Source organism: Capra hircus, chromosome 16 (assembly GCF_001704415.2).
Source record: "Capra hircus breed San Clemente chromosome 16, ASM170441v1, whole genome shotgun sequence".
Taxonomy (NCBI): domain Eukaryota; kingdom Metazoa; phylum Chordata; class Mammalia; order Artiodactyla; family Bovidae; genus Capra; species Capra hircus.
Genome location: NC_030823.1, coordinates 39,594,456 through 39,658,720, shown reverse-complemented (window position 1 = coordinate 39,658,720; position 64,265 = coordinate 39,594,456). Strand labels below are relative to the sequence as shown.

Here is a 64,265-nt window from a genome sequence, read left to right as displayed (position 1 = left end):
ACAGCAAATATTTACCAAGTGTCGTCTTCATCTTGCACTCTCCTAGGTCCTGAGAGGTGGACCTGCCCTTGGGCTCCTGGGGTGGATGGTCGAGAGGGCCAGACAGACCAAGAGAGCAAGCAAATAATACTGACCCCGATATCCTTGGAAACAACTGTGTACTCACACACAGTCTACACACAGATTTTTTTTTTTTTAGCCGCACAAAGGCACAAAGTCCTGCCACAAGTTACAACTTGGAGAATGAACCCTGGACACATTATGCAAAGTAGAAGCCAGACACGAAAGACCACATCCAGTGTGTATGCTCCCAAAGTTGTTTGTGGTGACAGTTGTACAACCCTGTGACTACATTAAGCACCATTGAATTGTATGCTTTCAATGGTGAATTGTGTGGTGTGGGAATTTAACCTCAATAAAGCCATTCTGTATGAAAGTAATAATCATAACGGCAAAATGGTGAGATGGGTGAAGAGGGAAGCAAGTGAAGGCTGAGATGGAGCAACCTAGACCACGGTGGGCGTGTGGGGCGTCTCCCGGGGACGATGTCAGCGGAGCTGATGTCTGAGGCTGGCAGGCAGGCATGGGAGGTGTGTGTAGCCACCCAGGGGTTTCTGGAGGCCGGCCTGTATGTCCAGGCTAGAGAGGGCCTTCCGCCCGATCATGCAGATTGGATTTTTGTACACTTGGCTCCCTGATACCTGGCCTCAGGGCCCTGCAGAAACCCTCGGTCACAGCAGCTTCAGTCCAGAGAACTCCGTGACCCCCCAGGTCACAACTGTGGAGGAGCGGCCAGCTCTCCTGCCAAAGTCTGGGAGAGTGGCTCTTTGAGGGCTCTGTCCCTGAGCCTGTCCGCCCGAGGGGACCTGAGCACGCAGAGCAGCTTCCCAGCAGAGCCTGTGGGATTTCTGTGTTTATTTTATTCCAGAACCATGGAGAGACTTGGGCACAAAGGGCCAGCCGAGAGCCAGCAATGCTGGGAGGTGCCAGATAAGTGTCTCCCCCCATCCTCTGCTACACCCCATGTGCAGGGGGATGACAGCTCCTGTGTGAAGAACCTCCCCACCAACCCCCGTCGGGCTCCTTTGCTCTGCCCTCCCCAGGGCCGTGAGTCTGAGCAAACTCTGGGAGATGGTGAAGGACAGGGAAGCCTGGCGGGGTGCAGTCCGTGGGGCCCCGAAGAATTGGACACAACTGAGCGAGTGAACAACAGCCACCCCAGAGCCTCCCTAGCCTCTGCACCCACTGCCTTGTTGGGGTCTTCTGAGTCACACTTTTCCTTCTGAGCCAGGCCAGGCCAAGCCAAGGAGGTGGCTCCCAGAGTCCTGGTGGGGGGTGTCCAGATCCTGGCTGGGAGCTGCCAGAGCTGAGCTGCCAACATCGCATCGTCCGCTGGGGTTTCCCAGCCCAGGAGGCAGGAGGTGGGGAATGTCTGGGCCCTTCTGCAGGTGGGAAAGGTGATATCGCACACAGGAGATCTCAGAGCCAGTGGGGCCCCAGGGTCTGGATTTCTCTCCCCAAATACCAGCGCCTCCCACCTCTCGGGGAGCCTCCTGGCCTCCTGGCGGGCTGTGAGAAGCTGGGACCCAGGGGTCTGCTGCATTGCTAGAAGCTAAGGGCCTTACCTCCCATGAGGGAGGTGTGTGTGTGGGGGGTATAGCTGGACCGCTCACGGCCGAAGGACAGGGCCTCCCAGGGCCCAGGTCTGGTTCACAGCAGGAGCCCTCGGTTTATGAAGAGAAATGTGTTAAGGAATGTTAATAAGTGGAATTGTAGTATAACAGCCCCACTCAAAGGGAGGGAGAGCAGAGTGACCAGGGTACCCAAAAGCTGCTCCCAGCCTTCCTTCTGTGCCAAGGGACATTGTTACCTCCTGGCTTTGACAGAGATGAGGGGTATCTGTGCACAGATTCTTCTCACATAGACTTCTGGGCTCTTGTTAATAAGCCCCTACCTTCCATTTTGGAAGGCCTTTCTGGAAAGTGAGAAGAAATCCAGAGGTGCGGTAGTGGGGGGTGAGGGAACCCACACCTGCCCCCAACAGGAGCTCTGAAATGCCCTTCATTCTCCCCGGTCCCATCCCCACCCCGCCCCGCCTCCTGCAACTGTTCTCATCTCTCTGGGCTGCCTGGCACTTCGGCTGCAGAATTTGTATACTTGTGGCCCGGTTCTTATTTGTCCCCTAGCAGACTGAGGTGTCCCCTGAGACATGGGTTGTCTGCCCCCTCAGAAGGTCTCTTAGTGGGGGCTAGACTGAGCCTGGCAGTCAGGCCAGGAGCGTTCTGTCACCTAGTCCCTCTCGACCATCAGTTGGGCCCCAGAAGAAGAAAGCCCACTTTCTCCAAGCCTTCTGGCCCCAGGAGAAGGATGGTGGGCACAGGACTCAATTCCTGACCCCTTGCCAGACCAGAGAGCCCGGTCCCCCTGGAACCATGCCAGGACGGGCTCGCGTCTGGTGCCTCCCCGTACCCACCTCCAATCTGGTTCTCTTGGGAGATGGGGAGGAGCCTGGGGCAGGGCAACTGGGTCGTTTCCCAGGGCCCAAGTTTTCTTTGTGGGGTTGGCAGACCCTGTCCTGCCCCTTGGGAGATTCCAGGAGCCAGGGTTCAGTGCTTGTCACTCTCCTTCACTTGGCTAAGCCAAGGGACAGAATTAGCTCTTTGCTTCAACTCTCAAGGCTCTCCAAGTGGCCACTGGGGGAGCGAGGAGGACGCCGCCTCCCGGGAACCTGCCCAAGGCTTTTTCCCTGGTTCCTCTGGGAAAAGATCCAGAAAAAGAAAGTATCCCAGCTGAGAGGGAGGGATAGGGTGGGACTGGGCCTGGCTGTCAGGAGCCCTTGGGGCTCTGGGAAGATGTAAAGTCTTGGTGAAGCCAAGACAGCGATTCTGTTCTCAGTGGACCTTGGAGAGGGTCAGTTGGGCCTCCTCACCCCCAGATCCACTCAGACCCCTGGGGTCCTCCCTGCATTCCTGGCCTGCAGGCCAAGTGCAATTTCATGGAAACCTCAGGAGTTGAATCCTCTCCGAAACACTGAGTCCAGAAATGAGCCTGCCATTCAAGTTTGCTCAGAAAAGTTGGGGCTCAACAGACTGAACTCTCGCTCTTTCCTCGCCTATCCTTGCCCACTGAGCTGTGTCAGCCCCAGCCTATCTCCTGGGGCAGCCAGTGACCAGCACCTGGTCTGTGGCACCAGGACTGCGAGGGGCAGGCCACACCCAGCACACCGACCCACATTGTATTCACATGCCAAAGAGGGGCTATAGCGCAGGCATGGGCCTTCCAGGCCTGACCTCTGCAGGCCAGACCCCTTCATCATCTTCCCCCCGAAACACACTTTGGTGACACAGATCCTCAAGGACCAAAATGAAAGTGGTGTCCCCCCCAACTTGCTATGGTAAGCCAGGGGGTCAGGTAGACCTGGGTTCAAATTCTGGCTCCAGTGTTCACAAGCCCTACTAACTTGGGCATGCTATTTCCCTGCTCTGAGCCTGTTTTCTCACCACTGAAGTGGTCTTTCTAATACTACCCTCCTGAAAGGTCAGTGCTTCTTTGGGGTTCTGCTCAGAACCTGGTGTGTAACACCTAGAGAGCCCCAGTCCCAGGGCTCTCCACCCTCTGCCTGAGTGTGTGTGTGCTAAATCACTCTAGTCGTGTCCGACTCTTTGAGACTCCATGGACTGTAGCCCGCCAGGTTCCTCTGTCCCTAGGGATTCTCCAGGCAAGAATACTGGAATGGGTTGCCATGCCCTCCTCCAGGGGATCTTCCCCACCCAGAAATCGAACCCATGTCTTTTAGGGGTTGTGTCTTTTGCACTGGCAGCTGGGTTCCTTACCACTAGTGCCAGCTGGGAAGCCCCTCCTTTGCCTACATTTCCATTTTTTCCTTAAATTCCTATGGACCGCTCCTTCCACGGTGTGGCAGATTGCAGTACAGTTCAAAATCACTGACCATTCCTCCAGGGGGATTGTATGCCCAGCAGCATCCTCACTGTGCTTGACCATGTGACCTGCTCTGGCCAAAGAAATGTGAGTGGAAGTGATGTGCATTGTTTCCAGGCAGAAAATTTCAGAGCCAGTGCATGGGTTCCCAGGTGTGTCTACTTCTGCCCCAAGATGACATCATCCCAGAAGGAGGCTTGTCTCTTAGCTGGGGCCCCAGAGTGAAGAGGACACAGAGCAGACCCCCATCCACCCTCTGTGGACAGAGGCAATGGAACACAAGCTCTGTTGTTGGAAGCCATGGACATCTGGGGGTCATATTTTGTCTGATACATATTGTGGCTCTTGAAAGTCTTTAAAGGGGTTCCTGAGAGCTGATTTTTGTCTTGACCACTGTTGGATACAGTGGATAAATAACACTTGAGATGTTAAGCTTTGCAGCTTGGCCGCTATTCGGTTGGTGCTCAATAGACAGTGGATGAGATCGTAACTTGGCATCTTTGCACACAGACCAGACTGATGACTGTTGGCCTGCAAGACTGCTCTTCCTCTCATGTGAGTTGTGTGAAGGTGCATGCTTTGTGCGATGCTCCAGCAAGCTTCTCCATTGAATTTTTGCCTGTGATTTTCTCTGTCATCTCCTGGAACCACTGCCTGCTCCTGCCCCCCACCCTGCCAACCACCTGCAAGAGCTGTGTAGATGGAGGTGCCTTAGATGAGATTCCATTGTCCGCCAGTCCCCTGGCAGTAACAGAGAACACACACAGGAGGAAACTTGGGGCATCTCTCCTCATGTCTCCTTGGCTGTCATTTTCCCCATGCCTGAATCCACATCAAACCCCTCTGCCATCCCAGACTTCTCATTCTCCTTTGCTATTTCACTTCTATCCCCTGTGATCAGATTGTAGACCTGGGGGCCCACAGCACCCGCTTAGCACTGGCCTTGTTGTGCTGGTGATCTTCAGAGTTTTGGCTTCTCAGCAACATTCCCCTCTCAGCACATGCTAGGCAGACAGTAGGGGCTTGATAAAACCTGGGTCTTCTCTCCTGAGTTGGTGGCCTGGGGGCTGGTGGGGCCATGGCAGGGCAGAGGGCATGCCTCTGTTGACTAGTTCCTGTTGGTCTTCCATAGATGCAGGTGGGAAGGCAAAGTGCCCCCCAACCCATGACTGTTGGGAGGGCCCTGAAAGAGCTGGCAAGAAACCGGTTACTCCCTACCCCCTCAGGCCTGGATTTCAATTTCTCTCCTGATCTCTGCCTTCTTCATTTCTACTCTATCCGTGGCAGCTGGGGACCCTGAGCAGACCAATTCTCTCTGAAAGGATGGGGTGTTATGGTTGGGATTGGTCCCCTCCCCACTGCCCACTATGGACCAGAGGTCAAGGATTTCAAGAAAAACACTCACAAAAGCTTTCTCTCTTTATTTTATATATTCCTGCCGTTCAACCAGTTTGCACAAGCTGAGGATAGGTGAATTTTGGAGGTGAAGGAGGAGCATGTGGCCACAGACCATCCCAGAAATGGTCTATGCGCATTGCCAAGGCTGGTTAGACTTGAGAAGCGATTTAACAATAAACTCTACAGAATCAGAAATGTACAAAAGTGTCAAGGCAGCTGCTGGCTGATTTCTTGCCTCCCCATGGGGGTCAGAGTTATGCCCATCAGTCCTGTGCAAAGGTCCTGGGGCTGGCTAGGGGTCAGCCGGATTCTTCCCCAGGATAGAAGCAGTCCTGCTCACCCAGCAGAAGTGTGCTGAGGGACAGGCACGTAGGCGTGAGCCCAGGTGCCCATGCCCCCTCAGGTTCCGTGGCTTTTGAGCCTGTTTCTCCATCCTGTCTTTATGTTCGCCCTTTGAAAGTGTTCATGCAGGTGTAGGTTCCTGAGAATTTGTGGATCTCCTCGAGGGCAGCCTGTGGGAGTATGCTGAGGGAGGGAGAAAGGAAACAAGAAGACGGTCAATGGGGGACCAGCGGACTGGTAGCCAAACAAGATACGTAGTTGAGTAGCGGTTCCCATAAGTTCTCCCCACCTCTTCTCTCCAACACACACCAGCTCCCCCCACAAGCCAACCCACCCACCCCTCCATGGAGGAAGGGCTTTCAAGTAAGTAGATAAATGAAACTGAAGTGAAAGTGTTAGTTGCTCAGTCGGGTCCAAATCTTTTCGACCCCATGGACAGTGGCCCAGCAGGCTCCTCTGTCCATGGGGATTCTTTAGGCAAGAATACTGGAGTAGGTTGCCATGCCCTCCTCCAGAGGATCTTCTGATCCAGGGATTGAATCCAGGTCTCTTGCATTGCAGGGAGATTCTTTACCATCTGAGTCACCATGGAAGTCCAGTATAAATAGTTTTTTACAAGGTAAAGGGTAGGTATAAACAAACTTTCAAAGCCACATTTTGAGCATTTTAGGGTCCATAATTATCTCAGAAATCTATGAACTCCAAATGCCACTTATTCAACAAATATTTACTGTGTGGGGCTGAAGAGTTAGTTACCAGGTATCACCTTCTTGTTCCCCCGACTCCATGTGTTAACTTATTTCTTAAGCAGCCACACTCTTCTCCTGATACATTTGCTACCAAAGTCTGTCCTATCTACCATTTCAAGATTCTCAGCCAAGTTTGCTCCACTCCAGAGTGGTGTCTTCCTTTAGCTGGGACCTCAGGTTTTACTTCTCACCCTTTATTTCCCTCCAGATAATAAAACACCTGCATATATTGGGTTGGCCAAAAAAGTCCATTCGGGCCCTGTACGAAAAACTCAAATGAAATTTTTGGCCAACCTGATACCTTCAGGCCTTGACCTTCAGCGTGACACAATTTCCTGCTTTGTGGGAAATTTCCCAGACTCACCTTAGGCCTTTCCCCGGGGCTCCCTATAGCCCTGTGCTTCCCCCACAAGGCCTGGAGTTGTGCTTGCTATTTCCTCGTTGGGCCGCTGGGTATCTCTATGGTAGATATTTCATCTCTGATCCTGGCATCTGGCACTGAGGACCCAGCTTAGAGAAGCCCTCAGTTCATCTGTGATTAGTTTGAAGGGCTCCAGCCCATCCTAGGTGCAAGATAGGAAAGCCTCATTCCACCTGGAGTAATCGGGAAGGCTTCCTGGGGGTGGTGGCAATAGAGTGGAACCTGTGAGGATTTCTCTTGGGGAAGGTGAGAGGGGCGTGCAAGTGCAGAGAATGGGGAAGGGCTGGCCTCTGCTCTTTCTGGGAAAGTAGTGGGGGACAGAACAGGAAATGTAGGCTGGGGGCTTACTGTGGACGGTGCTGAGGTGTTCTAGACAAATTAGCTTTTTTCTAGAATGTCCCCAAAAGCTTCTAAGAAGCTCCCTGAGGTGGACAATCAGCTTAGCTTTGGTGCGGATCCAAGTCCCTGAACTCCTAAGGCTCATGGAGCAGTCAAGGAGCAACTCAGAGCAATAGTCGGCAGGACCGAGGGAGGCTGAGGTGGGGCTTGCCTGCCCAGCACCCCCCACCCCTCACTCACTCTGTGTCCTGGAAGGGCTTTGAATTTGGAGAAGGGATGGACGGATGTATCCTCCTGGTCCTGAGGTTACAGCAGCTACTCAGGTGCCCACCGTATCCACAGTAGCCAGAGGGGAACCTGGTTTCCTGGGGTTGGACATCTGATAAAGGCACTTGGGTGTTTCACTTCCCAAAAATGCCTTTCAGTAAATGATATAAATGAACTTACTTACCAAACAGATACAGACTTCCAGAACAAAGGGATATTTAGGAAATTTGGGATGGACATATACACACTGCTATACTTAGAATGGATAACCAACAAGGTCTTATTGTACAGCATAGGGAACTCTGCTTAATGTTATGAGGCAGCCTGGATGGGAGGGGAGTTTGGATGCATGTATGTGTATGGCTGAGTCCCTTTGCTGTCCACCTGAAACTATCACAACATTGTTCATAGGCTACGTGTGCGTGCGTGCTAAGTTGCTTCTGTTGTGTCTAACTCTTTGCAACACTATGGTCTATAGAACACCATGCTCTTCTGTCCACGGGATTCTTCAGGCAAGAATACTAGAGTGGGTTGCCAAGCCCTCCTCCAGGAGAATCTTCCTGACCCAGGAACTGAACCTGTATCTCTTACATCTCCTGCACTGGCAGGTGGGTTCTTTACCACTGGTGCCACCTGGGAAGACTGTTCATCGGCTATACTCCAATATAAAATAAAAAGTTAAAAAGAAAAAGAAGGAAAAGGCCTTTCAGGTCAGAGGGGTCCAGTCAGCTGGGGGCTGGGGACCCAGAGGAGCGAGGAGTCCTTGGTTACTAGGGGCTCCAGGGTGGAAGCTCTCTCTGCAGCAGGAGAGGCCCATGAAAGCTGTGCTGAATGGGGCATGTGGAATGGCCTGTTTCGTGTGGGACTGGGACAGGAAGAGTTTTCTGCCCAGAGTCTGGAAAGTTCTAGAATGTGATGCTGGGCAAATTCTGGAGGAGCAAGTTCTCTGTAAAGCCCACCTCCCAAGGTGGTCTCCCTGATAAATCCCACCTGATGAGCACTGTGATGTTTCTATGAATCTCAAGCCTTAGGCAAGGAGATTCCTGTCTTCCCCATTAGGGTAAACCCCCTGAAGGCTGGGGCCAAGATTTAGTCTCTAGACTGGCAGTTCTCAAAATGTTGCCCAGGAACCCTTGGGCATACCAGAGATCTCTCCAGAGATCTCTGCAAGTGGAACTACTTTTATTATAGTACTGTGGTAGAATTCGACTTTTTTTAACGCTCATTCTCTCATAAGTGTACAGTGGAGTTTCCTGGAGGCTATATGACATGTGACATCACAAAAGCTGAAAATCAGAAGCAGATACAAGTATCCATTTGTCTTCAATTAAGTCAGATAATAAAGAGCTTTGCAAAAATGTAAAACAATGCCATTCTTTTTACTCTATTCTTTTTTTTGAAAATATGCTTACTTTTCACAAAAATATTGTTTATGTTAACAGCAAATGGATTTTTTTATTGCTATATATAAATGAATACATGTATAAATCCCATACTTTCCCCCCTCAGTTTTAATTCCTAAAACAGTAGATACAACTCACATAAATAAAAGTACTTAAGGTTCTTCAACAATTTTTAAAATTGTAAAAGGTTCTTGAGAGCAACAAGGTTGACTACCCTAATCTGTAGTAAAGATGTATGTGCTCAGTCATTCAGTCAAGTCCAGCTCTTTGCGGCCCCATGGACTGCAGCCCGCCATGGAATTCTCCAGGCAAGAATACTGGAGTGGGTTGCCATGCCCTCCTCCAGGAGATCTTCCTGACCCAGGAATCAAACCCATGTCTCTTACGTCCCCTGCATTAGACGGGCGGGTTCTTTACCACTAGTGCCACCTGGGAAGCCTATATTAAGGATAATAACTCCATGACCCATATGCCACGGCTCTCACTTTCACACCCACAGCAGATATGACTAATCGATCATGTGGGTTCTTTCTCTTGTCTGAGGCCTCTTCCCCACCAAGGTCCCCTGGGAGGAGGGGACACAGCCCACGGGAGCCTGACTCTGAGCTTCCTCCCCCAGCCCTGTACCTTTTCAAGATAATGAGGGCGTGCATCGTCCACGGCAACAGGAGGAGGGCCTGGTTAAGCTGCACAGCTTCCACTGTCCTCCGGGCCACTGTCTCTGGCTTCAGTGGGGGGAAGAGGTTGGGGAACCTGCATGCAGGAAGAGACAGTGTGAGTTTCTCCTGAAAAGCAAGTGCTACTGCTAAACCCCCTCCCTGCCCCCCCATCTCCATTTCTGTCTCTAACATGTCTGTCCATGGGATTCTCCAGGCAAGAATACTGGAGTGGGTTGCCATGCCCTCTTCCAGGGGATCTTCCCAACCCAGGGAGCAAACCCAGGTCTCCCACACTGCAGGCAGATTCTCTGCCATCTGAGCCACTGGGAAAGCCCAAGAATACTGAAGTGGGTAACCTATCCCTTCTCTAGGGGATCATTCCCAATCCAGGAATCGAACCGGGGTCTCCTGCATTGCAGGGAGATTCTTTACCAGCTGAGCTACCAGGGACGCCCCTTCTCTAACATGTCAGGGTCATCCCTTTGGCTTCTCCTGTGTGGGGAAACTTGAGACCTGTTTGAAATACTCTCCTTGCTTCCCTGCTGCCCTAGACGCATCAGGAGTTCCCAATCCCCTTTCTCCTCCCAGCTGGTCTCCTCCTGCCCACCCATACTCTGGGACTGGTTCTCAGAGCACGGCAGAGAGCTCCCTAAAACCTCACCCACACCCTGTCACTGCCCTGCTTGAGCCCTCCCAGGGCCCCCAAAGCTGTCTTCAGCCCTACCTCTCTGGGCCCACCTCTCCTCCTTCTCTGCCCAGCGATCCTGGCCAATCCTCTCTCTTAAGATCCTTCCCATCTCAGCCATCCCATCAGCAAGGCTCCCTCCTTTCGTCCACTCAGATTGGCCTCTGATCTCATCCCCCTGATAACTGCCTTGACTGAATGTACCCCATTGAGAACGGCCTGTCTCTCCTCCTCCACTCTTGAATTCCCCAAGGGCAGAGGTCTGGTGGGTCTTGCTCCTTGCTATCTGCCCTGAGTGCAGCGTCGGGATATTGTAGGTGCTTCATAAATGCTTGCTGAGTGGGTGGACATTGAATGACATAACATTCCCCGGGTGTGTCCTATGCATCCTGTGCAGAGACAGGAGCTCTACCCCACTTGCTGGTTCACTCCCTCAGCCCTTGATTTATGGATACACTCACTAATCCATTCAAACAGCTACAGACCAGTCTCATGGGGTTGATAAATAAATGAATGGCTGAATAAGCAAGCATCAGGGGCTTCTTACGATTGTTCAGAAACATCAGACCTGAGACCCCTAACAGTAGTGATGCTCCCTAAGTGCCAGACCTGTGCTGAGCAATCAACAGGTGTTATTCACTCCAACTGACAGAGAAGAAAGCTGGGGCTTTGGGGAGCTGGTTGGGGCCTGGAGATTCAAACCAAGCCCCCAGAAGCCCCAGGCAAGTGTCCTGCCTGCTGCTTGTCCCGTCTCTCCCGGGCCTATAGGTGCAGGGCTGCTGGTGCTGCTGGCTTTGACCTCAATCCCACAAAGCGTGCTGCTCCAGCACCAGGAGGACTGAGGGTGATAAGCCAATTTCTATCCATGTGGCCTTGGGCAAGCATCTTCGCTTCTCAGTCTCAGTTCCCCCATCTGGGAAATGGGCTTAAGAGCTCTCACAAGCTTGCAGAGGGCCACATGCAGCAGCATTTGTAAAGTGTCTGGTGGCTCAAACATAGAAAAAAAATTAGTAAATAGCAATTTACAAACAGCAGCACTCACCTATACGGTCACTATTTTTTTTTTTTTCAATATTTATTTATTGGGCTGTGCCAGGTGGTAGTTGAGACCACGTGGGATCTTCCATCTTTAGTTGCAGCATGCTTGATCTAGTTCCCTGACCAGGGATTGAGCCTGGGTCTCCTGCATTGGGAGTACAGAGTCTTAGCCACTGCACCACCAGGGAAGTCCCTGTTATGGCTGCTCTTGCCAGAAAATCCATCAGTTTTGTCCGAAGCACCTGTCTCCAACCCTCCACCCTGAGAAGTTGTTAAACATGGTTGGAGAGGAAGCCAATGCTTTTTTTTTTCTTTCTTTCAAGAAACAGGGCTTCCCTTGTGACTCAGACAGTAAAGAATCTGCCTGCAATGCAGAAGATCCAAGTTTGATTCCTGGGTCGGGGAGATCCCCTAGAGAAGGGAATGGCTACCCACTCCAGTATCCTTGCCTGGAAAATTCCATGAACAGAGAAGCCTGGCAGTCTACAGTCCAAGGGGTTGCAAAGAGTCAGACATGACTGAGAAACTAACCGGCACAAACTAGGTACAAATTAGACTTTTACTGCTCTTCTCCTAAGCCCTCTGGAGAAGGAAATGGCAACCCACTCCAGTACTCTTGCCATGGATGGAGAAGCCTGGTAGGCTGCAGTCCATGGGGTCACGAAGAGAAGGACACGACTGAGCGACTTCACTTTCACTTTTCACTCTCATGCATTGGAGAAGGAAATGGCAACCCACTCCAGTGTTCTTGCCTGGAGAATCCCAGGGACGGCGGAGCCTGGTAGGCTGCTATCTATGGGGCCACACAGGGTCGCACATGACTGAAGCGACGCAGCAGCAGCAGCAGCAGCAGCCTAAGCCGTCAGGGCTCACCTGCAGTCCACAGGTAATGAAGCTTCACCTAGTGCTTCTTACTTGCCAGCCAACTAGTTGATTCACACATGGGAGCTCATCTAGCCTTCCAAGTCAGGGTATCACCATCAATCCTTTCTCATGGACTAGGAAACCAAGGCACAGGAAGACTAACTTGCCTGAGGTCACACAAAGCTGGGGTTACATGCTAAATCACTTCAGTCATGCCCGACTCTTTGCCCGCCAGGCTCCCCTGTCCATGGGATTTCCCAGGCAAGAATACTGGAGTGGGTTGCCATGCCCTCCTCCAGGGGATCTTCCTGACCCAGGGATCGAACCCACATCCCTTACGTCTCCTGCATTGGCAGGCAGGTTCTTTACCACTAGCACTACCTGTCTCTGCAGTTTGGGCCCACACTCTGAACCACTGTGGAAAAATGACTTGAGAGAGGCCTTGGATTTCCGTCTTAAAGTGATGGAGAGGAAACCTTGCCAGAAGGCAAACCAGGCACAGGAATTCGAGGTCTGTGAAAGTCCTGCTCATTTCTGTGCTCAAGGTGCCCAGTTAGAACCATGGATTGCTGTGGCTGCATTTCCATCCAGTATGCATTTATTGTTTCCCTGGCGGCTCAGCTGGTAAAGAATCCACATGCAGTGTGGAAGACCTGAGTTTGATCCGTGGGTTGGGAAGATCCCCTGGAGAAGGGAACTGCTACCCACTCCAGTATTCTGGCCTGGAGAATTCCATGGACTGTATAATCCATGGGGTCTCAAACAGTTGGACAGGACTGAATGACTTTCACTTTCACATATTTATTGAGCACTTCCTGTATGCTCAGATGAGAAGACACTAAACCAAGACACTGTAGGGGAAAAAACCAATATGGAACATTCATAGTCATTATTCCAGCATCCTCTAAATTCGGAATCTATGATAATTTGCATATAAGTCAGGTGGAAATTAGGCTTCCCTGGTAGCTCAGCTGGTAAAGGATCTCCCTGCAATGCAGGAGACCTGGGTTTGCGCCCTGGGTTGAGAAGATCCCCTGGAGGAGGGCATGGCAACCCACTCCAGTATTCTGGCCTGGAGAATCCCCAGGGACAGAGGAGCCTGGTGGGCAAAGAGTCGGACACAACTGAGCAACTAAGCACAGCACAGCACATAACAACTAAAGTCTGCTAGAAAGATTAATAGCAGATGCACTTATGAAGATGTTTATTGTTAGAAAAAATAATAATACTGAGCATCTCATATGCCCCAGGCTTTGCACTAGATACATTACATGTGTTATTTCTAATTCTCCCAATGATCCAACAAGGTAAATATGATTGCCACTGTTTGACAGATGAGCAAAGTAAACCTCAGACTGGTAACAAAACTGGTTCAAGGTTTCACCACCATACAGGAGCTAAGGTGAAATTCAAAATCAGGTTTTTCTTTTTAAATTTTATTGAAGTATAGTTGATTTACAATGTTGTGTTAATTTCTTATATACAGCTAAGTGACTCACTTAGTCGTGTCTGACTCTTTGCGACCCCATGGAACTGTAGCCTGCCAGGCTCTTCTGTGCACAGAATCCTCCGAATAGTGGAGTGGGTTGCCATTCCCTTCTCCAAGGGCTCTTCCCCACTCAGGGATCAAACCTGGGTCTCTTGTACTGCAAGCAGATTCTTTACTGTCTGAGCCACCAGGGAAGCCCTAAGTGACTCAGTTATACACACACACACACACACACACACACATATATTCTTTTTCATATTCTTTTCCATTATTTTTTTTTACAGGATATTGAACATAGTTCCCCATGCTATACAGTACATTATTTATCCATTCTATATATAAGAGCTTGCCTCTGCTAATCCCAAACTCCTACTTTTTCCCTCCCCTCACCCCCTCCCCCTTGGCAATCAGAAGTCTGTTCTGTATGTCTCTGAGTCCACAAAGCCAGGTGTTTTGATTCTTGCTTAGCAAAACCACCCCTAGTGATAATCACTAAGGTGTTCTGAGTGATCCCCACACCCCATGAATGTACTGCGCTACATCCCTTCCACGATCTCATGCAATTCTCACAGCGACCCCTCCCTGCTATCCTCATCTTTGGAAGAGGATGATGCATGTAATTTAGAAGGCAAAATTATCATTATATGCTGCTGTGCAAAAAAACAAGGAAAATAGTTTTTGGATGATTCATTTACCTGTAACCTTGTGTCCCTTCACAAGCCAACATCAGTGTAGCACCATTTACTGGGCACTTACAATGTAGCACATAGGGTATTGTGTGCTAGACCCCATTTATTCTTATCACAGACTCCTACTCCCATCATCCCATTCTACAGATTAACAGAGGCTGGAGTAGGAACTAACCAGACCCAAGGTCACACACATTCTGGGGGTCTGGCTCCAAAGTACAAGCTTTAAACCAGTGGTACCCATTTCCTGTTGATTTAATTGGTCTGGAGGATGGGTGGTTGGGCTTCGATATTTCTTTAAACTAAGCTATAACTTATATACAATAAAAGGCATAAATCTTAAGTGTCCAGCATGATCAGTTTTTACCTGTGTAACTCCTACTCAAATCAAGAAGAGAGAACATTGTTAAAAGCCTAGAAGCTTCCCTGGTGCTCCCTGCCAGGCTGTGTCCCCACTCCCCTAGGAGTCCACTGTTCTGATTCCCATCACCTCCGCCCAGCTTTGCCTTCTCTAGAACTTCAGAAAAACCGAACCATGCAAAACGCACTCTTGTGTCTCTGGTTCCTTTCATTCAACATAATGCTTTGAAGATTCATCCATATCGTTTGCATAATTAATACTTTACACCCTTTTTATAGTTGGGTGAGTATTGCATTGCATGCGTTTAGCATGGGTACTCTGTGAAGCCCCTGACCATAGAACCCCACTGCCTTGCAGATGGAGACTCAGATATGAGACCAAAAAGCCAGGGAAAAAGCACTTCTGGGTTATTTTAAAATTTTGTCTCTCTGGGTATGAGTCCCCTTGTCCAATCGACTAGAGGAACTTGGCTCGGAGACAGGGTCCGCTGCCACTGACCTGACCCTCATGCCCTGGAACATCTCGGTGCTGGTGTGGAAGGGCAGCACGGTGGTGGCACTGACGCCCGGACAGTCCAGCAGCCCCAGGGTCAGGCTCTCCATGAAGGCGAAGGCTGAGGCTTTGGACGTGCAGTAGTCGATGGCGCCGGGGATGGCAGAGAGTGCCAACACGGAGTTCAGACACACGATGTGGCCGTTCTGTAGCTCCAGCATCCGCGGCAAGAAGGCCTTGGTGGTCTGAGGGTGGATGGGGAGGTTAGTGTGCGGCAGACACAGCTTCCAACAGCCCCTCAACTTCCCCTCTTGGGGAGAACAGACTACCCTTGACACAGGCACCCCTCCAGCCACTGGATTTTCCTACAATGGGGAGGTGATGGGGTGGAGGCTGAGGGCACTGACTCCCACATTTCAGAAAGTCCAGATGACTCCTGGAGAGCCTGTCATTCTTCTTGTCCAGCCACCCTCTAGACCCAAGCCCAAGCCCTGGTGAGCCTCTCCCCACTCCCCTATAGCCCCAGGCTCCCTGGAAGGGAAGAATATGTCATTGACATGCCCAACACCGGCTCTGGCTCAGGACAACCGTACCCAGAACTGGCCCAGGGTGTTGATGTGCTGGGACTTGAGAAGGGCATCATCGTCGCTGTCCATCAGGCTCTTCCCATGGACCACGGCGGCGTTGTTCACCAGGATGGTGATGTCACCCACCTGTGGGCAAGAAGGGGCCACGGGGCCATTAGGGCAGCCAGCCCCAGTGGCCTGTACCTGGAGAGGAGGGACCTGGCCCTGGGCAGCCACATCGCCTCTCTGAGCATCAGTCTTGATTTGTAAGATGGGGCTAATAACCATACCAGGGTTGCTCTGGGGATCAGAAATAATTTATGGCACATAATATACCTGTCACAGAGCACACCTATAATAAATGAGGTTATTGTGACATAAACATAGTTAACATTTGCCACGTGCCAGATATCTAATGGGGTGGTTTCTGCTCTCTCGGACCTCACTGATACACTCAGTTTAACTAGATGTCTGGAGTCGGGGGGATTTTCCCAGACAACCAAGAGACATTTGCACCCCACCCCCCACCACCCCACTACCCCTAGGACAGACACTCACAGGCTTAAATTTCCAAAGGGGACAACAGGTGATTTAATCAGTCTATGTCCCTAGTCCCTGCTCTCTGCAACACACACACACACACACACACACACACACACACACACACACACACACACACACACACACACACACACACACACACAACTTGGACCAGCTTCACAGGAGAGTCCTCCGAGGTGCCCTGCAAACAGCCATTCCACCATAAGCAGAGCTCTCTCCCAAGCCCCGTGAGACTGTCCCCTTTGGCTAGGATTCCGACAGAGCTGAGGCCGGCACCTCCCAGGCTGCTCACCTTCTCCCGCACAGCTTTGGCTGTCTGGTACACCTCTTCCCGGTTGCCCACATCACAGATGAAGTAGTGGCACTCGGTGCCCATCTGCCGAATCTCCTCCGTCGTCTCCTTCAGGCATTTCTCAGTCCGGCCCCACAGAACGATCTGGAAGGAGGACAGTGGTGCTGAACAGGTGATCGCTAAGGAAGCCATCAGAAATTCAGTACGTAAAGCAATTTGCCCCATGACTGCCACGATTCCATTTGAAAAGAGTGTGCAAAGTCACAATACGACTTTTTAAAGGGAGGTCGCCTACCCTAGAGGGAACCGAGAGTTTCTGAGCCCACGGCTGCCCCACCGATGGATGTATGGTCCGCAAGTCTTCCCTTTTTAAAATCTATTGTACTTCTGGCTGTGCTGGGCCTTCACTGCTGCATGCAGGCTTTGCCTAGCGGTGGTGAGCCGGGCCACTCCTCACTGCAGCGCGGGGCTTCTCACTGCAGTGGCTTCCCTTGTTCCAGAGCATGGGCTCTAGGGCTCTTGGGCTTCTGCAGTTGCCGTAAGTGGGCTTCAGTAGTTGTGGCTTCCGGGCTCTCGGGCACAGGCTCAATAGTTGTAGCCCTCAGGCTTAGATGGGGCTTCCATGGTGGCTCAGATGGTAAAGAATCTGTCTGCAGTGTGGGAGACAGGAGTTTGATCCCTGGGTCAGGAAGATCCCCTGGAGAAGAGAATGGAACGGCAAATCCACTCCAGTGTTCTCGCCTGCAAAATCCCACAGAGGAGCCTGGCAGGCTATAGTCCATACAGTCACAACGAATTCGACACGACTGAGCAGCTAACACTTCCACTTTTCACAGGCTTTGTTGCTCTACAGCATGTGGGATCTTCCCAGACCAGAGATGGAACCCGTGTCCCTTGCATTGGCAGGCAGATTCTTAACCACTAGAGCACCAGGGAAGTCCTTCATAAGGGACTTTCTTTCTTATGTATTCCTTCCAGGATGACATCTCCTGCCGGCCCCGCTCAAGTGATCCTATCCAGTTAAATGTAGCAGCAGAGTTCTTCCTGTACAATGTTCCAGAACGCTTCCAGCTAGGAGCAAGCTGGTCTTCTCATCTGAGGTCTAGAGCCTGATGGGTGAATGGACTGCAAGGTTCTGGCCGTAAGGTGCCAGGAGACTAAGCAAGGCCTTCCCTCTACCCAGCTGTGGTCCCAGGTGGACGGAGGGCGGGGAAGACAGGCAGCCAAGAAAGAAACACGACCTCACCCCACAGGTAATAAACGTGGGACTCATTATGCCAGGAGATGACCCTGGCAGGACCAAGACATGAATTCTTAAAGGGAGCTGGACATATTTATGAATGGCTGGCCATAAAAGGCTCAGAAGAAAGGGTGGGCTATTTCTCAACCTTGACCTACAGGAGAATGACACTCCTTTCCATGACACGTCGTTGAGTCCAGAGAGGCCCCTGTTGGGGAAAACAGGGCTTGGTGACAGGGAACTAAGAATCCCAAGACCCAGTGTAATCAGCACAAAGGCAGAAAGGCTGGGGGCTGGAGAGAATCAGAGAAAGGAAGAGATAAAAGGCTCCTTGGGGATTAATCTAATGGGTTTCTATTTTTGTTTCTTCTCTTTAAAATTATCAATGAAATTCCTCCTTTAAAAATAGAACCCAACACGGAAACCCCATGTGTGAAACCAGTAAAAGGAATAATTACACATCCAACTCCATGTTTTCTTACTTGAAAAGCCACACATGAGAGCAAAAGGGCTGAGCTGGAAAGGTGAACATTTTCAAGTGGGTGATGGATGTAACTTGAGTCACACCAGACCAGAATCTATTTGCTCTGCAACTTGGTACGGAGGAAAGTCACACAGACAAGTAGTCGTTGGTGATAACAGTTTATCAACTGTTTACCTTGAAATATCAGAACATTCACAATACCACACAGGGTGCAAAATGGCTGCAACTGGTGGGATACAGAGATGTGTTGATGGCTCCCATGGATTCGAGTTTTTTATTAGAGTTTAAATATATATATATATTTATTTATTTGGCTGTGCTGGGTCTTAGTTGTGGCACTTGAGAACTTTAGTTGCAGCGTGTGGGGTCTAGTTCCCTACTCAGGGATCGAACACAGGCCCCATGCATTGGAAGCATGGAGTCTTAGCCACTGGACCACAGAGGAAGTCCCCTTTATTAGAGTTTTTAAAACTTTCGAAATATTTCTTGAAGGAGAATAAGAGTGTTCTTTCTATTCCTGCAACATCTCTGGGAAAGCCCAGTTTGAAAACCACACCTTGTCCAACCGCTTTATTTATTTTAATTGAAGTCTTGAAATACGGGAAGGGCTTTACGAGGGAGAATTCCATCAGCCACCCTCCACGATGACAAAAGTCCTCCAAGAGCAAACAGACTGCAATTAGACAGGCTCCAAAGGACATTTTCTTGTCTGTTGAACTAAAAACAGACTTCAAGTATGTTCCTCCAGGAAAGGCTGGAGAGATTTCCTTCATGAAGAAGAAAGAGATCAACTGTTTTCAGTGTGTTCAGTCATCTTCCATCATGTCAGACCTCACCGCCGTCTTGTAGTCACTGTCATCCTAGTTTCCTCCCATCCTCCCTTGTCACCCCATCCATCTGTCCATCCATCCTTCCTCACATTCATCCACCCACTCACCCATCAATCCATCCACCCACCCACCCATCCTTTCTTCTTTCTACTCACCCCACGCCCCCCCACTCCATCCATCCATCTAATTTCTGAGCATGTCAGATTGAGGTGGAAGAAACCCTTGGCCTCCTTTCTTCTGCTCTGGTCCCTGCCTAACGCCCTCCCACATCCAGCTTGTCTGGGGAACAGGACCCGGGGGCTTGCACAGTTCCCTAGTGTCTAGCTGAGAACAAGAGTGGTGCTTCTGGGACTCTGAGAACTTCTGGACTAGTTGGCAGGGCAAGGAAGCTCAAAGCAGGGATGTGTATGGGTTAGAAGGTGCAGGGGTCCAGACAGCTGGGAGCACAAGGAAACCAGCAGAAAGAGAGAGAGCCAGGGAGGCAGCACTGTCTGCATGGCTGGAAGGGCACCCTGGAGAGGAAAACAGGGACTGGACTGAAGGAGGTGAAGCAAAGGCTGTGCCCCATTGTCTTCCATGCGTGGGGGACACACCCAGGTGGGATGCTGAGGTTTGGTCATTTCTTTTCAGGGGTCTGCTGAGGATGCCCCTGGTGGGTTGGGAGTCTGGCCTCCTCATGTTCAGAGCCCCCATCTCTGATAGAGAGCTGGGAGGGGTTTACTTTCTGTCCTCCTCACCCCAGCCCTCTGAGCCAGGAGCTCCCTGAGGGCCTAGATTCTGCCTTGTTCATTTCATATCTCAGTGTCCGGCAACGCAAGTGCTATTTGTTGAGCGAATGAATGAAAGTTCAGGGCTGCAGGTAGGAAGGGTTGCAAGGTGGTTAAGTAGTCTCTCTGAGGCTGAGATGAGCCCAGCTCCCTTGATTGAGCTGTTTAGGGTCCCAGAAGCTTCTACCCACCGGCTACTTAGACCAAGAGTCAGCGAGACCTGGGATTCCACTCAGAACCACCCTGGACTGAGCTGCGAGCTGAGGTCAAGGCCAGTGTGTGGCCCCTTGCTGCATGTCTCTGTGCAGGTCTGACTGAATGTGTCTCTCTTTGCATGGGTTGTGTGTGCAGCCTCTGCACTGCTAGGTGCTTCCTTGGGCCCACGGTAGATGCTCAGAGTTCCTGGGAAGCCAGGGACTTTTAAAAATATATATTGTTTTTTGTTTGTGAACAAATTAAAAGAAGTCCAGATGGCAGTGGGGGCACCTGAGCTGCTGACTTGCTTACAAAGGAAGCCTGTGGACAGGAATGGGTGCAACCAGACTTCAAGCCTAGAGACCCTTCTCTCCCACCCACCTTAGGGCCCTCTTGGCCTAAAACCACTGGTCCCAACCTTCTTTGACAGCAATTCTGCCCAGGGCAAGTTGCTGTGGTGGGGATAGCGTAGGGCAAGAAATCCCATCCCCACAGGTAAGGCCGGGGCTGCAGAAGGCCCAGGGCAGAAAGAGAGGAAAGGGGACAGGGACCCTCCAAGCTGAATGATTGGTCAAGGTTTGATGGGCTGACCATCAGGCCATCAGGCTGGGCATGTTCCCATCTTAAGACCCAGGCGCATCTCCATGATGACGGGGAGGCCAGGGCTGGTCACCCTGATGGAGACTTCAAGTAACTGAGCCACTGGGAGTGGGAAGGACAGGGGTTCTTCCTGGGCAGGTGCTGCCCAGTGGGCGCACGGCAGCTGCTCCCTCCTCTTCCTCCAGTCCCTGCTGGGACCCCTGTGGGACCCCAGAGTCACAGACCAGGCAGGTACAGTTTGGTGCACAAACCTGGCAGGCACAGTTCGGTGGTTGGCCCAGGCGGTTCCTCACCAGAGTCACAAGGGGTGACCCCAGACACCTAACAGGACAGGGGTCCCACCAGGTGCCCGAATGAGACCGAGGCCTGGGCAGGTAGGAGGTCTGAGAGGAGTGTGGGATAAGCCGCCTGGGGGCGGGACAGATTTATGAGCCCTGGGAACCCAACCCGGCCTCCTCTTAATTAACTTCCAGGACAGAGAGCAGCTGGGGCGGGTCAGCAGCCCAGGATTTACTCCTAAGCCGGGTTTACAAAATAAGAGCTCAGAGAGGCTCGACACCTTCTGGCCTCCCCTCCCCTTGGGGCAAAAGGCTAGCTTCTGTCCTGGAGAGGAGGAGGGAAGTGGGGTGAAGACCCTTGGCCTTCTAGGCCTCAGGGTCCCGCCCTCCTCTCCCTCAGTGCTGCCCTCACAGTGAGGCTGAAACACCCCCAGCAGCCCCCAAAGCTGACGGCTACCATGATCCATTTTTTATGGCCGAGAATACTGGCTCAAAGGTGCTAAGGTACAAGTCACACCCAGCGAGTGGGGGGCAGGATTTGAACCCAGAGCCTTTGTCCTCTGCAGATGCACCCCTGAAACCCAAGGCACGGGGTGGGGGGAGGTTTCTGAGCTTTGAAAGTTCTGCTCCCAAATCCCATGTGTCCTCATACCGGTGTTTCTTCCCACCCAGCCCTCAGCTTCGTCTCCCTCGACGTCCACACCCCATGAGTCTGCTCACCAGGACTGCACGGAGGGCCTGCTGAAATCAGACGTGGTCCCTGTCTCAAGGAGACAGCTAGGAAATGAGAAAGCAGTTGGACACAAAGTTCCATGAGTGGGAAAAAGAATAAGGTGAGAACTTGACGTTGAGATATTGGCTTTTTTTTTTTTTTTACCATTTTCAAGTAAACTTTCTAACAAGTGGAAAGCAGATGCCCATGAGAATCTAGATGTTTTAATAAAAAGATTCAGGACTTCCCTGGTGGGGCAGTGGTTAAGAATCCACCTGCTAGTAGAGGGGACGATGGGTTCAAACCCTGGTCTGGGAAGACTCCACATGCCATAGGGCAAGAAAGTCTGTGTGTCACAACTACTGACCCGCGTGTCCTAGAGCTGGTGTTCCGCAACAAGAGAAGCCACTACAGTGAGAAGCCAGAGCATTGCAACTAGAGTGTAGCCCCCGCTCACCTCAACTAGAGAAAGCCCAGGCAGCAACAAAGACCCAGTACAAAAAAAACAAGAGATCCATGTCAGTTTCTAATGTATTCACGAATTATAATAAAGATGACTATATATTTACATTTTAAGAAACAGAAGAGGGAACGTCATTTAAATTGGAACGTCATTTAAATTTAAATTCTGAGGTTGCTGTATTATGCCCGTTGTATATCTAAGGCAACTGCAACTCAGAGAGGCTAAGCAAGTGATCTGAGGTCACATAGCAATCAACAGGACAGAGCTGGGATTTGAGCTGAGGTTTTTCACCACCATTCCCTGTCCCAGTAGGAGAAAAGCTATTTCTTCTCTTCATGTGGTCTCATGGGGATTAAGCATGCGGAAACTGGCAGCCACCGAGCCATTCTCTATTTCCCATGGAGAAGCGCTGAGAAAGTCACAGCACTGCCCCTTGATACACTGTCTTCTGCAGCCAATAGAATGAAGAGAGTTCACACTATGGAAAAATGGTCAGGATTAAAGGCTGCAGAATTACCATCCACACAGGATAATCTCATCTCTAAAAGCATAACAAGTTGATGGACATCACCAGGCTACATAGGAACAGGGGTGGTCTTGGGTAGGACCTTAGGTTTACTTCTTTGTGCTTGTCTATCTAATGCTTCTAAAAGACAAATATCATCATTTATGATCTTCAAAAAAGGAGGACAGAATAACTGCTTTCCCATACATCATTTCCGAAACAGGCCATTTCACACAAGTGACTCAGCACAGCTTGTCCAACCTCTTCTGGGCTCCCATCCAGTGTGAGGTGACTATCTGCATGTCTCTTCCCACTGCTGAATGAATACACGAGGCTGCAGTGGACACCTTGCACTCACTCCTTCTGCGCTGTGCGCTGTCTCTCCATTTCACATCTGCGTATGATCTCTTGGAGGGCAGGAACTAAATCTCACCTATCCTGGGTTCCCTGAGACTCTACCTAGTGTGCAGCACAGACTTTTAAATGCCAAGGCTACTTGTGAAATCCTATTCATCCTGCAGAACCTGCCTGAATGGCCCCTCAAATCTGAAGTTCCCTGGCTCTCTTTCCATCATCCCGACAACAATAACAACACCACTATACACTGGCTAACAGCTATTGAGCATTTCTCATGAGCCAGATACTGTGCTGAGTACATCTAAATGTTTCCTCCTTTCATTCCCATAATCCCACCTGTAGGTAAGATTTCTCTCCCCCTTCTACAGGTCAAGTGAAGACAAGTAAAATTACTTGCCCAAGGCTATACTACTTATAAACAGTGGCATAGGTGACTCAGAACTCATGTTCCTGATGGTTTCAAACGTTGGTGCTGGAGAAGACTCTTGAGAATCGCTTGGAAAGTTAAGATCAAACCAGTCAATCCTAAAGGAAATCAACCCTGAATATTCATTGGAAGGCCTGATGCTAAAGCTCCAATACTTGGGCCACCTGATGCGAAGAGCCAGCTCATTGGAAAAGACTCTGATGTTGGGAAAGATTGAGGGCAGGAGGAGAAGGGGGGCAACAGAGGATGGGATGATTAGGCAGAATCACTGACTCAATGGGCATGAATTTGAAAAAAATCCAGGAGATAGTGAAGGAGAGGGAAGCCTGGCATGCCGCAGTCCATGGGGCTGCAAAAAGTCAGACAAACCTTAGCAACTGAACAACAGCAAAGCGCACAGCTGAGAGTGCGCTGGGCCTATTTGTGAACACCCTGCCTCCCCTAGGAGCTTGAGAAGTCCTCTGGGGAGTCCTTAATCAGCATCCAGCATGGGCCAGGTACACAGTAAAAACCAAGCGCTGTCGCGTGACACTGGCCCCAGGAGGGCTGGAGAAAAATCTGCTGACCAGAGAACAGTGAGTGCCTCTCCTCCACCCTGGGCTCACGGGAATGCCTGGCCTTGGTGCTCATAGCTGGAGTTCAGCTGGGGCGCATGGCCCCACCAGAGACGTGAGCTGGGTGGTCTCCGTGTGGCCCCCAGGAGGAGCATCTGTTTATAATTGGCAGCCCCAGAAAGATCCAAGTCCCTGGGCAGGTCTTTGGCAGACCTGCTTATGTCCCATGGGCCCTGGGTTTTGGAGCAAAGCCGTGCTGAGCTGGCTTCTCAGAAGGAAAGAAAAGACCCATTGGAGACCCCAAAGCGTGGCAGGGTGGGTAGGGGTGGGACAGTCACAATGTGATGAGTACACAGCTCTCCTCCAAACTCAGCACTTCCAGCAGGAAGATGTGAACAAAAATCCACCCTGTGGCCAAATGAGAAGCGAGCAGCAAAACCGAGTGTGGGATGCAGAGTAGGGTGCCAGCAAGGAGAGGCTGAGTGGCCATGCCTGCGGGCTGGCAGGTAGTATTTGAAACACTGACACACACTCCCAGTAGGTACGTATATAGAGCAAGTTACATTCTGAGTTTTCTGCTCTTTCACATCCCTCTCTATTTCCAAAAATAGACTTCTCTGATTTTTTTTTATTTAAAAGTTTTATCTCATTTATTTATTTTTTGGCCACATGGCACGCAAGATCTTAGTTCCCAACCAGGGATCGAACTTGTGCCCTCTGCCGTGGAAGTGCAAAATCCTAACCACTGGACCACCAAGGAAGTCCTGAGACCTCTTTCTTGGGTAGAGGAGCCTAGAACATGGGCTCAGGAGCAAGATAGCTTGGGTTCAATTGTCTGATTTACCACCTACGGAAACCTGGAAAACCCACTTAACTTCTCTATAAATTAAAGTTGTAAAGCATCCACTTGGAAAGGTAGTTGGGAAGATGATGGAAGGACTTAATAAATGCTGGCTATTATTTTTATCACTGTTATTGTTCAGTCACTAAATCGTGTTCAACTCTTTTCGATGCCATGGACTGCAGCAGGCCAGGCTCCCCTGTCCTCCACGATCTTCTGGAGTTTGCTCAGATTCCTATCCAATGAGTCAGTGATGCTATCTAACCATCTCATCCTCTGTTCCCCTTTCTCCTTTCTTCTTCTTATTACTACTACTATTATTATTAACCCAGGAGCAGAAATAGATCCTTCTTGCTCCCAGAAGTATCCTTTATCCTCCACAAAGTTCTTCCCTGGTGGCTCAGATGGTAAAGAATCTGCCTGCAGTGGAGGAGACCAGGGTTCAATCCCTGGGTGGAGAACATCCCATGGAGAATGGAATAGCACCTTATTCCAGTATTCTTGCCTGGAAAATTCCATGGGTGGAGGAGCCTGGCAGACTACAGTCCATGGGGCTGCAAAGAGTTGTACATAACTGAGTACATGAGCAATGCATCCTCCAGGAAACTGGAGTCATGGGGTGATGGATACCTTTGTTATTGCTGTTCAGTTGCTCATTCGTGTCTGACTCTTTGCGACCCAATGGACTACAGCACACCAGGCTTTCCTGTCCTTTGCCATCTTCCAGAGTTTGCTCAAACTCATGTCTATTGAGTCAGTGATGCCATCCAACCATCTCATCCTCTGTCATTCCCTTTTCCTCCTGCTCTCAATCTTTCCCAGCATCAGGGTCTTTTCCAGTGAGTCAGGTCTTCAGGTTGCCAAAGTATTGGAGCTTCAGCTTCACAGCAGTTCTTCCAATGAATATTTAGGAAAATTTCCTTTAGGATTGATTGGTTTGATCTCTTTGCTGTCCAAGGGACTCTCAAGGGTCTTCTCCAATACCGCAGTTCAAAAACATCAATTCTTCATCTTTTTTTATTGTCCAGCTCTCACATCTATACAAAACTACTGGAAAAACCATAGCTTTGACTATATGGACCTCTGTGGGCAAAGTAATGTCTCTGTTTTTTAATATGCTCTCTATGTTCATCATTGCTTTTTTTTTCCAAGGAGCAAGCGTCTTTTAATTTCATGGCTGCAGTCACTGTCCACTGCGATTTTGGAGCCCAAGAAAATAGTCTGTCAATGTTTTCATTGTTTCCCCGTCTATTTGCCATGAAGTGATGGGACCAGATGCCATGATCCTGGTTTTTGAATGTTGAGTTTTAAGCCAGCTTTTTCATTCTCCTCTATCACCTTCACCAATAAGCTTGTTAATTCCTCTTCACTTCTGCCGTAAGGGTGGTGTCATCTGCGTATCTGAGATTGTTAATATTTCTCCCTTCAAACTTGATTCCAGCTTGTGCTTCATCCAGCCCAGCATCTTGCATGATGTACTCTGCATATAAATTAAATAAGCAGGGTGACAATATACAGCGTTGATGTACTCCTTTCCCAATTTGCAGCTAGTCCATTGTTTCATGTAAGGTTCTAAATGTTGCTTCTTGACCTGCATACAGGTTTTGCAGGAGGCAGGTAAGGTGGTCTGGTATTCCCATCTCTATAAGAATTTTCCACAGTTTGTTGTGATCCACACAGTCAAAGTATAATCACTGAAGCAGAAATAGATGTTTTTCTGGAATTCTCTTGCTTTTTCTATGATCCAAGGGATGTTGGTAATTTTATCTTCGGTTCCTCTGCCTTTTCTAAATCAAGCTTGGACATCTGGAAGTTCTTGGCTCACATACTAGAGGCCTAGCTTAAAGGATTTTGAGCATTACTTTGTTAGCTTGTGAAATGAGTGCCATTGTGTGGTAGTTGGAACCTACTTTGGTATTGCCCTTCTTTGGAACTGGAATGAAAACTGACCTTTTCAGTCCTATGGCCACCTTTTCTACTCCTGAGTTTTCCAAATTTGCTGGCATATTGAGTACAGCACTTGAACAGCATCATCTCTTAGGATTTGAAATAGCTCAACTGGAATTCCATCACCTCCACTAGCTTTGTTCGTAGTGATGCTTCCTAAGGCCCACTTGACTTCACTTTCCAGGATGTCTGGCTCTAGGTGAGTGATCACACCATCGTGGTTATCTGGGTCATGAAGATCTTTCTTTTATAGTTCTTCTGTGTATTTTTGCCACCTCTTCCTAATATCTTCTGCTTTGCCACCTCTTCCTAATATCTTCTGCTTCTGTTATGTCCATATAGTTTCTGTCCTTTATTGTCCCCATCTTTGCGTGAAAAGTTCCCTTGGTATCTCTAACTTTCTTAAAGAGATCTCTAGTCTCTCCCATTCTATTGTTTTCCTCTATTTCTTTGCACTGATCACTGAGGAAGGTTTTCTTATCTCTCTTTGCTATTTTCTGGAACTCTCCATTCAGACGGGTATATCTTTCCTTTTCTCCTTTGCCTTTAGCCTCTCTTCCTTTCTCAGCTGTTTGTAAGGCCTCCTCAGACAACCATTTTGCCTTTGGCCTTTCTTTTTCTTGGGGATGGTCTTGATCATTGCCTCCTGTATAATGTTACAAACCTCCGTCCATAGTTCTTCAGGCACTCTGTCTATCAGATATAATCCCTTGAATCTATTTGTCACTTCCACTGTACAATCATAATGGATTTGATTTAGGTCATACCTGAATGGCCTAGTTGTTTTCCCTGTGTTCTTCAACTTAAGTCTGAATTTTGCAATAATAATAGTGGTGGATGCCTATAAGACTCCAGCTGGGGCTTCTTTGCCTCTTTGCCTCACCTGTGGACACAGCCTTGACCAGGGCTGAATCCCCAGATCTTAGAAACTGCCTGTTCCCATCCTTCTATCAGACTTAGAGGACCCTCCTGAATCCACACCCCAAGGCCTAGGAAGGAGCAAACCAGCATCAAAAGCATTCAGCTGCAAAGCAGGCTGTGGGTCACCTGTTAGGAGGATTTCTTGAGAGGAGAGGTTTTCAAGCTGAGCTCTAGGGACCCTGGGGGTTCTAGTGAGGAGCTTCAGGGGTTGCTGATGGGTGGGGAGCGTGATAGAATTCCAACCTACCCCCCCATCCTCCACCCTGCAGAGCAGTGGCACTTTCATTAGGCTTCCATAATAGCCATTTCCACAAAGATTCTGTTGCTAAAAAGAATAGAGTTTGAATGTTACCACTCTGGATTCTAGCCATTTGCTCCCAGGATGGACTTTTTTTTTTTTTTTTTTTTTTCTTTTACTAGAAATGCACCCAGGTTGGAAGCCTCTAGCTCTCTCTTACTGGGACTGCCAGCCTGTCACTCCTGCTTCCCCAACAAGCCAGCAGCTTTTCTTCTTCCAAAAGGCAACCCTTCAAAATTGACAACAGAGATTGGATAGCGCTTCCAGGTGTCTCCTTCCTGGATTTCAAATTAATTAAATAATCTATTTTTGGTCACACCCTGAGGCATGCACAACTTCTCTGACCAAGGATCGAACCAGTGCCTCCTATATTGGAAGAGAGGAGTCTTAACCACTGGACTGCCAGGAAAGTCCCGGTTCCTGGACTTTCTGCCATTCCTGGGAGCCCTGTTTCCAGACTCTACAAGCCCTGACTGCACGCTGCTCTTTAAGAGGCCTTGGGTTCATTACCTGTGTCCCGCTGTTGACCTATGACCTTGGCAGGTCACCACTGGGCCTCTCTCTTAGGGACTTAGGCCAGAGCCTGCCTTCCCCTCCCGCTCCGGCACCGCTGAGCTCCCAGAGCAGGCCTCCCACGGAGTTGCGCGTGGTCGGATTGCACAGGCTTGTCCCCTGCCCGGGCCTGCAGAGAATGTTCTGGCTACTGCTGGCTCAGCTGTTGGAGAGGATTGTTTTGAAGCTCCTCAAATTAGATCGCCCAGCGGTGTCCTCCTCCCACAAGTCGCTGACCACAGCCTAGAGCCGGGCAGAGACTTCCTCCCGGCCGCGGTCCAGCCTGGAATGGGTCCCTTGGGAGGCACAGGGATGACCACGAGGGCTTGCACCAAGTTCAACACCTGCCTTGGTCTCTCACCCCGCCCTCTGACAGCTCTGGGCAGGGCGGGGGATGGGAGAGGGTGGTATTGTACCCATTTCATCCAGGAGAAAACCGAGGCACAGAGTTAGGAAGCTGAGCTAGAACTCCAACCTACACGCCCCATCCTGAGCCCTCCACCTCTGTCCTTCACCTGCAGGCATGAAGGGACCCCCTAAAAGGATGGGTCCAGTCACTGCGCAGGTGTCACCAAGCACATCCAAGGGGCGAGGACTGGACAATGGGGAAAGAAGGAAAGACGCTGCCTTGTCCTGGGGTACAGTGCCTGGACTTGCTGACCAAGTACTTGCTGAATGATGACAGTGATGATCCTCGCCCTGCTGTAAGGACACTGGGGGTCTTTAGAGGCCGAGATGGGAGAAGGGGACAGGAGCTGCTCCCCTGAGCATGATGCCCAGGGCTGGGGGTTGGGAGCATCCTCGCTTCTGTCGCCTCCTCCACTGCTGCCACTCTGGGCTGAACCCCATCATCCCTCACCTGGCTCACAGCCATGGCCCATAGAGGTCTCCCAGCTTTGACCTTTGCCCCAGTGCTCCCAACCCTGCCTCAGTCTATCTCAACACAGCAGCCAGAGAGATCCTTCCAGAACTGTCAGACCCCGTTACTCTGCTTATAACTCCCAGTGGCTCCCCGTCTCACCCACAGTGAAATCTACAGTATTCACCATAGAAAACTAGTTCACCAGTTTCACTGTAGTGAAATCTAGAGTGACCACAAGTCTCTCCTGCTCTGATGTGCCCCCACCTCTCTGTCCTCAGCTCTTCCCCTCAGAGCTGACTGGTCTCTACCATGTTGGTCTCCTTGCCTGCATGACCACCCAACCCGCTTCTACTCCAGGACCTTTGCACCCACTGTTCTCTGTGCTCTCTGCCCAAGTAGCCCTCTTCTCATGCCCTCTCTTCTTACAGATTCTGCTCAAGCATCTCTTTACATGAGGGACCTTCATGTAAAGTCCTCCCGACCCCCAAAGACTCACTCCCCGACACTACCTCTGCTTTTTAAAAATAGTTTTTTTATTAATAGTCTTTATCTTTTAGAGCCTTGAGATTTCCTGCACACTCCTGCCTGCACATATGGACAGCCTCCTCCACCATCATTACTCACCAGAAGGGCACCTGCATTACAGGTGATGAACGCACACTGACACATTATTATCACCCAAAGTCCATAGATTACGTTAAGGTTCACTCTTGCTGTTTATTTTCTGAATTTTGGCAAATATATAATGATATGTATCCACCACTGTAGTATCAAAGACTGTAGCTTTGCTGCCCTAAAAATCCTCCAGGATTTCCTATCTTTCCCCCCAACCTCTGGCACCACTGATCTTTTTACTGTTTCTACAGTTTGGCCTTTTTCAGAATGGTATATTGTTAGAATCATCTAGGATGTAGCCCTTTCAGACTTGCCTCTTTCACTCAGTAATATGCACTTGTGGTTCCTCCATGTCTTTTCACAGCTTGATGGTTTATTTCTTTTTGATGGTTCATTTCTTTTCAGCACTGAATAATATGCCACTGTCTGAAGGCCCCCAGTTTATTTACTCATTCACCTACTGAAGGACTTCTTGGTTGCAAGGTTTGGCAATTAGGAATAAAGCTGCTATAAATATCCCTTGTGTATGTCCCCACTTTTTTAACTTCCCAGATGTCTTCTTTCTCAGTCCCTGAGACACATGATGTATGCCTCCACGGTGAAGGCCTCATGTCCCTGAGGACAGAGGGCAGCCTTGTCAAAACCTAACAAGGCAACCTGCCAAGAGCTACAGCTCAGAAACCAGGTGTGACAACTCAGTTAAGTCCCATCTCATCCCTGAGTGTAATTCTTGTTAACCTTTCTGGTTCTGAGACCACTGGGAAAATCTTCCAGGGAAACCCTCTCCAGACTGACTCTATGGGAAAGCTGAATAACATCTCACTTACAGCCAGAAACCCAAGGGCTGCGCCTCCCCACTGTCTGCCCTCAGCCCACACGTGGCAAAACATAGAGAGGGTGGGGAAACTCAGGCCAGAGTCACTGGTGGAAGCCCCATGACCATTGTCCCAGTTCCTCCACTTGGACTTCCTGATGGTGAATGCCAGGTGACCTTAGGGGTGCTGCCAAGAAGGGGAAAAGAGGGGCAGCATTTGCAGACCACTCTCCAACCCAGTGTATGTCTTCAGTATTACCATCCTGAGAAATGGGGCCATATTTTCAGTGCTCAGGCAAGGGCAAGCCTGCCCTTGCAGGCTGTGCCACCAGAAGTTTCAAGGCAACACTTGAGCCTGAAATCTGGAGCTCTTTCACTACTCCCAGTCTTGCCTCATTCACTCATTTGTTCTTTCACTCACTCATTCGAGGCATAGTTATTGGATTCCAGGAGGCTCCGGGGAACAGTAGGAAAGAAATTCATCCCACTCTCTTGGTGTTTGCTTTCAGGTGTGTATGGGGAACAAGGGGACCAAGAGACAATCAGTGATAGACCATATAATATATAAAGGTGGCCAAAAGTGAAGGAAAGGAACAGGAAGCTTTGTAGGGGGGCTGGATAGAGCGATCATGCAGCGGGAATAGTATTTAGCCAGGGATGGGGACAGGGAGGGGCTTCCCCGGTGGCTCAGTGGTAAAGAACCTGCCTGCCAATGCAGGAGACATAAGAGACATGGGTCTAATTCCTGGGTACAGAAGATACATGGCAACCCACTCCCGTATTGCCCGGATTATCCCATGGACAGAGGAGTCTAGCAGGCTACAGTCCATAGGGTCTCAAAAGAGTCGGACACAACTGAAAGTAACTTAGCATGCATGCAGGTATGGGGACAGGGAGAGCCTGTCTGATAAGCTAACATCTGGGCAGAGACTTAAGGGAAGTGAATGAGAAGGCCATGCAGGTATCGGGGGAAGGAGCATTCCAGGCAGAGGGAAAAGCCAGTGCAAAGGCCCTGGGGTAGGAATAAGCTTGGTGTGTTCAAGGGACAGCAAGGAGGCCAAGTGGAAGAGCTGAGTGGGAGACATGAGGCTGCGGCTTCCCAGCGAGGTGGTAAGTCCTTCAGAGGGTTGTGCACAGAAAATGGACAGCTCCACCTGGACTCTGGAACAAGTTTCCAGTGCAGTACTGGGGGTTTGGAATGGGATCCAGAACCAGGGCAGTGACCACAGCCAGGAGATGGATGGAGGGAACAGGGCGGGGCCGGGGTGGGGGCTGCTTAGGTGAAGGTGATGGAGGAGGAGGATTCAGCAAGACTGCAGGTTTGGGCTGCCAGGAGAAGAGGGGTACCCAGAGGACCCTAAAGGGTTTGACTTGAAAAAATGGAAGGGCAGTGTTGCCATGAATTGAGACCCCAGGCCTCCCTCTCCTGGGAAGGCCGGCTTTGGCAAGTCCCAGGTTCGGAGGAGGAAGAGAAAGATCCCCAGGTTCCTTCCGCTTCCAAAACACCCAGCTTAAGCAGGGGGAGGAGAGGGCGGTGACGGAGGAAACAGTTCCAGGTGGCCAGGCTCCTCAGGAAGAGGGTGCCTGGGGGGAGGGGGGCACACAGTCCAGCTACCCACCTAGCGTGCCCGGGTAAACACGCCAGTTTCCAATAACAAAGTGGTGGGCCACCCCAGCCCGCTCCGCGCAAAGGGAGGCGGTCCGTGCTCACATGATGGAGTGAGGGGGTGGCAGGAGGAGCCGCCCGGGGTGGGGTGGGGGGGGGAAACCTCAACGAATCTGGCAGGAGGCTCCAGGAAGTCCTTCTGAAAGTGGGCCCCGAGCCGGGCAGAGGGTGGGGCCGGCGGGGTCCCGCGAGGGGGTTGGGTGGGGCTGGGCTGGAGTGCCCCTAGGTGGGGATCGGGCTGGGCTCCCAGCACGCGGACGGGGAAGGGGTGGAAAGGGGAAGGGAAGGGGCTGGGAGGTAGATGGGGAGGGTGTGGGGCGGGGCTGCGTCCCGGAGGTGCCGGGGTGAGGAGGGGCTTCGCAGGTGGGGGCTCGGGAGGGTTAGAAGGGGCGTCGCGTTAGAATGGGGTTGGGGATACAGAAGGGGAAGGGGCAGGGACAGTGGGGAAGAGAGTGGGGTTGGGGTCGCGGAGTGGATGGGGAGGGGGCGGGCGGGAGTCGGGACGTGGACGGGATGGGGCCAGGGCGGAGGGGGAGGGGCCAGGTTGGGGTCGCACGCGGTGGGGGCGGGGTAGGGAATAGGTCCCCTCCCGCTCCAGGGACCGCCCGCGCTTCCTCCCTCCGGCAGAGCGGTAAACAAACGCCGTGATGTCACCCGCGCCGCTGACCTGCGGCTGAACCCGGAGCTGTAAATGAGATGCAAGGTGCCAGCAGCCTCCGGGCCGCGCGGCCTGCGAGCCACACACGCTCCTCCGCGCCGGCCCGAGGTTCCCCCAGCTGCACACACGGACAGGATGCTGCAAACGCCACCAGACATTGCAACACGCAGCCAGTCTGCTGGCCGCGGCGTGAACCTTCCCGCCGCCTCCTCCGCCGCCCCCCGGCAGGCACCGGCCCAGCTGGAGCGCGGCCTCCCTCCTCCGGAGCACGCCTGGGGGCTGGCAGCTTCCACTCTTGTGGGGTCAGCTCTCCGCTAGGCACCCCATCGTCTGCCTCCCCAGGGGGCTTCCAGACCCGAGAGCTGAGCCTCTGGGGTCAACTTTGGGCTTTCTGCCCAACAGGTCGGGAAGTGCTTGCCTTTGCAAGCTCTCTGGGAAGCTCATTCCTTTTCTGCGAGGCCGGAGGCGCTGGAGGCCCCTTTTCCAGATGGAAGCCCATGCCCAAGTGTCCCCTGGCTGCCCACCAGCTTCTCCCTCACTCCACAGGGCAGGGGGCCACCCTTTCTTCCAGAGAGCTCCCCCAGAGCGGCCCTGGACTGCCTACCCTTGGCAGCCCCCTGCCTCTGAACTGCCCTTGGGAATGGAAATCCGCCTGGCTGGGGCCAGGAAGGCCAGTACTCTGTTCTGGAGTTGATTTGCTGTGTGACTTTGGAATGAGTCACTTGGCATCTCTGGGCTTCACCAGATCCCACTGGGGAAGTGGGGAGGTTTGAAACGGCCTCCCCTCTGCTAGTGTGCGGAAGGTCAAAAGTGCAAGAAACCCTCACCAGGCTGCCAGGGCTGGTGAGAAGCCTCAGGTGCAGGGGCCTGGCCTGTTGAGAAGGTAGAGCTGCTCAGAGGGGCCAGCCCTCCCTGCTCCCAAACCCAGGCTTCCGCCTTCATTGTGAGAAGCTGGGGCTGTGGGACATACTGGTAAAGTTTCCAGGGCCCAAGGAGCCTGCACACTGGCTCCCCTACATGGACCCCACTAACTCAAGTCCTTTAAGAAGCTGGGAGAACCTAAAATGAGCATAGGTCTTTCAAAAGCACCCCAAGAACCCAGCTCCTAATGCCAGAGCCCATTCTAGCTTCTCTTTTACTGAAGTTAATATTTGGGCTTCCCTGGTGGCTCAGCTGGTAAAGAATCCACCTGCAATGTGGGAGACCTGGGTTCGATCCCTGTGTTGGGAAGATCCTCTGGAGAAGGGAATGGCTACTCACTCCAGTATTCTGGTCTGGAGAATTCCATGGACTTAATATTAATAGCTAAATCCCTGTCTCTCGCATCACCCTGTTTTGTCTTTCCAGCATTTCGTCACTATCTGAAAGTTTATTTGCTTGCTTGCTTCGTCTGTCCCTCTCCCTCAGTGCACACTCTACAGTGTAGGCTCACCATGCACTCCCCCGCCCCTGGCTTGGTCATCAGGTGCCTGGTGAATATGTGAGTGAATCAATGAAATCATCTTGCCTCACGTGTGATATGGGCACTGACATCCCTGGAGGGGACCTTGGGAGGAATAACATTGACAGCCCAGGAGGTATGGCTATCATGAGGACCAATCACACCACTTGTTGGGCCTGAGTGAAAAAGGAAAGTGTGTGGCTGTCAGGTGAAAAAATTATTGAGAATTTCAAGATGGTGACAGCAGGGCGCTGACAAGTGCAGGGCCCTTGTGAGCCAGGGGTCATGTGTGACAGCTAGGGTCACACACCCAGGAAGCCAAAAGGGTGTTCATACATAGAGAGCACTCAGAAGCAATGCCCAAGGCAGGGAGTGGGGAGGTGGGGGGACCGAATGCCAAGTCTTGGGCTTTCCACACCTTCCCTGGGCTGTAGGAAACTCAATCCAATAGAGTTTCTCCTTGTTGCAGAATGGATGACACCTCCCACACAGACAGCTGACAACAGCTAACTAATTGAGGGTCGTCTGTGCTCCCAATGGACGCGTGCAAAAAGCAAAAGCAGGCAATACGGAGGCAGGTAGGATTTAGGGGCAATGGTAAGCATGTAACGGTCATTGCCTTGGTTAGCATTTAGTCAGGAGCTTCTCTAAAGTGCTACAGTGAGGCCCACAATCCAAAAAGCTCTAAAATCCTTTATCCCCACTTAATTAGACCCATACATTTAGGCAAGTCCACAAAGAGCCGTGGACCTGAGCTGCTGGCCCACTTTAGAGATAAAGCACCAAGGTCCTGGCAATATCAAGGGCATGGCCAGGAAATGGCTGAGCTGGGACCCTGGCATCACTTCTGGGAGCTGCTGGCGAAGGTGAGAATACAGCTGTTGTTTGGGGTAGAGAATGACGGCCTTTTTATGGGGGCAACTCTTTCAGCATCCCCTTTCTGACCCCAACCTGAAGCCTAGAGGCCCTTCAGCTGGTGTGTTCCAGGGAAGCCTCCAGCTAATTAAGCATTATTTATGGACTGGCCTCCTGAAGACAAGCTTTAAATTACTTGCAGGCCGTGCCAAGGTAACTGTCTATCCTACCGGCTATTAATTAGGAATCAGTTTAATCTCTGCTGGACGAAGGTCAAACACTATGGAGTTGACCCGGCTGGCTGGCGTCGCACTATCAGGCTGAGGATCTGGGCCTGGAGGGCTGGGGGACTCAGGGGAAGTGGCAGGACATTGCAACGGGAAATGACCTGGTCAGCACATCCTGCAAAGGCCAGGATGCTGAGAGCAAAGCCACGTGGGCCTCGGCCCAGGAAGCCAGGCAAGGTGGGGTTTCCCTTTAGCACCAGCCCTGTAGAAAGTGGATTTCAGTGGTCCTCAGAGAGTGCCCCAGCCCTCCAACAGCAGAGAATTCTGCTGGAAATTCAGGCTTCCCTCACCTGCCTGGTCATGCAACCTGTAGAAACCCTTCTGTAGCTCCCTAATACTCTTCTGGGGCTTCCTAGGTGGCTCGTTGGTAAAGAATCCACCTGCAAGGCAGGAGATATGGATTTGACCCCTGGGTCGGAAAGATCCCCTGGAGAAGGAAATGGCAACCCACTCCAATATTCTGGCCTGGAAAATCCCATGGACACGGGCTACCATCCACGGGGTTGCAAAAGAGTCAGACATGACTTAGCAACTAAACAACAACAGTACTCTTCTAATCAAGTCCCGATTCTAGCCCATGGCCACCAGGCTCTATGAGCTCTGCCAGGCCAGACTCTCTAATTTCCCACTTTCCAGACATGCTCATCCCCTCGGCCTGGAATGTTCGCCTTCCATGGCCTCCAGCTCAGTCTTGATGCCTCACCTTAGACCCTGATCCTAGCCATTGCCAGCCTTCCTTCCCCAGAAGCCAGATCGCCTGGATACAGATCTCATGACTGTGTGTGTGCTGTTAAGCAAGTATTTAACCTCTGTGAGCCTTTGTTTTCTCATTTTCAAAATAGGGACACAGGACTTCCCTGGTGGTCCAGTGACTAAGACTCCACGCTCCCGATGCAGGGGGCCTGGGTTCCACCTCTGGTCAGGGAACTAGATCCCACTTGCCGCAAGTAAGAGTTTTTACGCCACAACTGAAGACCTCGAGTGCTGCAACGAAGACCTGGCACAGCCAAATAAATAAATATTTTTTTTAATTAAAAAAAATAAAATAGGGACATAGTTCCTCCCTCATTGAGTTGTTCTGAGGAGCAAATCAGATTGTTCCTATAAACAACTTAATGTGTTGTTGTTGTTTAGTTGCTAAGTTATGTTCAACTCTTTGCCACCCCATGGACTGTAGCCCCGCCAGGCTCCTCTGTCCATGGGATTTCCCAGGCAAGAATATTGGAGTGAGTTGTAGTTTCTTTCTCCAGGGAATCTTCCCAATCTAGTGATCGAACCTGTGTCTCTTGCATCGGCCAGTGGGTTCTTTACCGTCTGAGCCACCAGGGAAGCTCCACTTAGTGTGTAGGAAGAGTTTTACTAACAATGGCAAAGACTGATTGGAAACCCCTCCCTTTGCTCAGAGCTGCATCCCACTGCATCCAAGCGTCTGCCATGCCTCAGTGTCACTGAGAGCCACGGGTCCGTTCTCCCAGCTAGCCAGAAGAGGGACCTGTGCTTTTCCCCTGCGATGCCTACCCGGTCCCTGTGACCTAGGAGAGCCCCCTGCACACCCTTCCCCGCTGTCAGATCTACCCCCATAAGAAGCCTTCCAGGATGACCCCCAGTTTTCTTTTCTGTGGAGCAGCTGCCAACCCAGCGTGGGGTCAGTTCAGATCCCCTGTTGCCGTTTTGTTCTCCAAGGACAAATCCCACAAATGACTCTACTTCCCTAGCCACACTGCCAGCCTCTCTGTGTGCCTGGTGAGGTTGGATGGCACCTGGGAAAGAAGTTTGCATTCAGCAGGTATTCAGGGCATATCCAGCCAGTGTTTTCTGAGCCCCTGGCTGGCAACAGTCCCCTGGGAGGTTGGGACTAGCACTGTCATATAATAGATGAGAAAACCGGGGCTCAGAGAGTGTGGGAAGCAGAATAATGGCTTCCTCCAGAATGTCCAAGGCTTCCCAGGTGGCTCAGTGGTAAAGAATCTGTCTGCCAATGCAGGTGACGCAGGAGATGCAAGTTCAATCCCTGGGTTGGGAAGATGCCCTTGGAGGAGAAAATGGCAACCCATGCCAGTATTCTTCCCTGGGAAATTCCATGGACAGAGAAGCCTGGTGGGCTAGTCCATAGGGTTGCAAAATAGTTGGACATGACTGAGCAACTGAGCACACCAGGATTTGTTTTTTAGTCACTCAATTGTGTCTGAAACTCTTTGGGATCCCATGAACTGTAGCCTGTCAGGCTCTTCTGTCCATGGAATTCTCCAAGCAAGAATACTAGAATGGGTTGCTGTTTCCTTCTCCATGGGATCTTCCCGACCCAGGGGTCGAACCCACATTTCCTGCATTGGCAGTGGATTCTTTTACCATTGAGCCACCAGGGAAGCCCTGAGTATACCAGGATGCCTATATCCTAAACCCCAGCACTTGGGACTATGTTAACTTACACAGGAAAGGGAGATTTAAGGTTGCAGATGGAATTAAATATGCTAATCAACTGACTTTAAAATAGAAAAACTGTCCTGGATTATCCAGGTGAGCTCAGTGTAATAACAAGGGGCCTGAGAAGTGGCAGAAGGACAGAAGAGAGAGGGAGATGTGACCACGGAAGCCGGGTGAGGGTGATGCAATCTTGACAGCTTTGAAGGTGGAGGAAGGGGCAATGAGCCAAGGAATGTGGGCAGCTTCTAGAAGCTGGAAGATGCGAGAACATGGATTCTTCACTCCAGCCTCCAGAAGGCACATAACCCTGACACCTTGATTTTAGCCCATGAGACCACTGTTGGACTCCTGACCTCCAAAACCGCCAGAGAATGAACGTGATTTTTAAGCCGCTGAGTGTATGGTGTGTTTAGCACAGCTGCAGGAAGCTCAGGCAGAGAGGTGGAGAGCCGGAGAGCTGGGTCTGAAACTGGAGTTTGTCTCCAAAGTCTGTGGGCTTCCAGTGGCACAGCAGCCCCTCCCTCGTGCTAACCTGTCAGCATCACTTAAAACAAACCCTCTATTGGACTTCCCTGGTGGCTGGGAAATCCCATGGGCAGAGAAGCCTGGTGGGCTAGTCCACTGGGTGGTAAAAGAGTTGGACACGACTGGTGGCTCAGTGGTCAAGAATCTGCCTTGCAGTGCAGGGGACATGGGTTCAGTCCCTGTTCTGGGAAGATTCTACATGCAGCTGCGACTAAGAGCCAATACAGCTAAATAAATAAATATTTTAAAAAACAACAGCAACAACAACCCTCTGTCATAAAGATATGCCCCAGAGGCTTTTGCAGAGGGTGCACAGGAGGGGTTGCAAGGAACAGTCAAACAGGAGCCACAGCCTCATCTTCATGACCAGGACTTTTCATACAGTATCTCATTGAAATCTCCTTTTATAGATGAAGAAACTGAGGCTCAGAGAGGTCTAATAACTTGTCTAGGGCCACTCAGCAAGTGAGTGAAAGAGCATGCATATGAATTTTGGTTTGTTGACTCCTGAGCTCAAAATCTGAATCACAACTGTATACCAGCTCCTTAAAAAAGAAATAAAGCTAAACTTAGGTGCACACACATGTGTGCTCATGCACACATACACACATACCTGCCAACCTGAAGGCTCAAGAGGCGGCCCCCAAACCAGCACAGCCAGTCAGGAGGAGGAGAGGGCACAAGCGGTTCTCAGCCCACACTGCCCTGTGCCCCTGGCAGGAGGACCCCCACTGCCTCGCTGTGGGTTCACCAGAGAAGTGGCCTGGGGAGGTGAGGCAAGGCTGCCCCTTCTGCCAAGTGAGACATGAGGACATGGCATGTGGGAGTCGAGGGTGGCCTGACTCCACGTGGGTGTGTCTGGCAGGACTGCCTGCCTGCAGGAAGGTCACACTGCCCTTTGTGGTCATGCTGGCTCCAGCCCCAGCTCCCCATGATGACCTGGGATGGGGCCTGAGAGAGCTCAGGGCATGCTGGACTGGCCAGCTGAGCTTGACTGTGTCCCCCGGCCCCTGGGAGAGATCTAAAGGCACCCGGAGACTCCTTCCAACCTTGGAAGGACTCTGCATCAGAGAGCTGGCTTCTCACACCCAGGGCAGTATGAATAGTAACACTGACCTAGCAACCTGCTGGACCACTGTAAGTGACTGCTCAGAAGGCTTCTTTGAGGTACAAACTCCCTGAGAGCAGACAGGTTTCAGCTCAAGCCAAAAAAGTCTGTCCTGCCTTTTTTGTTGGTCAGTGTCAGTAAATGACCTGATAAGGCCTGCAGGACTGGTGGCTCAGTGGTAAAGAATCTGCCTGCAGTTCAGGGACACAGGTGACTCGGGCTCAGTCCCTGGGTCTGGAAGATCCCCTGGAGGAGGAAATGGCAACCCACTCCAGTATTCTTGCCTGGAGAATTCCATGGACAGAGGAGCCAGGTGGGCGACAGTCCATGGGATCACACAGAGTTGGACATGACTGAAAGACTTAGCATGTGTGTCAGTAAATGACCTGATAAGGTCTGCAGGACTAGACCTGGGAGGACTGGCTAAGAGATGCCTGGAGCTCCTGGACGTTTGCGCCTGAGATGAAAAATTGAATTGGTTCCTCCTTAAGAAGGAATACTAGACATCCACTCCTGATCCCCTTGTTCCTGGTAACAGCAGCCCCATGTCCCCCACAGAAGTCCATCTCCGCACTTACATGCTGTGGCTTGGCTGTTCCTCTAGTTCAGAGTCAGGCCTGAGACCCACAGCTGGCCAACCAGTGATTACACCATTGCCAGTGTCTGCTTCAGCCCAATCCAGCCATAATCAGAGAGACTCAACTCCTGGAGCCTGGAAAAGTTGGGAGGAAGATACTGATCTGCCTGCTCCACTGGGAGCTGAGGGGGTTTAAGGCAGCAAGGGGCAGATGTGAGCAGTCCCAGGGTGGGGAGGGCCTGCCTAAGGCAAGACTGGTCTGGACAACACTGTTTGATCTCCGGGAGCCAGGCTTGTGCTCATGTCCTTTAGACACATTTAAACTCCCAGCAGCTAAAAGCACACATTGCATGGACTCTGCTCAGGGCTCTCAATGTGATCTGTTCTGTAAAATGATTAACTGAGAGGCCACAAAACTCACTGGCTCAAGAGCAGACGCCCAGAGTTCAAATCCCACTTGGTCTGTCACAAGCTGTGTGATCCTGCTCTGGACCCTCAGAATCTGGACTAGTGAAAAAGATGATAGGGCTTCCCTGTTGGTATAGTGGTTAAGAATCCACCTGCCAACACAGGGGACATGGGTTCGATCCCTGGTCTGGGAAGATTCCACATGCCTTGGCACAACTAAGTCTGGTGCACCACAACCGCTGAGCTCTAGAGCCTACGGGCTGCAGCTACTGAAGCCCGCATGCCCTGAAGTCCGTGCTCTGTAACAAGAGAAGCCCCTGCTCATGGCAACTAGGGAAAGCCTGTCTGCAGTAACGAAGACCCAGTGCGGCCATAAATAAATAAAAACAAGGGGGATACCAATTGAAAAAAGAAGACAGCACTGCCTACACTAGAGTTCACTGTGAGCAATAAATGACTTTATTACGTGTCAGGTGCTGGCACAGAGTAGGTATTCAGTAGACACGGATTCCTACTAGCTATGATGGATCAGTCATGCCTTCACTCAAGCAACAAAGGTTTATTAAGTGCCTACTGAGTCCCAGATACTGCCGGGTGCTCAGGACACTCAGGGAGTAAGAGGACACGTCCCCAGCCTCCCAAGGATCTCACAGCCTTTTGGAGAAGATACATGGCAACAAGCAGCCACAAGCAGCCACAATCATGGGGAGTTGCCATGGCAACTCATGACTTTGGCCTCACCGCAGCCCAACCCTGACCAATTGAGCTACTTGGACGCAGAGGTGAAGATGACTAATGGGGAAGCTGGGTGGCTGTCTGCGGAGTGGGCAGCCAGGACCAGAGCAGAGGCCCGGCCTTTGACCAGCCTCTGTGCCTGGACTGGAGAGGGGCCTGCATTGGACCAGCCCTTGAACATGAGGAAAGGGGCTTCTAGTATGAGGGACAATGCCAGGCCCTGAGCCCTCCCTAGGGAAGAGTGATTCATTCTTACGGACTTCTAGAAAGGGTCAAGAGCTAAAATTCCCAAGGGCTTCTGTGACAGGAGCAAATTTCTCCCTTTCCTGCAGACTCCCAGAACCAGGGTGAGTCTGGCCAGTGGGCTCTTTGTGACCAGCAGAGCACTTGGGCCAACAAGCCAGGGCTGGGGAAGTCCACTTTCTCTCCGCCCCCACGCCAACCAGAAGGAGCCATCATTTCTTGCAAAACCTCTGGTGCTGAACTAGGAGGTTTACATATATTATTTCACGGAATCTTCATACTTTCATTTTTCAGATGGGGGAAGCCCAGAGAGATGGTTATTGCCCAAGGTCACACAGTAGGTTGCTGGGAGGCTTCCTAGGATTTAAAGGATTAGGAACTGGCTCCCAGAAGCCCTGGCTAGCATCATGAATGGCAAGAGTGCTCTGGCCAGTGGGCTGGTCTCCACCACTTGAAAGACCTCAGCAGCCGTGACACTCCAGGGCCAGTCCTTGGCTTTGGGGCTGGAGTGGCCAAGTCGCATTCCCCCAGGCTGGGAGCTGCATGTGGGCTGGGTTCCCTTCGGAGGCTGGCTCAGTCCTGGTGGAGTAATTAGGGCTTCTAGCTCCTGGGTTGCTTAATGGTGGCATGGGGGGCCTGGTTGAGGGCTGAGCAGGGCCTGGGGTTCCATGTGCCTGGGCAAGAAGAGGGAGCCCTCCCTTGAGGGGCAAAGGCACAAGCTAGAAAGAGCATGCTTCTTCACCTTGGAGTAAAGAACCAAAAGTTGAGGACCCAGTGAGATGACACATGGCAGATTCCCATTATACTGGAGTGGGTAGCTGTTCCCTACTCCAGGGGATCTTCCCAACCCAGGGATTGAACCCAGGTCTCCCACATTGCGGGTGGATTCTTTACCATCTGAGCCACCAGGGAAGCCCAAGAATACTGGAGTGGGTAGCCTATCCCTTCTCTAGCCAATCTTCCCGACTCAGGAATTGAACTGGGGTCTCCTGCATAGCAGGCAGATTCTTCACCAGCTGAGCTGCCAGTGAAGCTCCAAGTAAGGAGCAGCTAAGAGAAAAGACCCTGATGCTTGGAAAGATTGAAGGCAAAAGGAGAAGGGAGAGGCAGAGGATGAGATGATTAGATAGCATCACCGACTCAATGGACATGAATCTGAGCAAACCTCGGGAAATAGTGAAGGACAGGGGAGCCTGGGGTGCTGTAGTCCATGGGGGCGCAAAGAGTCAGGCAGGGCTTAATGACTGAACAAGAGAAGTGTGTCCTAAGTAACTTCCTGGAATAGTTCCTTTCAAGCCTATGGTTTCCTTCTAAGTAATGGCATCCTTTCAAAATACACACAAAAACCTCACACAGAATTCTAAGCTACAAGACCTAAGTGAAGCTGAGTGAGTTAAATGGAGATGAGGACCCCTGGGAACCCCATCTGCTCCACCTCCCATGGAGCCCCACCTTCTTGGAACCCCTTGTGTGCTTTGGAACCCAGTTTGAAAACTCGGTCCTAAAACCTCAGCTGGTGTTGGGGTCTGCCTTGAAGCTACTGGGGTTCAAACAGCCCAGAGCTCTGTAGAAGACAGAAATGCAGACAGGTATCTGTAAGCACTTCCCAGGAGTATGTTTCAATGTGGACAAAATAATCAGATGGTTCATTGCTCAAAGCACTTTCTTAGCCCCTTCCTTGAAAGGCTACTGAAAAGGGGTTTCAAGATCGATTTCCCCAAAACAGGATGTGGCCAACAGAGTCAGGAAAGCTTGAGCCCAGTGACCTTTGCCAGGCTGACTCTTGTTGGCATTAAGTATTACCAGGCCACAAATCTGTATTGTCCACTCTGGCGTGACCTTGGCTTTGGGTCTCAGTACTCCAGAGTCTCTTGCCTCTGATATAGGCTTCAGTTCTGGCCCTGAATCAGAGCCTCAAGTTGCTGGATGGGTTTTGATTGGATCCAGTCCAGAGCTTCTTAACCTGGTGTCTGGGACAGGCATCAGGGGGACCCAATGATCTCTTAAAAGTATAAAAATCTGTCTCTTTGTGCATTCTTCTTCAGACTGGGTTTATGTTACTTTCTCCAGCTCCTCAAAGGGCTCCACAACCAGCAAAAGATTAAGACTTACTGCAAACCCTTTAGTTTCCACCTCCTTTGAGAAGTCTTCTGAGATTTCCTTAATTTACAGTGATCTTTCCCTTGTCTGAATTATCAAAGCTCAAGGTCACTTGGGAGGATCTAGCTGGGTGACCTCGAGTTTAGATGGAAGGAGCTGGCACTCATTCCTCAAAGTTGGCTTCCAGCTAGAGGTGCCACCCTGGTTGTAAATGAATGAAATACAACCGTGCTGTTTTCTTGCTTATCAGTTACTTGTTCAAAGCAAACTCTGATAACCAAAGACTACCTTAATCCTTTGGCAAGTAACCCACTCATTGTATGCAAATACTGCTGCTCAGTGCTTAAAAAAAATGTTTTGGTGAGGTCAAACTTGAGTACATCCTGTTGACTCCTGGACTGCTCATCAGTTTTCTTTCCAGAACCCTCTGTGCACTAGGTAGTTCCCATTATTAAACAGCTTGTCTCTTGACCTCTCCATAACCCTGACTGGGGTGGGCTGGGCCAGGCTGATAATATTTGACCCAGAGGGAAAGGGCCTAGTGTTGAAGCTAAAATCCTGGGTTTGAAACCTGCCTTAGGCCAATCATCCAGGGCAACTCACTTCACTTGTATCTTAGAAATGGGCTGCTGATGGCCACTGTGGAAAACAGGATGGAGGTTTCCCAAAAAACAAAAAATAGAACTACCCTATCAGCCAGCAATTCCCCTCTTGGGTATATATCTGGGAAAAAAAAAATCAAGGACACTAATTCAAAAAGGAACATGCACCCCAATGTTCATAGCAGTGTTATTTACAATTGCCATGATACAGAAGCAACCTGAGTGTCCATGAACAGATGAGTGGATGAAGATGTGGTGTATATCTATATCCATATCCATATGTACACACACACACACACACACACGCTGGAATATTACTCAGTCATAAAAAGAATGAAATGTTCCCACTTGGAGGGCATTATGCAAAGTCAAACAAGTCAGAGAAAGACGCATACTATATGATATCACTTATATGTGGGATCTGAAGAATACAACAAACCAGTGAATATAACAGCAAAAAGCAGACTCACAGATATAGAGAACAAATGAGTGGTTACCACTGGGCAGGAGTGGCAATATAAGGATGGGGGAGGGGAGGTACAAGCTACTGGGTATATGACAAGCTCAAGAATGTACTGTACAACACGGGGAATACCGCCAACATTTTGCAATAATGGTCAATGGAAATTAACCTTTAAAAAGGACATAAAAATTAAAAAATTATTTTTTAATTGGAAAAAAGAAAAGAAGAAAAGCAATGGGTTGCTGATCACACCTGCCTCTGGGCCTAGATAGGACAATGAATGTGAAAAAGCCCTGTGGAGTCAGTCCTGTAGGCTACCACAGTCACACAGGGTATGGACCAATGTCTCAAGCTGTCTGGGGAGCCCAAGGAAGCCCTCAGCATCCAGTTCGGGTCTAAGTTATGACTGATGGTCAGAATGAAGGATGTGAACACAGGCTTGGCCTGCACCTTCCCTCCTCTTCCTCCTCTTCTCTCTCCAGCATCCTGAAAAACTCCACCAAAGGAATGACCCCATCGCTGAAGGACCCTGCTGAGGTCAGGCTGAGAAGGGCTGTCTTCTTTTAATTTTTGAGCATTGGTTGATTGATGCTGGTGGCCTCTCTTCCTCCTGGCCCCTGACTCTGTCTGGGTCACTGACATCACTCTAGTAACAGTGGTTCACAGAATCAATGGGGTGGAAGGGACCCAGGGGATAGTCCAGAACCCAGCCTCTCTTGATCCAAGAATCCACAGTTCCCTCACTGCAGCCTGCTGACCCCAGAAAAGCTCCAGAGGGCGGGAAGGTGCTCCTGGGCCCCAGCCTCATACGGACCTTCTTCCACCTGGAAGGCGGCCGATACTGTCTCCAGCCCCTGAAGCAGTCAACCAAACGCTTCTGGATTGGCCATCTCACCTAAGTCATGGCTTCTGGTCCTTGTCATCCAGAGCCTGCTCCCTGGGTGCCCCCCAGTTGCTCAAGGACCTTCTCAAAGTGTTGACCGATACTGCCCACAATGTTCCTGGGATCCCTTGACATAGCAGAACTGAAAAGTGTCTCCTTTGCTCAGGGCACCAATACAGTTGCTTTCATTTTCTTTGCAGAGGGGGTTAAACTTCTGTTGCCATTAAAGTCATCTTACCGGAGCTGACTCCCCTTTCCAGAGCATCGGGGACTTTATTGGAGATGATCATCACACACCAGGACGTAAGTGCCGCCAAAGAGAACCTTGTTAACGTGGCTCCCTGTGGCAGCCCTAAGCCCAGCTGCCTAAATCGAGGAATGAATTTGACAGTCACAGCTTCCCCAGAGCCGCGTCACCATTCTTCCCCCCAGGCATCCACAAGCACAGATCACAGCTTGCTGAGCGGGGGTCTCCCCAGAAGACTCTGAGGCCTGGATCCCGGATGACTCGCACCAATCCCTCCAGGGGTACACCAGCTTACCCAGATCTTACTTCAGCCCACACACTTCCATTGGACTAAAGATATCAACAGCAGTGTCTTCTCAAATCCAAGCACCAAGCTGAGAGCAGACTCAAGCTTTAGAATGCCCTCAGAAGGGAGCCAGGCAAGTCTGATCTCATGTACTTAGAGGAGCCCAAGAAGCACCCCAACCCCTCTCCTGCCCTTGGCCTGCCACCTCCCATACCCCCCGCTCCCTCAGTGATCTGGTGAAGACTTAGGTTAGATCCTGTCACTTCAGAAAACTAAGATGATGGCATCTTGTCCCATCACTTCATGGGAAATAGATGGGGAAACAGTGGAAATAGTGTCAGACTTTATTTTTGGGGGCTCCAAAATCACTGCAGATGATGATTGCAGCCATGAAATTAAAAGACGCTTACTCCTTGGAAGGAAAGTTATGACCAACCTAGATAGCATATTAAAAAGCAGAGACATTACTTTGCCAACAAAGGTCCGTCTAGTCAAGGCTATTGTTTTTTCCAGTGGTCATGTATGGATGTGAGTTAGACGGGGAAGAAAGCTGAGCGCCGAAGAATTGATGCTTTTGAACTGTGGTGTTGGAGAAGACTCTTGAGAGTCCTTGGACTGCAAGGAGATCCAACCAGTCCATTCTGAAGGAGATCAGCCCTGGGATTTCTTTGGAAGGAATGATGCTAAAGCTGAAACTCCAGTACTTTGGCCACCTCATGCGAAGAGTTGACTCATTGGAAAAGACTCTGATGCTGGGAGGGATTGGGGGCAGGAGGAGAAGGGGACAACAGAGGATGAGATGGCTGGATGGCATCACCGACTCGATGGATTTGAGTCTGAGTGAACTCCAGGGGTTGGTGATGGACAGGGAGGTCTGGCGTGCTGTAATTCATGGGGTCGCAGAGTCAGACACGACTGAGCGACTGAACTGAACTGAACTGTCACTTCTACTTCCCTTCACAGAACCTGCCAACAGCTTCCAGCTTCACTTGGAGCCAAAGCCAGAGTTGGTTCTAGAGATTGCTGGCCCTACCTGCCCTGCCCTGCTCCCCGTCTCCTGCCCTGCTCCCCCAGTCCGCACCTTCCTGTTCTGCTCCCTGGCCCCCCATTACTCGCCCATCCCCTGCCCCCCACACTGCAGCCCTCGTTACTCACTCTGCTCCAGCCACAATGGCCCCCTCCCAGCTCCCCAAATACCCCAGGTACATTTCTTTGAGCCCCTCTCTCTTCCCTCTACCTGGAATGCTGCTCCCTCCATTCCCGTCAGATTGTCTGTCACTGGACCTCATCTCTTTCCTCCTTACTGTGATGTAACGGGCTGTTTTCTGCATCCTGTTTTCATCTGTCTCCCTCACCAAACTGCCGACTCTACATGGGTGGGGACTGGTGTCTGCTTTGCTCACTGCTGCCGTATCTCTATGCCTAGAACAGTGCCAGGCACACATAGGGTGCACCACAGACTTGTGGAATGAATGAATGAGTTCCCACCAACCATTCATTTGCTAAACTATTCTGGTATTCGGCACTTAAAAAAAATTTTTGTAAACTGTAATTATAATTTTTTTAAAATTATTTTTTGGCTGTGCCGTGTAGCACAGGGGATCTTAGTTCCTAGACCAGGAATTGAACTCGTGGCCCCTGCAGTGGAAGCACGGAGTCTTAATCACCAGACCACCAGGGAAGCCCCCTAACGTTCTCTTTTCGAGAATCCAGAACTTTAATAAGACTTCATGCCTTTTAAGGGACCTCACTCATCTCTTGGCAGATGAGTGTACGTTTGGGAACACTATCAGTACTCTTGCCTGGAAAATCCCATGGACAGAGGAGCCTGGAAGGCTGCAGTCCATGGGGTTGTGAAGAGTCAGACACAACTGAGCGACTTCACTTTCACTTTTCACTTTCATGCCTTGGAGAAAGAAATGGCAACCCACTCCAGTGTTCTTGCCTGGAGGATCCCAGGGAGGGCAGAGCCTGGTGGGCTGCCGTCTATGGGGTCACACAGAGTGGGACCCGACTGAAGCGACTTAGCAGCAGCAGCAGCAGTAGCAGCAGCACCTAAACCGATTTGCTTGTCTCCTTTTCATTTGCCTTCAACTCTTTCCTAACCTTCTTGGTTCATCTGAATAATATGTTTCAAATGTCTCCCTTTCAAGCATCATATATACTTGGTGTATTTTTTAGATTGTGTCTTCTAAAGGGAGCAAGGAGAACATCTCACAACATTCTAGGTAAGGTCGTGCTTCGGCCTGAGGATACAGGAGAACAGGTTGGGTCTGGAACCGTTCGAGCCCAGGTGCCCATAACTGTGTGGGCTCTTGAGAGTGGCAGGTTGGGATGAAGACTCTAGGGACAAGTTGTAGTGAGGACAACAACTGGATCTCTTTCCTTGGGGGAAAAGGATGGCTAATGGCTCCCTTTTCATCAAAATGGCCAAGATAATTTTCTCAAAGTGGTAAGAATCGTTTCTCAGCAAATCACAAGATAAAGATGGGACAGAGAAAGTAACTATTTTGATAAAGAGACTGGAAGGGCTCTGGGTTGGGGATAAACCAATGGCCGAGGCTCTGAAAAGCAGAAAGTTCAGAAGAGCTTGGAGTCTGCCCAAGAATGAGCAGATGCCCAGATAGATGGACGATGGATGTCCTGACCCAGGGTCAGATTTCCAGGTTAGGGAGCACTCTCTGATTTTAGGATATACCCTGCAAGTTCCACTTGACATGTTAATTGGGAAACTCGGGCCCTTCATTCCCTTGGAAGCCACAAGTTGAAAACACTAACATCTCCTTCAAGAACTGAAATAAATCACACAGCCGGCTACCTGGTGGCTGTTAAAGGGGTTTAGAAATGGACGTGAGGCCGTCTACAGACTGAGGGCACATTTTCCAACTCTGAGCTGCTTCTTTTTCATTCCGTGGGGTCTGATGCACAGCACAAAAGGCTCAGATCTGCAGTGATGAGGACAAATGTCTTTTGCAGAGAACTTGGCATGAGGTTGCTTTCCTGGGATGGCTGAGCCATGTGTGTGTTAGTCTCTCAGTCGCGTCTGACTCTTTGTGATCCCATGGACTGTAGCCTGCCAGGCTCCTCTGTCCATGAGCTTTTCCAGGCAAGGATACTGGAGTGGGTTGCCATTTCCTTCTCCAGGGGATCTTCCCAACCCAGGATGGAACCCGGGTCTCCTGCATTGCAGGTGGGTGCTTTACCATCTGAGCTACTAGGGAAGCTACTAACAGGAGCCGTAACAGAATTTTAGAGCATGCCAGGGTCTTAGGGATCATTGCATCCCCTTTCATTTTTACAGGTGTGCCTCTTAGCTGCAGCCTGGAGAAGGAAGTGACTTTTCCAGGGTTGTAGCAAAGTCACGTCTAGAACCCAGGTGAGTCTGGTCACAAGGGGCGTGGTCCCAGATGTGGGCACCTTTGTTCCCAAGGGGAAGTGGGTGGGGCAGTAAAAGGGAGGTGTTTGTCTATTCAGGTGACAGTCCAAATTGTAAAGTCCATTGTTTGAAACCCAAGGACCAGATGCTGCACACTGAAAGAATTTCCTAGATGCCACGGGTAGGACAGGGAGCCTACGTTCCTGCTCTCAGACTGCATCAGATGAGAACCTGGTACTTTTCCTAGAAATTCCTAGCAAAGGCTGCATTCTGGGTGAGAAGGGGGGAAGTAAGCCACTGCTGTTTCCCATGCCACCCCAGCTATGTGCCTTTCATGACACATCAATTGTTTAATGCAGCTACTTTGGCCTGATGACTCTGGGTTCCAAGATTACCTGTCTGGACCCTTCTCTCCTCTTTCTTCTTTTTCCTCTTCTCATCAGTACTGGCCTAACTCAGAGTGTGAGACACAGATTATTCCATCCCCTGATCCCTAGTCCATGCAACATTATTTTCCTTTCTTTCCCTTCTGCCTCCCACCCCCAGCTTCAGCCAGGTGCACAGTCTTTCATCAGTGGTTTCTTGCACGTGGGTTACCCCTCCCCCACCTCTGCTGGCTGAAACTCTTGATGTGCTCTAAGCCTCGCTCAGATGCCACCTTCTTCAGGAAGCCTTCCATGCACTCTTGTTATAGATGAATAGCTCTGGGCTTCTTCTGTGCTGTGCTGAGTTGTGTCTGACTCTTGCGACCCCATGGACTGCAGCCACCAGGCTCCTCTGTCCATGGAATTTCCTAGGCAAGAATACTGGAGTGGGTTGCTATTTCCTCCTCCAGGGCATCTTCCCAACTCAGGGATTGAACCTGCGTCTCCTGCATTGACAGGCAGATTCTTTACCCTGAGCCACCTGGGAAGCCTTCTGTGTAGTGTACCCCACCCCCCAACTTCATGTCTACCCAGGACCTTAGAATGTGATCTCATTTGGAAGTAAAGTCTTCAGAGATGTAATTAGTTTAGGATCCCAAGACAAGGTCATACTGGATTCATGTGGGCCCAAATCCAACCACTGGTGTTCTTATGAGAAGAGAGGACACAAAGACACAGAGAGATAGCAAAGACAGTCACGTGAAGGAGGCAGAGATGGGAGTGATGCTGCCACAAGCCAAGGAATGCCAACCAGGACTCACCAGGAGTGCGGAGGGAGGGGGAGGGAGGAGGAAGAATTCTCCCTGGAGTCTCTGAATGAGGGGGGCCCCACCAACCCCCAGATTTCAGATTTCTACCCTCCAGATTGTGAGAGAATACACTTCTATTGCTGCAAGGCACCAACTTGGTGGTCATTTGTTACGGCAGTTACAGGAAACATACACTATAGCTTGTGCCTTGACAGTAAGCACCTGGCCATGTCTCTGAGCCTTCTTTGCTCTACCCACCCCTCTTCAGGCCCAGCTCTGCACTGAACACTTGACAGACACCTCGGGCAGGTTTGTTGGACTAGGTCTCTCTGAGGTGGTCATCAAGGGGTAGTTCGGCCTGGGCCTGCCCCAGTGCCAGGATGGGGAGGATTTGCTGAATGGATGTGATTCACCAGACTGGGTGAAGGGTCTATTCCTAGTGAGCTGCTTTAAGAAAAAGGCTACAGACCCATGGACCATAAATTCAACAACAAAGCAGGTGCAACTCTGAACCAGTCCTCATACTGGCTCCGCCAAACGGGTCCCGGAGTCCTGGCTCTCTCTTCCATGAAGGGACTGGGTCCCTGCTCAAGGGTTCTGCCATCACGGCCCAGGGCTCTAAACCAGCCACTTGCCTCCTACTGGGCCAGAGGCTGGAATAATCCCTGCAGATACTTCCAAACACACAGTTCACTCCTGTCCTCCAGGGGACTGTTGCTAAAACCAGGTCAAAGCCAAAAACTGGAGGCTAGGTCTACCACTGGCCTACCCAGAGCCTTGGAGGTATAGGGGTGAGCCCAAGCTCTATGAATGCTTTCATGGAAGGAGTTCCAGAAGGACACAGCAAATATAAAGGAGTTGTAATGGGCAATTACCCAGCAAGAATCTTTGCCTTGGAGACCCGGGCCATAACTGGCCCTGCCTGGGTGAACCTTGTACAAGGTGGTTAAGCAGAGATATCTCAAGGTGAAGAACTTTCCAACTTTCGTGCCTTTGGGTCCCTTTAAGAAAAACCCTTATTTGGGTCATCTCTGCAGCCTAAGGGGCACCACCGCCCCAAAATATTACCAAAAATTAGACTCAAGGTTGTTTTTTGGAAACTGGGTTGTTGCACCCCAAAAGTTAACAGACCTTTCTCGGACATGCAAGCAATCTGCAGGCTCTGATTTTCCTCCCTTCTTTCTCTTTAGGGGGGCCTTTCCCCTTGGATCCTGCCTCTACTTCCACCCAGGGGAGGAGGGTCACGTGGGCCATGGAGGAGGCCTGCCTAACATTGCTGCAGGCTGTGGGTGGGCGCCATGCTCCCCAGCTCTCTCCAGCTGCTCCATGACCACCCTGAGCCCACCATCCACTTAACTCTCTCAGCTGTCTCCCCCAAAGTCCCCATTCCACAACACTCAGCCCTGTGTCCCCAAGCCCACTAGCCCCCCACACACTCCCAGCTCTGGGAGTGGTCCCAAGGCCCTTTCACTGGGCCCCAGATGGATTCAGGCAAGAAACCTTGAATCTACGTTCCCAGCCATGACAGCGAGCCTAAGGCTCATTAAAACGCAGCTCCAGTAATTGGTCTGATAATTACAAGTTATAGGGAGGGCTCTTGGTCATTCTGACTGGTCTGAGGACTGAACCCGCGGTAAATGGCACTGCAAGGTTCATAGGGCCCCTGGTTCCTTTTTCTGGTGACCAGATACCAATTAAGACATATCACTCAATGGTCCTGGCTTTATTCTTCAGAAGATACCCATTTCAAATTCAGTGGGGCATGGTTCCCAGTGTATGGTTCCGCTCTGCCCCTCCCCCACCCCAATGCCATACACTTCTTTCAATTTAGGCTTGTTTATAGTCAGTCAAGTTTTTCCAGATTGACTGAAAGAGTTCTTCATATGCCTACTGCAGCCAGTTACAAGAGCAGTGAGAGACCCAGGACTTGGGCCAGCTGGAAGAGCCAGAAGAAAAGTTTCTGTGGGATGCAGACAGCTAGGGAATGACAATCACACGCGATTGTCCCAAACCCTCCAGCTCCCCCTCCCCGCAAGGGCACCCTCATCTGCCACTCCTCCATAACAGAGGTGGGGGTGGGGTGGGGGCATCACTCCTAAGGAAATGAAACTGCTGAGAACAACTTCTGCTTCTCCTTTTTCGGTGTGTCCAAGGGTTAAAAAACACTTCTGAGCTCCTCTTCCAACTGCAAGGTCAAGCAGCTGTCCAACCCACCCAAGGAGAAGCAGGAGCTGGGGGACAGCCGACCCCAGCTAACTTACTCAGCCTTGACAGCCTCCAACCTACAACCACCACCTCCCTTTAAACACCGCCCAGGGAAGGAAGAGTTAATCGGCAATCGGCTTTGGCTGATGGTTCAGGCTCCAAAGTTCAGTCCCAGTCAGAGCCACCCTGGAGGAATTGTAAATCTCAGGGCAGTATTTAACAAAACAAAAGCAACCTGGAATTACATGCAGGTTTGGTTTTCTACAGTACATATTTACTTAATCCCCTAGGTATGTGGCTCCATGTCAGATCAGCTGGCTTTGCCGGCCCTTTCACCCCCCTCGCTCACAGCAGTTTAAATTTCAAACTAATTCCCTGTTTTTGCTCTTCCTCTTCACAGGGCTGGCTGGAGACAGCCCAGCCTGCTGGCCTCAAATCTCTCTCTATTGCTCTAGTCACTGGGTGAGTCAGCCAGGCTTGGGTTGGCGTTGGGTGACAGCTGGCTCAGCCTCCCCACTCTTAGGCACCAGGTCTGGGAAAACTGGAGGAAGAGGTGCTGGAACTACCAAAAAGTTAAAGGCAGGGCTTGAGAGTTGGAAGGGGGGAGGGGTGGCTCACCACAGTGCCACCTCTCCCTCCTCTTAGTGGGAGGGATCCCCTCCCGGGCTGTATTTGGGTGGGGGGGGGGGTGGTATGCGGAGGCAGCACTGAAACGAGAATGGGGACTCTTGATCAGCTGCTGGTTAGCCTGTCCCCTCTCTCTAGATTTCGGAACACCTGGCTTCCGAGTGCCTATCAGGCTAGGCTAGACATCCACCACCGCTTCCCGCTTTTCAAACCACACCGAGTACCCCCTCTTTCCCAGCTTCCAGAGCCGCAGCCGTCCAGGTTGGGGCTGGGAAGCGGGTTGCCAAGGAAAATACGAAGCGCCAGCTAGCAGGCGGCTCCCCGCTCTACCCAGGAGCGCACACACCCTGCCTTACCAGGGTGGCGGCAAAGAGGGAAAGCGAGGGGAGGAAAAAACGCAACACCTTCCTTTGGGAGGGAGGAATGTGGGAAATGGGTGGGTCTGCTAAGTTTCGAGGTGGGGGTGAATAGCCAGCCACAGATCCCAAAGGAGAGGGGCAGCTCCGGACCTGCCAAAAAAGACAGACAGTCGGCTGCCCGGGAAATGTACAAGGTGAAACTAACTAGCTCAGCACTCGCGGGTGGCGCAGAGAAGTAGGGTGGCCGGCGACTTTCAGACCCTGGGCGCGGGTTCCGGCAGCGGCAGCAGGTGGGCGCACCCCCTGTCCCCTGGGCTCCCCTCGCCTCCAGCCCCCACCACTCTGGATTCGCGGGGCCCCGGTACCTTTCTGGCGCCGCGCTCCGCGAACTCGCGAGCTAGCTGGCGCCCGATGCCTCTCCCGCCGCCGGTGATGAGGACGTTCTCCCGGGACAGGTCCCGCAGCTTGGCGGGCAGCAGGAGTCCGACCGCAGCCTTCACCACCAGATAGATCATCTGCAGAGGGAACACCACCAGCGCGCCCAGCCGTTTCCACACCATCCTCCGCTCCGCGGAGCCGGGCGGCGGGGGCCAAACTCCCCGGACCGAACAAAACAGGACTTAAAAAAGAAAACACCCCCAAACAGTAATAAACCGAATAAGGGGGCAGAGAGGCGTCCCACCTGGCCACTCTTGAAATCACCTCTTCCCAAATGCAAAGCAAGTACCCGGTGAGAAAAAGAGGGGGGAGAGAGAAAAAAAAAAAGATAAATCCTCCGGAGGAGAAAAAGCGTCTCCGAAGGTTGGGACAGTAAGAGGGGTGGAGGGGAAGCCAGAGGTGGAAAGTTCTAACAAGAACTTTCTTGCCCCGGCAGCCAGCCGTTTCGGCTGGGGAATTCTCAGGTAATGTTTACAGGCTGACAGAGGAGTTTAGGCAGGGGAAGGAAAAAAAAAAAAAAAGAGGCACCAACCACACGCGTGCACCCTGCTACAGTCCCGCGGTTTCAAAGTGCAAGATAAAAACAAACAAACAAACAAAAAAAAAACACGTTTCCAAATTGTAGCGCCCCCCAACCCCTTTTCCAGGAAAAAAAAAAAAGAAAGTAGGGGGGAAAAGTGCTTGGAGCTCCCAATTTCAGCCCGCGAAAGTCTCCAGACTCATTGCTATTCTTGGGCTCAGGAAATTGCTTAAACGCGATCTGATTGCCAGCAACGTGCAGGAGAAGTGGGGGGTCCGGGTGTCAGTTTCTTTCCGTGCATGGCTCGCCCTCGCGCGCGCCCGCTCTCTCCGGCTCCCTCCCTCCCTCTCTCTTCCAGCGGAGGCTGGGAGTTGCCGCTCGATCCGGCTCCCTCTCTCTCCCCTGTTAGCATTTATTGCCTTCTTTTTGTCCTTTCCAACTTGGAGAGGGCCCGGGTGCGGAGCGCGAGTGGATCGGACGACTGAGTCTACGCCGCCTTATCCGTTCGCTCCTGGGACAGCCGCGGCTCAGAACGAGAGGGCGGCCCTTTCCCCCCCCCCCCCTTTTTTTTTATAATACCCCATTAAGTCTGATTGACAGTTAAAGTTGTGCTGAGGCTTCGCTATGGTTCCTCTGAGTGGCTGCCGCGGGCTCCCCTCCCCCTGCGCGGTGGCGGGGTGCGCGCCCGGGCGCGCACACGGGCTCGCAGAGACTCCGCTCTCCCCAGGCCGGCTCCCCTAGCTGCAAGCAGGGGCTTGCCGGCTGTGTCCCTGAGGGCTCGCCACAGTAACTCGCACACGCTGGAACCGACTCCAGCGAACCGGCTCCCTCCTCGAGGTATGCCTTCTGGCCTGGGGCTCGGTCTGCCTGAGCAGGGAAGCCTGCAGGCCAGGTGACCTCCGGTGTGTGCCTGCCGGGCAGACTCGGGGGAGCTTACGCTCGCCTTGATCCATCAGGTCGCCCAGGGTTTATATCAGGTCATTTGATCGTCCCCTGCCTCCAGGTAGGACCAGGAAGCCACTTCTGACCCTTACTCAGAAGCCTCCTGTCTTCACTTAGAGAGCACTTTCTAAGTCTAACCCGAGTCCGTCGTGTTGTAAGGGCCGGGGGAGCGGGGGGAGGGACGGGGAACCGCTGGGGAGCAAGGTTTTGCTTTGAGGGGTGGGGGTGGGCAGGGTAAGGGAACCTCTGCCCCCGAGGTGTCAATAAAATCCCCATAAGATTAGCTGGGAGCGTATTTATTGCTCATCTGGGCTAGAATTACCTTGACTGACAGCAATTTCCTTAACAAACGCCTGTAAACAAAACTTGCTAAACCTGACCCCACCCCCCCCCCCCCGCCCTCCCCACACAAGCCCCTGCCCCTACCCCTCCCCAGGCTGTGCAGGCGGACTTCTCTCTTTGGGTCTCCCTGGGCTGCCCTCCGCGGGGTGGGGTGGGCCCACCTTGTAACCTCTTGCTTTCTCCCAACGAGAATGTCTCCCCTGCCGGAGGGTGGGACCCAGCTATTTAGAGTTGTCTGTTGCAGAAAGTCTGGGAGGTGAGTCACGAAAAAGCAGCGCCAGTGAAAATCACTGATCGGACTTGCCTCCTGCTGCCCCTGATGGTCCCAGGCCTGGAGGAAGAGAGGATGAGCCAGGGAGCTTGCCCTGTAATCTGGGCCAGCGCTTCTCCAGCGAGAGGCTTGTTCGAATCAGTACCGTTTAATGATCTGCTGAGGATCCGGGGAGAATGTCACTTTGAGAAAAGCTGGTTTGGGGAGGGGGTGGCTGGGGGTTTAACTCCTCCCTGGGCTGCAAAGACCCTGTAGCTCTGGAGAAAACTTCTGCCCGCGTGGATCTTCCTTCTAGGTGAATTTGGGAAGTCATATGTCACCCGCTGGAAGAGCAAAAAGGGATAGGAAGAGTGTGGCTGGGTGACAGACTATCCTAGACTGAGGGCTTCGATTCTGAAACTGAAGCCTCCCACTGACCTTGCAAGGGGGGTATCATTATCCCAGTCTGCCAGGCAGTGCAGGAGGGAGGGCTCCAGATCCAGACATGATTCCTTTTCCTACCCCATCCCACCCCACCCTATTCTGGCAGGAGGAGAGGACCAGGCTCCCTCCTGCCTCCATCCAACCCTCCAAAAATAGGACCCCAAGACAGGCCATTGCCTTCCTAGACTCCCAGGCCACAGCTAAAGGCAGGACTTGGTCCACATGACGGCCTCCTCCCACCTAGGAGGTCTGTAAAAATGGGAAAGAAATCCCAGCCCTGGAGAGGCTCTCCCCACCCAGCGGTGGCGGGTGTCTGCGGGGCCTGCCAAGACAACTGGGAAAGTCTGGCGCTGAAACCCCTGCGCGCAGCCTGTTCTCATCTGTTATCCTCGACGCCGCCTAGTGGTGTGGATGCGATACTGCGCCTCCAAGCTGCCCAAGTCTCCAGCCTCCAGTGTTCCTGCTACCCTACCAGCCATCCTTTTCCTTCCAGGCTTTTCTCCCCACCTAAGATGAACACTTTAAGCCTAAAAAGGCTTGCAAGTATCATAGCTCCACTTCCCCACACACTCGCTGCTGTGTGGAGTAGGTTATTGAAACACAGGGATGTGAAGCAACTCTTAAACCCAGCAGTGTGTTCACCGAAATCCACTGATGCTCACCAGCCAGCCAACCCTGTTCAGATACCAGATCAGCTGGGAGACCTCTAGGTCCCACTTACATGCCTTGGGTGTAAGTCTGAGTGGGAAGTGGGTTGAGAACCCAAATTAACCTTCAGTGTATCAGGACCGTTACACGTACTTTGACTTCATCTCCGAAACAGTCTCCAGGGGTGGGCATCACGATGCCACTGTATTAACACTGGGCTCAGCAATGTAAGTGACCCATTCAACTCAAGGCCACACAGGGGGCTTCCCTTAACCTCTCCCAAACATCAGGGTTAGAGTGAAATCAGTATGAAGGAACACGTCGTGCGTGCGTGCCAGATCGCTTCAGTTGTGTTCAACTCTTTCTTTGTGAGCCTATGGACTGTAGCCGGCCAGACTCCTGTCCATGGGATTCTCCAGGCAGGAATACTGGAGTGGGTTGCCATGGCTTCCTCCAGAGCATCTTCCTGACCCAGGGATGGATCCAGTGTCTCTTCTGTCCCCTGCATCAGCAGGTCGGCAGGTCGATTCTTTACCACTAGTGCCACCTGGGAAGCCCATAAAGGAACATGTCAGGTAGCCCTAAAAGATGAACTGTGGTCAGGAATAGGACACCTTTTTTCTACTTGTTCCACCTTCAGGATGAGTTTTACCAGCCTTGCATCCTGTGGACTCAGGCCTCTTCCATCATCAGCTTCCCAGAGAGGTTCTGTCTGTCGCCTCCTCTATGTCCCCCAACTTCCCAGGGAGGATGGAGGCAAGGGGGGTACTGAGCTGGGGGATGCACAGTCCAGTGGGCTGGTCCAGAGGGTCCCCATGACCTGGCTTCAGTAGGAACTAAATGGGACACGACCCCTCCCCCTCCTCTCTCACCTCCTCCTACCTGTGTTTTTGGCTCTTGGTACCCCCTCCTCCCTTACTTGGGAGCAGGGGGTGGGGAATTTAACTCCAGGGTGAAGTTTGAAATTTCACATCCCAGCCTGGGAGAGGGCCCCACAGTTTTCTCTCCACTCCTGGAAATGTGAAAGGAGCCTTTGTAGGCTTGATGGAGGAGGGAGGTAAGCTGCAGCCCAAAGAACTAACTTTTTCCATGACTCAGCTCTCCCAGTGTGGGGCGGGCACAGGAGGTGCAAGGACCCAGCAGGGCAGGCTGGAGCCGCCTTCCAACCCAGAGCCAGCAGCTCACGGGCAGAGGTGGGCCCCCCAAAGAGCCAGCCCTGTTACCTGCAGCGGAACTTGCTGGCCCTGGATGGGCCACCACACTGTAGCTGCCCTGTTCTCCCAGGGCTCTGTCCCATTTTTTCCCCCAGAAAAGGGGGAAAAAAAAACTATGCCTTTTTAAAAACAAAAAACAAAAAACAAAACATAGTTGGTTTACAATGTTTCAGGTATACAGCTAAGTATTCAGTTTATATATATATATTCCTTTTCAGGTGGTGCTAGTGGTAAAGAATCTGCCTGCCAATGCAGGAGATGCAAGAAACACAGGTTTGATTTCTGGGTCGTGAAGATCCCCTAGAAGAGGAAATAGCAACCCACTCCAGTATTGCCTAGAGAATCGTGTGGACAGAGAAGCCTGGTGGAGTGAAGTCTATAGGGTCGCAAAGAGATGGACACGACTGAAGCGACCCAGCCCACATGCATATTCTTTCTCAGGTTCTTTTCCTTTATAGGTTATTACAAGATGTTAAATATAGGTTCCTGTGCTATACAGTAGGCCCATGCTGTTTATCTGTTTTATGTATAGTAGTGTGTGTCTGTTAAGCCCCAGTTCTGAATTTACCCCCACCCCCATTGCATCCACAGTGCCAAGCGCATGAATGCTCTTGTGTAGTCCTTTAACCAGGAACTTCCCCTATCACCATCCCAGCTGAGAGCTGGAAAAACAAACAGGTTTCAAACCTTGCCTTCTACTTATCTGGGGCTTACAGGGTTAAGTGAGTCACTTAAGATCACGAAGCCCAGAGCTGGAGGTGGGATTTGAACCCTGGTCAAGTGCCCAGCTCTGTTGGCTTTATCTGTGAATGTCTTCCAGAATGTATAAGATCTGGGGAGCTTGTCAACATGCAGAGGGTGGGAGCCCCGGAATGTATGTGTTAGCCAGTGTTTGGAAACTGCCCAGTGTTGCCTCTCAGCTGTTCAGTCACTAAGACTCTTTGCAGCCCCATGGGCTACACCATGCTAGACCTCCGTGTCCTCCAGTATCTCCTGGAATTTGCGCAAGTTCGTGTCCATTAAATCGGTGAGGCTAACTGTCTCACCCTCTGCCCCCTCTTCTCCTTTTGCCTTCAGTCATTCCCAGCCTCAGGGTGGCCCCTGGCTATTAACAGCCCCTGCACGAAGCCCTCCTCACCTCTCCCACCACCTCGCAAGCTCTTCCCTCCTTTGTCCTTAGGATGTGTCATGACACCGAACCCTCACCCGTGGCCTGTTCTGGGCTGGTGGCTCCACAGACACCTAACAGGGAAGCCACTAGAAGCTGGAGGAGCAGGGAGTACGTTCAGTTGGTTAGCCAGTCAGCCACTGGTGGTGGAGCCTCTCCCTTTTGGCCACCACCTGTAGGGGCCACAGGGTTGGGGCTAAGGCTGAATGTGTCAGGGGCAGTAGGGCGATGATGCTGGCTTTGGGGTCTGGCGGTCTGGTTCAGATCCCAGCTCTGCACTCCCCACTTCCTGTCTCCAGCTACTTCATTTGTAAGGGAGGACAGCAGCGAGGCTGGGATTAGCTCTCATAAAATCCCATACCAAGAGTCCAGTAAATGCCAGCTCTTGCTTCTGTGGGGGTGCTGCCTGCTTGCTGACGAGCCAGTTCAGCCACAAACAAGATGCAGGGCTTACGTTAGCGGTGTTCCTGGATGGCCCCAGAGTAGGGCTTCTGGACTGGCCTCTGCTGGGTATTTCCTCACTTCACCTGGTTGCCTCCCACCCGCACCCCCGCCAGCACACTTGCTCCAGGACCTTTACTCTTTGGCTGAGTAAACCCCTATTCATCTTGTACGGTTTCCTTTAGCTCATGCAGTATTTTTTCCAGGAAGCTCCATCCGACTGCCCCACTCAGTCCCCAGCGCCCCCTTCCCCCAGCCAAGGCTGGCCCAGGGGTTTCTGCTCTTGGCCCGTTTATTTTCCTGCCTCCCAGCACAGTGACACTGCACTGTAATTGCTGGTTTTCTCACAGCACACTGGGGGCTTCTCAAGGGTAGGGGCAGGGCCTGGCTTGGTGGGCGTGTGCCCTGTGCAGTGGAGCATGGCTGAGGCTCTGCTGCCCCACCTTCAAATCAGTCATTTCGTCTTGACCGTGTGTTTCATAATAAAACACAAGGTGACCTGCTGCCCACCAGTCAGGAAGTAGAGTTGCTGGGACACAGCCTCGGGAGCAAAAGCGGTGAAAGATTTCAGATGTGTGCACAAGGTGACCTGCTGCCCACCACTCAGGAAGTAGAGTTGCTGGGACACAGCCTCGGGAGCAAAAGCGGTGAAAGATTTCAGATGTGTGCCTTCATTCATGCATTTATTCATTCATCCACTAGATATTTATTGAGCAGTGTCTGTGTGCCAGGCTCTGCTTTATGGGGCTGGCATTCCCCCACTGCTAGGTGAAGAGTGCCATGGGGAATATAGGCAAGGTGGGGCACAGAGTGATGAGGGCCGGTGAGAGACAGAGGAGAGGATGGGTTGGGAACAGGCAGATGCAGGAGTTCGCCAGCTGTTCACGGGGTGGCTGGGAAAGCCACTCTGAAGCGGTGTAGGGGCAGAGACCCTATAGGAGTGAGGAGTGAACCCCAGGGAAATCTGAGTGAAGAGAATTTCTGTGACTGAAGGATGCCTGCTGGGCAGGAGCAGCCCCGGGGGAGGGGCGGGCAGGGTAGCTCACCAGAGGTCTCCGTGCTCACTGAGTTTCTAGACCTGCAGCCTGGTGTTGCCTGGGTGCTCGTGGGAAGCGCAGATTCCCAGGCTCCACCCCAGACCTCCCAAAGAGATTCTGCGTTTTACTTACGGTGACCCCACGTCCTTTTTGTGAACGTCTGAGGAGCGCTGAGTCAGGTCCCCTAGTGTAAGGGTGACCGCAGTTTCCATTTTCAGTGTGACGGGACAGAGAGAGACGTGATGGGCCCTGTGTTTTAGAGGCCGCATCTGGAACAGCCTGCGGGGAACCACGAGCGGGTGCAGGGTGACTGGTGAGCAGGTTGTGGGATGCTCAGGTGTGAGGTGGCTCCAGGTGCCAGGTAACGGCCTGGCCGACAGTGACACCTGGGAGCTCTGCTGTCACGGGTGCCTAGTGCGGGGACCTTCCGGGAAGTCCCTGCTCTGCGAGGGACACGCCTCTAAGCAAGGCTTCACAAACTGTAACTTGGTGCATGGATGCGTGGACACACAGACACACATATACAGAGACACACACAGGCATTCAGACACAAAGATAAACACGCACCCACACAGAGACACACACAGACACACTAATACACAAACACACAAAGAATCACAGACACACACACAGACATGCAGACACGCCTGCACAGAGACACACACAGACACGTACAAACACACACACAGACACAAAGATAAACAAGAGACATATTCAAATAGACACACACAGACGCACTCACATACACACACTCAAATGGAGACACACACAGACACATACCAATACATACACAGACACAATCTTGCACAGACACAAAGATAAACACGCACACAGACATATCCAAGTAGACACCTACAGACACACACAGATGCACACACTCCCATGGAGACACACACAGTCACACACACACACACACACACACACACACACACACACACGGCTCTCTTTGACGACTGGAGACTTTGCCCCAGGCAGAACAGCTGGCTGGCAGTGCTGACTGAGGAGTTGGACTGAAGAACCTCTGGTCGAGCGGAAACCAGTATTCCATGAAGTTTAAGATGGGCTGCCTCGGGGGGCACCTCATGGGGACAGTCTCAGGAGGCCAGGAACTGGCTGCTGTCTGCCTGGCCAGAGGAGGCCCAGAGTGGGAAGCAGGCTTTTGGCAGTCGAGACTCTCTGTGGGGAGGGGACACACAGTCTGCAGAGGCTGGGGACCTCATAAAATACCTCCTCTTTCTAACGCAGAACGTGTGCCAAGAGGGCCCCTTTTCTCCTTGGCGAGGCCTGGCTAATAGGAGAGGATATATTAAAAAAAAAAGCAGATAGAATGGCCCGTTTCAGTCCAGGAAAACCACCCTACACAGGCGAGTGTTGTCCGTGGACGCACGCCTCCTGGCCGGTCCAGGGCCGCTGTCCGCACACACCTGCAGGCTGTCCTTTGCATCACTGTCCCGAATCCCAGGCTGTGGTCCAGGGAGGTGGGCTCTCGGGCTCCGTGTGAGTGGATGCTGGGGCAGGCCATGTTTATTCTGGCTGCCAGGGTTGGGTGGAAATGCAGGCGAGGGCCAAGGCTGGGAATGTGGCAGGAACACTGCTGGGGTGGGGTGGATGGGGTGTAACCCAAGAGAGCTCGGGTGGAGGCCTGGGGTGAGGGTAAGGGTGGGAGTGGGGAGGTGGGGGGGGGGCCAGCAGTCATCACCTGCCTCCTTCTGCCTTCTGCTTGGTCAAATGATTCTAAACCAGGGTGTGGGTATTGTTGTCAGGATGGTTCTGGCCGTGGCAAGGCTGTGTTCCAATCCAGGCTATGCCACTTATTAGCTGTGCAAGTTAGGGCAGATTATTTCCCTTTCTGAGCCTCGGTGTTGTCATCCTTGAAATGGGAATTTTGCCACCCACTGGATGATGTCTTTGTTTTTTAAATTTTTTATTTTGTATTGGGGTATAGCCAATTAACAGACAATGTTATGACAGTTTCAGGTGAACAGGGAAGGGATTCAGGAATATATATGCTTACACATGTACCCATTCTCCCCCAAAGTCCCCTTCCATCCAGGCTGCCACATAGCATTGAGGTGAGTTCCCTAAATACAACAGTGTGTACAAGTCCATTCCAAACTCCCTATCCCTTTCCCCCTGCATTTTTCCTCCCCAGCAAGTTCGTTCTCTAGGTCTGTGAGTGAGATCGCGTCTTTAAGTGGGCCGATGTCTGGCAAGAAGAGGGCGCCCATTAGGTGTTCTTCTTCCTGGTTTCATGTCCCCAAAGAACACGCTATCTAGGGTGAGTGGGGTTATCCATGTTAACCCTGTCTGGGGCAGGAGGTGGGGGACGTAAAAAAGGCGAGGGTAACTGAGTGGCCGATGCGTAAAAATTCTTCCCTGGAACCAGAGCCTTAGGAATGCTAACTCCTTACCCTGGGCCAGCAGTTGTTGAACCTTTTTTGTAAAGAGCTTTGCAGAACATAAAACATCTGTTGTAATATCAAATCTGCTGTGGTAGCAATAGATGATATGTAGATATAAACAATATGTAAATAGATGATGTGTAAATAGATAGTATGTAAATAGCTTTTACTATACATACTATTATATATATCATGTATATTATATGTACAATGTGTATTATACAAATAATGTATATGTGTGTATAATAATGCAATAATAAATATGTTATATGTATTATAGTTCCTTTCAGGTAAATAGACAACATGTAAGGAGCTATAATATACCCTTTCTAGTGAGCATGGCTGTGTTCCAAT

The 64,265-nt window shown here is 51.3% G+C and overlaps 1 protein-coding gene and 1 long non-coding RNA gene across 2 annotated transcripts in view; one reads left to right on the top strand and one right to left on the bottom strand.

The window, feature by feature from the left end:
* DHRS3 (dehydrogenase/reductase 3) lies at window positions 5,341-55,635 on the bottom strand. Its single transcript, XM_005690659.3, has 6 exons — window positions 54,431-55,635; window positions 16,555-16,698; window positions 15,729-15,848; window positions 15,142-15,380; window positions 9,486-9,611; window positions 5,341-5,862 (listed from the first exon to the last, which is right to left on the bottom strand). Exons 1-6 carry the CDS (start codon window positions 54,623-54,625, stop codon window positions 5,778-5,780), a joined length of 909 nt encoding a protein of 302 aa, XP_005690716.1. The 5' UTR covers window positions 54,626-55,635; the 3' UTR covers window positions 5,341-5,777.
* The window catches only part of LOC108637772, an 11,712-nt gene continuing 9,827 nt past the window's right edge, over window positions 62,381-64,265 (top strand). Inside the window, exon 1 of the long non-coding RNA XR_001919282.1 lies at window positions 62,381-63,787. This is a non-coding gene — a long non-coding RNA (uncharacterized LOC108637772). The remainder of the gene's footprint in view (window positions 63,788-64,265) is intronic.

Coding starts and splice junctions, on each gene's coding strand:
- DHRS3 (XM_005690659.3), bottom strand. CDS start 54,625: ATGGTGTGGAAACGGCTGGGCGCGCTGGTGGTGTTCCCTCTGCAGATG. Junction 15,381..15,728: donor ACACCCTGGGCCAGTTCTGG/GTACGGTTGTCC, acceptor ATCCACCCTCAG/ACCACCAAGGCCTTCTTGCC. Junction 5,863..9,485: donor GCCCTCATTATCTTGAAAAG/GTACAGGGCTGG, acceptor TCCCTCCCTCAG/CATACTCCCACAGGCTGCCC.